General features: G+C 39.0%; 1 protein-coding gene across 7 annotated transcripts; it reads right to left on the bottom strand.

Annotated features, from left to right (window-relative positions):
• Nucleotides 1-19,771: 19,771 nt before the first annotated feature.
• otulin.S (OTU deubiquitinase with linear linkage specificity S homeolog) lies at nucleotides 19,772-66,572 on the bottom strand. 7 transcript variants are annotated; one of them, XR_001936306.2, is made up of 12 exons: nucleotides 66,477-66,572; nucleotides 54,518-54,804; nucleotides 48,386-48,520; nucleotides 46,713-46,925; nucleotides 43,749-44,063; nucleotides 41,953-42,038; nucleotides 39,880-39,977; nucleotides 38,379-38,522; nucleotides 29,319-29,438; nucleotides 28,871-29,140; nucleotides 26,444-26,604; nucleotides 21,751-21,962 (listed from the first exon to the last, which is right to left on the bottom strand). XR_001936306.2 is itself a non-coding variant. In XM_018269408.2 (11 exons), exons 2-11 carry the CDS (start codon nucleotides 54,703-54,705, stop codon nucleotides 21,771-21,773), a joined length of 1,758 nt encoding a protein of 585 aa, XP_018124897.1. In that variant the 5' UTR covers nucleotides 54,706-54,804; nucleotides 66,477-66,572; the 3' UTR covers nucleotides 19,772-21,770. The 7 variants fall into 7 exon arrangements, 6 of the variants coding, with proteins under 6 accessions (XP_018124897.1, XP_018124896.1, XP_041423574.1 ...); XM_018269408.2 differs by lacking the exon at nucleotides 26,444-26,604 and having other exon boundaries at nucleotides 19,772-21,962; nucleotides 46,713-46,922; XM_018269407.2 differs by lacking the exon at nucleotides 26,444-26,604 and having other exon boundaries at nucleotides 19,772-21,962; nucleotides 66,477-66,571.
• Nucleotides 66,573-71,700: the final 5,128 nt, after the last annotated feature.

The following is a 71,700-nucleotide window of genomic DNA, read 5'->3' as shown; positions in this document are numbered from 1 at the left end:
CCTGTGCCTTTAATAAGCGAGGAGGCGCGAGATGGCGCTTCACACGGGGCGGCGTGGCGGGCGTCCCCGTCGCACCACTGGACCACCAGGGTAAGTCGAATTTATCACAGAGGTTTATAAGAATAATCCTATAGTATAAACTTTATACTACAGAATGTGACATGTTAAAAACTGTGAGGAAAAAGTGAGTCCAATAGCATAACAGCTCGACACTCCCAGAAGAGAGAGATATGAAAACACCACTGCACATAGCGACCTCAAACAAAGTTTGAAATACTTACTCCCTTACTTACCAGGGAGCATCCATCACAAGTATGCCAAGTTTCAGTGCAGATCACAAGGTGCCTGTAAGAACCACTTGATAGGAGTGAGAATCCCACAGACAGACACACTTGAGGTATAACCAAATAACAAAAGGAACAGAGAGAGCCAATAGCAGAGCTTTCTGCAAATATGTGTTTAATCACACAACAGTTTTCAGGCCTTTATCAAGTGTATATACCATAAACACCAACATATATAAGGAGAACACTGGTACCATCCCTCCTTTATCCAGTAAGGATAAGCACAGTGAAAACCAGAGCCACTACCCTTGTTGGATGGCAGAACATAGAAACCTTATGAGAAATGTTTTCCTGGTTACCCATAAAGGCTTCCAGGTGCAAAAATAAAATAACCCAAGGTAACCCCATGAGCCATGAAGGCAGATGCTTAGAATCAAATGCACAAAACCCATCCGTATTTATCCTGCATACAGTATATGAACATATTTATATGTAGAAAAAAATCAACCAAGCTGACCCTAGGACTGGACTGGACTGGACTGGCCATATGGACATTCCAGTAATTGCTAGAAGGCTGTAAACCATTAGACTAGACGAGTTATACTGGGTCAGCTCAAAAACAAGATAGTATCAGGAGCGGCTGAGCTTCATGCGGAAAGCCCTACTTCTACAGAACAACATAACTGCAAACCAGAAAAACAAAGGAATACACACAGGGGTGCCATATCTAATTAGTTATCTAGACAAAGAGTCCTATGACTATGTACCATAGATATTATGCTCAGCCAGGTAACTAGTACAAACCCACAGTATACACAACAATTTAGTCCTAGCAGATGTGACTTACAAGGATCCTGTAGTACTTTTGCGCTTGTCCCAGCACGATAGTAGCTATACCATTAAAAATAGAGGAGGAAGCAGAACCATGCTGCGACTTCCTTGTGGAGAAGGATTTAGCACAATATATAGATAGATATGTAGATTTTTTCAACAATATATGGACTTCCTTTATTGGCTTCACAGCACAATACAAGATTGGGCAAACATGACCTTTGTCAAGTGCACCCTTCAAAAAAGCCAAACCCCATTAGTATAGTATAGGAAACAATTAGTCAGCCTTGGATGAACAGACAAAAAACATCAGAATAACCAGTTGGGTGCTTGACCAAATTGCAGCGCAAATGATGTACTCTTATCTCCACTTAGATTGCAAGCTCTATGGGGCAGTGACCTCCTTCGCACTATGTCTCATAGCACTTAAGCTCTTTGTCCTGATATGATTTCTGTGTATATTTATTATGTGATTTGTCTTCCCCGTGTATACTTTTATGTATTTTGTACTTTTACTATACTTAACATCAATTTACAAAATAAGGTAATACATACCTACATACGTATATCCAGAAGATGAGAATCCACAAGGCTGGAAGAAGCAGGCAATAGCACTACCCTACAATAACTGCAACACCTCATGTAATGGAATACTATGATACTTCAGGACACTAAGCTTTAAGAAATTATAGCCAGAAGTCAATATAACAGGTAGGAACACAGTGATGTAACTGTAGGAAGCAGACTCCACAACGGCTGGTGGCTCAGGAGGGCAGTGGCTTACAAGAGGCAAAAGTCAATGTTCTCTAGATGCTTCTAACATCTGAAGTCTAAACCAGTTACCAGTATGGAATGTACAATGAACAACTGATTACCTACTAATTACCCATGAACCAGAAAATTAGACCAACAGACAAAACAGACCCAAATAAGTCTGCCTTCTAGCCAGTAAAAACCTGATCACTAAGTTCCACTTTTACCAGCAGTATAACCAAAAGACTCCTACCACAAACAGCAGAATTCAGCTTAACCTAGCCAAAACTTTCATAACCTGGAAAATCACATAATATACATGTATACACACATATATGCCAATTTGAATAAGGTTCTTCAACAGGACACTTACACACGTTACAGCTAACCAAGGTAGTATATGCTAGTCTGAAGGTATAGACTACCTTAGGATAAACAAATGCATACCTTGTATATTCTTAAAATTAAGATGACCATAGACATGATGACCATATTAGAGCAACAAAGAAAACAATCCTCTAGAAGGGAGGGAATACATGGTTATGAAAGATAGCTTGTAGAACAAGTTGATCCAGGGAATAAGTCCGATTGCCATCTTGGAATCAGGAAGGAATTTTTCCCCCTCTGAGGCAAATTGTAAAGGCCTCAAATGGAATTTTTCACCTTCCTCTGGATCATATAGCACTTAGGCAGGTATAGACTTAAAAGGGAAGGAAACCTAGTTGGCGCAAAAACCCTTCCCCCCCTCCCGTGTGTTGCCCACCTCCCTCCTCCCCCCTGGCCTACCCGTCCCGCTGGGCAAATGCCCCTAACTTGTTACTTACCCTTCTGCGCAGGTCCAGTCCAGGGAGTTCACAGACGACATCTTCTTCCACGCGATCTTCTTCCTGCTTTGAACGGCGCATGCGCAGTAGGAGCATTTCGCCGGTACGATCTACTGCGCATGCACCAAAAGTACTTTGTGACTTTTGGCGCATGCACAGTAGATCCGTACTGGCGAAATGCTCCTACTGCGCATGCGCCAAAACGCCGTTCAAAGCAGGAAGAAGATCGTGTGGAAGAAGATGTCGTCAGTGAACTCCCTGGACTGGACCTGCGCAGAAGGGTAAGTAACAAGTTAGGGGCATTTGCCCAGCGGGACGGGTAGGCCAGGGGGGAGGAGGGAGGGTGGGCAACACACAGGAGGGGGGGGAGGGATTTTGCACCAACTAGGTTTCCTTCCCCTTTAAAGGAAAGTAATGGAAATATCATGTACTGTTGCCCTGCACTGGTAAAACTGATCTGTTTCCTCAGAAACACTACTATAGTTTATATAAACAAGCTGCTGTGTAGCAATGACAGAAATGTAGGTGTACTAGACACAGATAACAAGCCACAAAAACATGTTATACGTAGTTTAAGCTGCTGCTTAAAGGAACAGTAACACCAAAAACTGAAAAGTAAGTAATGAAAATGAATGTACTTTGTGCTGCACTGGTAAAAATTTTATTTTTGATTTAGAGATTTATACAAGCTGCTGTGGTGCCTTGGGGACAGCCATTCAAGGCTGAAAAGGGAGAAAAGGCACAGGATACACAGCAGATAAAAGATAAGTTCTGTAGTATACAATGGAATTCTTCAGAACTTATCTGTCATCAACTGTGAATCCTGTGCTTTAATGGCTGCCCCCATGGCTACACAGCTATTTGTTTTATATAAGCTATATATATATATATATATATATATATATATATATATATATATATATATATATATATATATATATATATACAATATCAAAACAGGGGGGTTGTGGGAGCACTCTAAAGGCTTTAAAGTATATATATATATAAGTATAATAAATGCTATTGCATATGTACCCAAAACAGGGGTTATTTTGTTACAAAGTTATGATCATAAAATTGATAAGCCACCATACCACGTCAAGGTAAACCCCGAATGGCGGTCCCTAACTTGTTTTATATTTTATGTGCATTTTAGCATTACCCTGTAATCAATGTCCGTTGAACGCTGTTTTTTCACTGAAGGCTAAGCCAGGAGCTGTGGCATAGCTTCAGTGGTTGTAGCACCCCATACCCCCCCTTTAAACTAGTGGTGATCCTATGCTTTTAAAATTGGGCGTTTGTTTTGGGAATATCTCTCCTTTAAAAGCCTGATTGCTGGCTGGGGAGGATTTAGCCCTCAGTGAAAAAACAGCGTTCAATGGACATTGATTACAGGTAATGCTAAAATGCACATAAAATATAAAACAAGTTAGGGACCGCCATTCGGGGTTTACCTTGACGTGGTATGGTGGCTTATCAATTTTATGGATCATAACTTTGTAACAAAATAACCCCTGTTTTGGTACATATGCAATAGCATTTATTATACTGATATATATACTTTAAAGCCTTTAGAGTGCTCCCACAACCCCCCTGTTTTGAGATATATATATATATATATATATATATATATAAGCACAGTTTCACCAGTGCAGGGCAACTATATTGTCATTCCTTTAAAACACTTTCATTTTTTGGTGTGACTATTCCTTTAAGCAAGTATATATCAGAGCCTTGCAGCCACCCAGCCCAGTGACCTATATCCATTAGGGCTACTAGTTCCAGGTGAGCAATAGCCAGATGGCACCACACTGAAGAACAGAATAGGAGCACACTGCCTGCCAGTCCACTTGCCCATATCCATTAGGGTTACTGATCTCAGGCAAGAACATAGCCAGATCTCAGCAGAGTGCAGGTCAGCAAAGGGTTCCCTGTACCTGCCAGTCCAGTTATTTATATCCATTGGGCTACTAGCTTCAAGTGAGAAATGGCTAGAGTAAACTGCAGAACAGAATAGGAACACATACCTTATCTGCTGCTCATAATGCCAGACTGTAATAAGGCCCCTAAAAAGCCACCATATTGCAAGACACCAGTTCACATCCCAGACAGACAGGCCTCCAAACTTACTGAGAACAGCAGCAATTACCTAAGGCCTGTGGAATAGCACTCGAGGCTGCTGAGTTAGAGAATGGGCAGGACCACCTCAATTTCCTATTACTGGAGTTGCACAACCAGGAATCACCTGATTATACTCACCTGGTGTGCTGAGGTTACACTTAGGCAAATTAGCAGATTGATGATGGTGCCTTCTGCCAGGGCCTATGTCTGCAGCCATTTCTAGCTGAAACAGCAAACTTTTTTTTCCCTGAAATCCATCATCCTTAGGAAAGTCTGAAGAGGGAGGCAGTTGGCCATAAACTTTTCTCCATTGGAAAGGAAGAAAAAAGTCTGTTTCAATCCTTATTAGGACCTTTACCAAGGACAGTACACCAGTGTTTCAACAAATTTTAAATACGCCTAACAATCAAATACAACAAGGTGTCTCTAAAACATCATCGTGTTCAAATATGATTATCCAATCAGAAAGTGCTCATTCAGGTTATATGATAAAGTAAATTCTTAAATAAAAAAAACACATAATGGGGTGTGAACTAGTACCTATACTGCACCCTCCCATTTTTTTTAAACAATCAAACTGCAAGCTAAGTACATATTCAAAACCCATATATTACATAATATATTATAAATCACAATATTGCACTAAGACATTATATTTAAAAAGTGATACACTCTCACCAAATGATGTTACCAAAGATGTATTCCTAAATACTCATAGTTTCAAATAGTGTCCATATAAAATCTTCACTATATGGATTGTACTAACTGATATATTATACGTCTCTAGCTGTATCCTAAAGCATTTAAATCACTAACCAGCTCTGTAAGCTGTTCCTCTGTCCCTGTCCACACAAAAAAAGGTATCATCGATAAAACGCCTTTGCATACAATGGTGCTACTCAAAAACCCATTGCTCTACCTGTATGTTGAACATAAAATTGATGCTCGAATTTAAATAATTTTTGTACAGTATTAATAAGCAATTCTTTTACTGTCAATATGCCTGTCTCATGGGGTATAGCCAGGGCCGGAACTAGGGGTAGGCAGAGTAGGCACGTGCATAGGGCGCAAAGCTGGAGGGGGCGCCAGGCATGTACCTGCTCTATCACCTACCCCATTTTCCGGTCTCGTCTCTCTGGCGCTGATATTTTCTCCGTAATTGCGCGCATGCAGATTCACGCATGCGCACCTGAGCGTAGTTTTGCGCATGTGCACTCCAGCACGCACTCAGCCGGCACTGTTTTGCCTAGGGCGCCTGGCCGGGTTGGCCCGGCTCTGGGTATAGCCATATTCAAATTCATTACATCTGTTAATTGTGTTAGTAATTCATTCCAATAATACTGTAACTATAATTCATCACCACCACTCCCCCACATTTGTCTGCATTTCTGATGATTATCTCATTATTATTCTTTAATGTCTTTATTGCCTTTCTTTCAGCTGCACTTAATTTTCCACCAAATCGCATATTGGTTTTGTGCAATTTCAACATTGTTATTAATCAAGCAATGAAACATTCTTAATGGGTGAGTTATTACTGGGTTAGTCATAGGTACTTTTAAAAGTCTGCTTCAAATCTCCTATACAAGTTTATAAATGTTGTGCTCCATTAACGTCTTCCCCAACAGTATTATCCTTTCCAAATTGCTCCCTTAAACGTATCTACCACATGTGTGAAAGCAGGGTTATTAACCACAGAGACAAATCCCCAACCCCTTTCGCAATAATGACATCTCTGCGTCTGTATATACAATAAAATGTTGAACACTATGGGGCAAATTCACTAAAGGACGAATTTTCTCAGAGAAAGCTTCGCCAGGTGCATATTCGCTCCCATAACGCTAATGCACTAAAATGCAATATTGCGTCTTGGCAGCCAAATGCTGGTGAAGTTTCACTATCGTTAATTAATCAGCACAAGCATTTCATAGTGAACTTTTGCTAACGTCGCTAGGTCAATTTGAATAGGGTGGGTTTATATAGGTTGTATATATGTGAATTTTCGCTAGCTACAGCCACATTGCCCTTTAGTAAATCTGCTCATGTGTCTTCAGCCTTCCCCGATCATTGCTGCTCTGCTGGGGTTGTTAAAAATTATTTCCAGAGTTGAGGCTTGCGGCGTGCTCACATCCACCTCGCTGTCTGTGTCTGTGCTGCTTGATGCATTTCCAGCTGGCCTCTGTACAAGGTGAACAACCTTGCCTCCTCATAATGGGTTGTGTAATATTCTACATACCATTAGTACCTATACTGCACCCTACAATTTTTTAAACAAAGTGCAATTATAAATTACATATATTAACAGAATCAGCCATCACAACATCACCCAGTAGTGCATTCCACAACCTCACTGTGAAGAACCACCTACGCTGCTTCAAATGAAAGTTATTTTCTTCACGGTGATCCTCTTCATGGGTAAAAAGGTCCCCTGCTATTTGTCTATTATGTCCTCTAATGTACTTGTAAAGTGTAATCATGTCTTCCATCCCTCTACACGTCTCTGCACTCTCTCCAGATCATTTATTTATATCCCTCTTAAGGACTGGAGTCCAAAACTGCACTGCATACTCCAGATGAGGCCTTACCAGGGACCTATAAAGAAGCATAATTATGTTTTCATCCCTTGAGTTAATGCCCTTTTTTATGCAAGACAGAACTTTATTTGCTCTAGTAGCTACAGAATCACCAGTAACGTAACTAGAGGGGGGCGGGCCCTGGCACGGGACGTGCAGCCGGGCCCCCCGCCTCCCCTCCGTACACCCGGAACTCCGTAGAAGACAGTGGAGCACGAGCTGCCAGGGGGGCCATGAGGGGGTGCGGGCCCTGGCCCAATCGCACCCTTTCATGCGGTGCGATCGGACTTTCCCATCTCCCGACCCGCCACTAACCATTCAGATCAAAGTCTTACCAGTCAGATTAGTTAAAGAACAGATCAGCAATGTTCTGCCCCTGACAGCAATCGTACGATATCTATGTCCAACCAAAGCTAGTGACAGTCTCCCACTGAAAATCGTACGATCGGCAATACACGCAGAGATATTATCGGCAGCCGACAGAAATTTTCTAACCTGTCCGAATGACCAAATGACCGAGAGATCTCGGAACTCTCCACACACGTTCCAAGATCTTTGCGTCTATGGCCAGCTTTAGACAAACCACTCTGCAAAGTGGCAGCATCCTGCATGGAACCTATAGTTATGCACAATTTAGTATCATCAGTAAAAATAGAAACAGTACTTTCAATGCCCACCTCCAGGTCATTAATAAACAAGTTGAAAAGCAAGGGACCTAGTGCAGAGCCCTGCGGTACTCCACTAACAACACTGGTCCAATTAGAAAATGTTCCATTTACCACCAATCTTTGTAGTCTATCTCTTAGCCAGTTCTCTATCCATGTACAAATACTATGTTCCAACATTCCTTAATTGAACCAGTAACCTTTTGTGTGGCACTGTATCAAATGTCTAAGTAAATCACATCCACTGCCATCCCAGAATTGAGGTCCCTGCTTACCGTCTCATAAAAAGAAATTAAGTTAGTCTGGCAAGATCTATTACGCATAAAACCATGCTGGCACAAACTCATAGTATTGTTACTTGCTATGAAGTCCAGTATCTTATCCTTTATTAACCCTTAGAAAAGCTTTCCTATCATTGATGTCAGAATAACTGGCCTATAGTTTTGGGGCTGAGAATGGGATCCCTTTTTGAATAGCGGCACCACATTAGCAATTCGCCAGTCTCTTGGCACCACCATGCCAGACCTCAATGAATCCTGAAAAATTGAGCAAAGAGGTTTGGCAATCACAGAGCTAAGCTCACTAAGTACCCTGGGATGAATACCATCTGGACTCGGACCATTGTTTATCTTAACATGTTCTAGTCTCTTTTGAATTTCTTCGATGTGTGAACCATGCATCATTAGTTGTATTAGGGCTCTTACAGACGAGCGTTTTAACCTGCGCCTCCCTGCGTTCCATTTTTCTGTGTTCAGCTGCAGGGGAGCGCAGGGATAGACGCATTACATTTTTTCCAATGGGGCTGTACTCACACAGGCGCGTGTAGGCGCCGAACACAGGTTGAGACGCAACATGCTGCATTTTTCCTGCGTTCGGCGCCTACACGCGCCTGTGTGAGTACAGCCCCATTGGAAAAAATGTAATGCGTCTATCCCTGTGCTCCCCTGCGGCTGAACGCAGAAAAACGGAATGCAGGGGAGCGCAGGTAAAAACGCTCGTCTGTAAGAGCCCTTACTCAGAATCTGAGCTTTTTTTGTTCTCATCAACCAGCTGAAACCCCTCTGATATTAAAGGTCCCACCCCCTCCTGCTTCATTTTTTTACCATTAACATATTTAAAAAATAATTTTCTATTCTTTTTACTGCTTACTGCAGTATCCTTTTCCATATCGACTTTAGCTTGCCTGATAGCTTTTTTGCATGATTTATTGGCCTCCTTGTACCTTATAAATGATTTGGATAGTTGCTCCCTTGATTTGATCCTCCTGGTGATTGAGGAAGTGGGGAGGGAACTGAAGTAAGTGCAAAGCAATTTGGAATTGGTTGAAAGCTCACGCAGATACACATTGGCAGCGGATAAAGAAACATATTGAAGCCTTCATCTGCAAGAACAAATAACTAAGTATAAGGCATTTAAAAATTCTAAGCATTTAAGAGTCTTGCAAGGTTATAAGGAAGGACACATATACCAGTGGTTACTGGGGCGTAGCGGTACCTTTTCGAGGAAGGGAGTTGTTCGCCCATGTACAGAGGCCGGCTGGATATGCATCAAGCAGTGTGGACACGGACAGCGAGGTGAATGTCAGCACTCTGGGAACCTTTTTGGGAAAGGCTAACTGGCGGATCAGTAAGCAGCACTCCCTCAAAAATCCACCCAGCCAGACAGCAGAGGAGACAACTGAAGACTTTGGGGTATATTTATCAAAGAGTGAAGTTCCGCCTCTATCCATTCATTTCTATGGGATTTTTAAAGCCAAAGGGTGAACTTTCACTTTCACCCATTGATAAATACTCTTTTAAAAATTCCATAGAAATTAATAGAGAGTGGCAGAATTTCACTCTAGTGGACTGTGGTGATCTGTAACTTCACTCTTTGATAAATATACCCCATAATCTTCAACATTTCATTGCATCTCCTTAAAGATGCTGAGATGTCATTATTGCGGGTTTGTCCCTGTGGTGAGTAACCCTGCTTCCTCACATGTGGTAGATAAAGTCACACGGCAGATACGTTTAAGGGAGCCATATGGGAAGGATAATCTTGGTGGGGAAGAGGTTAATGGAGTCCAAAATTTTAATACTCATATGGGAGATTTGGAGCCGACTTTTAAAAAACAAAAGTACTTATGACCCACTCAGTAATAACTCCATTAAGACTTGCTTCCATTAATCCAAAGCTTGATTAATAATGACATGTTGAAATTGCACAATAACAATATGCAATGACATAGAAATTTAAGTGCAGCAGAAAGAAAGGCAATAAAAACATTAAGGAATAATAATGAGATAATCATCAGAAATGTAGACAAAGGTGGTGGAGATGGATTATAGTTATCGGTATGAATTGTTAACACAATTATCAGATGTTATGAATTATGGAAAGTTATTGAGTGACCCTTCTACCGCTTTTAAAGAGGAATTGCAAGCACATTTGAATATGGCAGAGGCTCAGGGCTGGATTACAACCATTTTGTTGGGGTATCTAGTTCCATTAAATACCATAGTACCAGTGATATATACACTTCCCAAGGTGCATAAAAATGAATTTAAACCTCCAGGTAGACCCATAATAGCTTCTACAGGGTCAATGAATGAAATAAATAGTATGTGGATATATAAAATAAATTTGACGATGATAAAAACTATTAATTTGCCCTTGGAAGATATAACACTGGTTAGTATTGATGTACAGAGTTTATACACATGAGGCAGGCATACTGCCAGTAAAAAAAATGCTTATTGGAAATGAAAGTATATAAACCCACCAATTGGTTTCACACTTTCATTACTCAATTTTATATTGTACAAAAAGTATTTTTGAATGTGTCCTTATAATTGAACTTTGATTGTTTAAAAAAAGGGGAGAGTGCAGTATAGGTACTAATGGTATATTGAACATTGCACAACCCATTATGTGTTTTTTTAAGAATCCACTTTATCATATCACCTTGTTGTACTTGATTGTTGGGTGTATTTAAAGTTTGTTGAGACACTGGTGATAAAGGTCCTAATATTATCTTTTCTTCACTTTCTGTAAAGGAATAACACAAATTTGATCAATATGTCTTCATGTTTTGATTTGGAATAGAATCTGCAGTTTTCCCAATGCATGTGTGTATAGAAATAAAAGCTATTATAAGGATTTTGAGCTTGATGCACTAGACACTGTGTACACGGTGTCAAATATTCATTCACCAACAGCTGTTAAATAGCCAATGACATGAAGTCTAGGATTCTAGATCTTTGCTGGGTGACTCATATACCTAAAGCACCCCCCTTTAACTGCCACTGTGAGTTGAGACATGACGCATATAAGGTTAAGATTTATCATAATTCAGTATGGATTAATCTATATCAATTAGTGTGATAACTATGGCACATTACAATATCAACCAAATTAGATGGATCACCTAGGAAAGGTTAATTTGATCAGTTTCTATATTACTCAGATTAAATGGGATTTGACATCTCAGATAAATCATAACAGATAATTTACCATTAGAGAGTGTATATTGGTATAATTCATACTTCCACATGATTGGCAATGTGTCTTATCCTGCCTCGTTTGATGAATGGTTTTCCTAGTGAATTGGATGCAAATGACGATTTTGAACATGCAATGCTGGAAGAGACAGTCCCACTATGAAATGCTAAATGCAACCAGATTTGCATGTGCAACTGAGTTTGGGCGAATTGGGAATAACTCATAGTACAGCTGTAATTCTGCTGGAAGTACGGGGGGAAAATGCAGCTTTATAGTTTAAAAAAAACCCCCCATAAAATGTCGATTTACATCTCAAATTGCCCTGTTGATTTGGACGCACAATCTTATGAACAATTGGAAACCTGCAGAAGCAACAGTTGGATTATATAGCTGTAATCCCATAGGGGCGTGGCCACGATGCAGACCTGAGCAGATGCTGATTTCATCTCTCCGCTCCTGAAGGACCCCTTAAGTAATAATTTTAGCACTCATACATACTTTAAAGGAGAAGGAAACCCCCTGGGCGCAAAACCCTCCCCCCTCCCCTGTGTTGCCCCCCCTCCTCCTCCCCCTGGCCTACCTGTCCCCCTGGGCAAATGCCCCTAACTTGTTACTCACCCCTCTGCGCAGGTCCTGTCCATGGAGTTCACAGTCGCCATCTTCTCCCACGCGCGTCTTCTTCCTGCTCTGACCGGCATCTTCTGGCGCATGCGCAGTAGGAACAGTTACCGGTACGGCTCTACTGCGCATGCGCCGAATGTCACAAAGTGAAATCTGAAAACTTCGTGACATTCGGCGCATGCGCAGTAGAGCCATACCGGTAACTGTTCCTACTGAGAATGCGCCAGAAGACGCTGGTCAGAGCAGGAAGAAGACGCGCGTGGGAGAAGATGGCGACTGTGAACTCCGTGGACAGGACCTGCGCAGAGGGGAGAGTAACAAGTTAGGGGCATTTGCCATGGGGGACAGGTAGGCCAGGGGGGAGGAGGGGGGCAACACAGGGGAGGGGGGTGGGTTTCCTTCTCCTTTAAAGGGGGCTCGCTAGGTGTGTGACCCCCTCACACAATGCCAAAAGGCTCAAAAACCAGAAAATCCCTGGCCCCAAAAAGAAAACAACCACCTCTCTCCACCACCGCTGATACAGGACTCACCCAATATGGCCGACACAGCAGAATCTTCATGGCACGCCTCTCCTCAGTCCACATGGGATTTGGACCAACCGGACTCAGAACAAGGGGCTTCGCAAAAATTCTCTCGCGATGCAGTTTAAATTAGCTGCTTCAAACAGCTACTTCAAGGGACGTTAGCTACGGTCACGGAAAAAATTACCGACCACGAGGTGCAGGAACTCAAAGAACTTGGCATTAGGACACTCGCGGTGGAAGACAAAGTGTTTGCTTGCAAAACTTCAACTGCAATTACAGGACTTGCAAGATCGTGTGGAGGACAGTGAAAACAGGACCAGACGCAATAATATATGGATCAGAGGCCTACCTGAATCCATGCAAGACCTACATACAGAAATCCCTTTTTTACTCTCTGCTTTGGTCCCTGACCTCTCTCCAGGTCAGCTGATACTGGATAGAGTGCACAAAGCATTGGGCCCAAAGCAACAGGGAGGCCCACCCAAAGATATTATTGCAAAAGTTCACTATTACAAAGTGAAAGAAGCAATCATGAGTACATCCCGAGCAGCTCCTAACTTGGATTACAAATGCCACAAATATACACTGTACACAGATCTTACTTCGCTAACCATACAACGTCACAAACAGATGAAACCCATCACAGCTGCACTGATCTCACACCGCATCAAATATAGATGGGGGTATCCATTCAAGTTGTTATTCTCACACCAATATAAACCTTACGCCATCACATCCCTGTAAGATGGTGCATCGTTAAACAACTTGGATTGATTAAACCAACAGCAGCCCCCCCAAAATCATCAGCTCCTAACGAAAATCCTACTGAGAGACTGCTTTCCCCTCTATGGCACAAGAGCCTCAGGAGCATTAATGGAGAAGCAACTTGAATAACTGGTTCTGGTTACTATAAAGATGGAACCTTTTCTCAATCTGGTCTTATGGTCTTAATGTTAGTCAATTTGGGTCCTTTCAGGAATCTACCCCCCCCCCCCACTGGTAACCTTAACCGATACCGTTTATTGGTTCGTAAACGAGAATGAGGTCAGATATTCTCTTTCTTCAAGAGACCCATTTCTCTAAGACTTCCGCACTGAAATACCTTCATTATGCTTACCTTCATTATGCTTACCGTATATACTAGAGTATAAGCCGAGTTTTTCAGCATCCAAAATGTGCTGAAAAAGTCTACCTCGGCTTATACTCGGGTCAGTGGGCAGTAGCCAAGATTGCAGTCACTTTTAATCATTCCTATACCAACAGTTCACTTGGGGAGAGACTGCAATATCCCACAATGCCCTCTGTTGGTTTTAAGAAAGAATAACAGTGCGCCCTCTGTTGGTTATATCAAAGAATAACAGTGACTGCAATATCACACAGCGCCATCTGTTGGTTATATCAAAGAATAACAGTAACTGCAATATCACACAGCGCCATCTGTTGGTTGTATCAAAGAATAACAGTGACTGCAATATCACACAGCGCCATCTGTTGGTTATATCAAAGAATAACAGTGACTGCAATATCACACAGCGCCATCTGTTGGTTATATCAAAGAATAACAGTGACTGCAATATCACACAGCGCCATCTGTTGGTTATATCAAAGAATAACAGTAACTGCAATATCACACAGCACCATCTGTTGGTTGTATCAAAGAATAACAGTGACTGCAATATCACACAGCGCCATCTGTTGGTTGAATAAAGGATTAACAGTGATGGCAATATCACACAGCGCCATCTGTTGGTTATACGAAAGATCAGTGATGGTTTTATGACACACAGCACTCTCTGCACAATTCTCTGTCACCATCAACTTTGCAAAGAAGTCCGGTCGATCGCTGGGGGAGTCTCTTTGGCGGAAGGTGCGCTGCTGGGAGACAGGGCTGTAGTTGTGTCTAGGCTTATACTAGAGTCAATAAGTTTTCCCAGTTTTCGTAGGTAAAATTAGGTACCTCGGCTTATACTCGGATCGGCTTATACTCGAGTATATACGGTACCCTAAATTGTATTTAGCCTCAGCAGAGGGGTTACCATTTGTCTTCATATGCATATTAACTTTAGACTCCAGTCTTCCATAACGGACCCAGAGGGCAGATATTTAATATTGGTCAGGCACCTTCAAGATAATCAGATCACATTAGCATTTGTGTATGGTCCCAACGAAAATCAAACCACCTTCTTTAAACTTCTTGAGGAAGAGAGCAGGGGTCTTGTAGTATTGGGAGGTGATTTCAAAGAGATGATTTCATTGACAGATACCCCCATACTGTACCCCAAGCCACAAAAGAGGGAATAGACATGGTTTCTCAAAAATTTTAGTGTAATTCTCTTGGGTAGACGCATGGAGGGAATGCCACCCCTTTAAAAAATATTTCACTTTCTATTCTCCCCCCTCATAACTCACACTCCTGAATAGATGCTTTTTTAATACACAAGTCTACAATCCCTTTTTTTTTTGTAACTTATGTTTTATTTGCAGTTTTTCAGTAAATAAAGCACTTAGTGATACATACAAACAGCAAAATAATGCAAATGTCACAGAGTAGTGCAAGACAACATATAAAAAAGAAAACAAAAATAAAAAGAGGGCTCCAATAGGAGCAAAAAAAAAAAAAAAAAAAAAAAACATTGTAGTACAACAGGCAATTGCAGCAATTGTGTGGAAGGCAGGCGTAATCTTGGGTTATGATAAGCTTCATATACATTGGGGAGCAAAAGGAGCAATGAGGAGGTGGGCTCAGGCGAGGAGATAGAGCCAAATATATGACCAAAGGGACATGGGCAGCACAGCGTACTATGGGAAGGACTACACAAGGGTCTCAAAGATTGCTAAGAGGCCAAACCCCTAAGTTCCCACAATGACCAGACCTTGAGGTAGTAATCCATCCTATTTTGCATATAGGCAATGTTTGACTCAAAAAGTCTGTTGCTGTTAACCCTCCGAATGATTTCAGGCATAGTAGGCGGTGTAGGATCCTTCCATCTGGAGGCAATTGCTAGGTGAGTAGCCGTTAAGATCTGGTTCACTAGAGCCTGACCACTTCTACGTAATTTGGGGATGGGTTTACCAAGCAAGAGAACAACCGGATCCAACGGGACAGGACGGGCCATAATCCGGCTAATGAGATCCGCCACCTCTTTCCAGAGCTGTTGTATGGAGGGACAGTCCCAAAAAATGTGGGGGAGGGTGATTTGGAAACAATTTGTGCAAGCGGTCCGGGGTGTAGTACCAGAATGTTAGAATTTTAAAGATGCTCTCCTTTTGACGGACACAGGAGACCATTCGCCTAGCATTATCCCAAATAAGGGACCATTCTGCAGCTGTCAATGGATGTGGTAACACCCTATCCCACTTGTCCATATATTTGTGTCTCAATTGTGTAGGACCTGAGGGAATGGCCAGCAACTGATAGATTCTGGTAATAAGGCCCTTCTGTGGTAAGCCGACCGTTGCAAGTAGCTCAAAAGCCGTGAGGCGGTGTGCTTTGGCATGCAGGATGTAGGGTCCCAAAAAATGTCAAATTTGGAAGTATTCGAAGAGTCTGATGGGTGTCTGCGGAAACATTTCCTGGATTGATTGGAGAGGCAGGATCTCATGCGTGAGGGGATTGAGCAAGTCCCGGATCATAAAAAAGCGAGAATTGGACCATTTTGTGTAAAAGGAGGATTCCATCCCTGGGGGAAATGCAGGATTTCATAAAAACGTGGTCAGGGTCGACTTGGAAGGGCTTAGATTGTGTTTGAGCCTAGTTTTACGCCATATTGAGCAGGTGAGTCGGGTAGCAGAAAGTGCAGAGGTGGGAATCTGAGCAACGTCTGAGTGGCCCCAAATACAAGCATTTAAATGGAAATCATTCATCAAGACATTTTCAATATGACCCCAACAGGTATGCGAAGACCAGCTAGACCAGGCCAGCAGCTGACGTAGGTGTGCAGCCACATAGTATTTTTGTAGGTCCGGGATGCCCAAACCTCCCTGCTGAGGTGGTGTCAGCAAGACAGATTTAGCAACCCTGTGGCCTCGGTGAGCCCAAATAAAGTTATGGAATTGAGACTGGATAGCCTTAAATGTAGCCGGGGAGATAGCCACTGGGAGAGTCTCAAATAAGTACAAATATTTAGGCAAAATAGACATCTTTAAAGCTGCTACTCTACCCAGCCAGGAAATGGTGTACTTGGACCAGGTGTCCAGCAAGCTCTTTGTGTGTTGTATAAGGGGTTTGAAATTCAAGTCATATGTCTGACTCAAGTCAGCTGGGATCTGGGTGCCCAAATAGGTGATAGAGCAATCTTTCCATTTACAATCCCTTTGATCCTAAACTCAGACATAAAATGAGGACCATTCTATAGTGACCTTGCGGCTATCCTGTATAGTCAATAAACCGACTGATTTTAAGTGGAGACTAGATGACTCTTTATTATCCCATCCCACCACCATGGACACACTTTCTAAAGAACTTGACAACTACTATAGCACAAATCTCACTCCAAGAATAAGTAATTCTACTTTGAGGGCAGCTCACAAGGCCTACATAAGAGGGATCCTCATACAGCTAAAATCTAAGTTAAAAAAGAAAGAGAATTGAAAATAAAACAACAAATGGAATTATTGCAACAACTAGAATCCCAAGATAAATCTACTCCCACCAACAACTCCCTTTGGAGGCAAATTGAGAATCTAAGAACAGAAATAAATCTGCAGCTGACAGAAAGAGAAATACAGAAATTACAATGAGATATTTTTGGAAATCTAATAAAGCATATACCATTCTAGCTAGACACCTAAACAATAAATATCTACAGCCGTCCTTCACTCAAATCAGAACTGCATCAGGTTCACTCACAGCAAACCCGACTAAAATAGTGCAAGAATTCGCCCAGTTCTATCAAATACCCAACTCTTAACAACCAGATCAACACTTAAATTGAATAAATCCTGAGGACCAAACTGTCTAACAAGCAAGTACTATAAATTACTAGCCCCCTATTTGATACCCCAACTCCACGCCATGTTTATCGATATCATGCAAGGAATCACTAAATGTGACCCAGAATCCCTTTTAGCACAAATCGCTGTTTTACCTAAATCAGGCTAAATTAACGATTGCAGAAATTTTCACCCAATCTCTACCTTAAACATAGATGTAAAACTGTTAGCGAAAATTTTGGCAAAACAAATTCCTTGAAACATTAATTCATAAGGATCAATCTGGGTTCATTCCAGGCAGACAGGTATCTGACAATATTTGCAGAGCACGCATCCTAATCAATATAGCAAAAACCCCAAATATTCCCTCCATGCTGTTGTCTATAGACCTAGAGAAAGCATTCAATACCATTTCCTGGGAATTCTTATTTGCGGTACTTAAAAAATATGGCTTTCCATCCCCATTTCTCAATGTTATAGCTGACCTGTATGACTCCCTGAAAGCATGGGTTAATCACACTGGCTTTACCTCAACAAGATTCCCAATAGTTTGGGGCACTCGTCAGGGGTGCCCCCTGTCCCCCATGCTGTTTGCCTTGGCTATAGAGCCACGAGCGATAGTCATAAGGAGTCATGGCAAAATTTCAGGCATTAAGATAGGGCAAACAGATCACCGCATGTGCTTCCCTTTCAGGTCTGAAAGTCAATCCTTCTAAAACTGAGGCTTTAAATTTAGCCAACAATATGGTAAAATTACTGGACATTAATTTCCAAATTAAGTGGCAACCGAACTGCATTAAGTACCTAGGTGTAAATATTTTCCCTGACTATAGGGCCCTTGCACTTGCCAATTATAAGCATACATCCCAAAGAAATTTAGGCATGATATCTTCCTGGTACAAATTACAACTGTCTTGGTTGGGTAGGGTAAATGCCCTCAAAATGACTGCTTTCCCTCCCTTAATCTCCCAGTCGCCCCGCCTGCAGGTATGCTTGAACACCTCCAAAAACCTTTTAATAAATTTGTGTGGGATAACAAGAAAGCCCATCTTAGCTTTTCCATAGCATCTAGGAATAGACAAAAAGGAGGCCTGGGCATACCTAACCTTCACTACTATTTCATAGCAGCTCAATTAAGCCAACTGACTGCATGGCATGGTGGGGACGAGGCCCCATTGTGGGCCTCTATAGAACAGGAGGTTATGAATACTAAACTTTTAAGGAATATACTATGGTCCAAATGCTTTACAAGAACAAAACCCAATTATAACCCACTCCCTCAAATTGTGGTGGAGATTTGGCCCTAAGCATAAGTGGATATCCCCATACTACCCAGCCTCAAGTTTGCTATCTAACCCAGACTTTGTCCCAGGACTTTACCATAGGAACTTCTCATGGTGCAAGAGCAGAATAACTTAACAAAAATGTATTCCCTCACAAAACAGACAACTCTGCTTTCAGAGCAATAACTCAAAGACCTTTACAACATGCATCCAAAGTAAACATTTGAATATTTACAAATACGACAGTACATAAAATCTCTGGAAGGAGAATGTTTTCCCTTGTCAAACTCCCTTTGAATTGATATATCTACGGATTCTCCCACAGAAATGTTCAATTTCAACCTTATATGACTATATGGTTCACCAAACACATATAAATAATCTACAACTTGTCCAACGTTGTCACAACTTGCGGGTCTGTTATGACAATCATACCTGGAGAGTTATTATCTATGCTTCAACCCACTGCTCCATTAACAACTCTATACAAGAAACCTCACAGAAAGTACTTGGTATTTGCTCCCAACTACCTTAGCACAATGGTACCCATTTACTTTATCCCTTTGCTTTAGGAACTTCCCCATAAGTTTCCTTCCCCCCTTCCCCCACTACTTCTACTTTGTTTTGGGTTATTTTTCCTTTTTTTTTATTCTTTCTATTGAACGAGGCAATTGCATCATACGCTACACAGGAGTAAGAGGTGAAATTTCATTTTATTATGCCCAAGTGGGCTGGGGATTGTCCACCGTTCCTGTGAAAGCAATGTTACCTTCTTTTCTCTTTTGAAAGTCAAATAAAATAAATTTAAAAAAAAACTGTAATCCCATAATTTGCAATCTGTAAGAATAGTTGTTTGGAGAAAACAAATGAACTGCAATAAAACACTCCAGGTCTTTATTTTCCAATTAGTACCATGCTAACAGGTAACAGACTATGCCATCATAAAACAGACTTATACAACTGTAAAACCTAAAGACCCAAACAGAGTAACTCTCCCATTTGTTTAGCAGTAGTCAAAATTATTTTGTCACTTTATATTAATAACATTACACATCCATCCTATACCTCTGGGCATTCAAAGGCAATGAAAAGAAGATTTCTTCTAGTAACAAAGCTCAAGCACTAGAGACCACAAATTGCCTTGCTGCACATATATATAGAAAAATAACAGCAGGAATTATTAAAGGCAGTGTTCCCTTTTGCTCAACATCAGTATTCATCATCCACAATTTTATTCATATATATTAAATATTGTTACCTGGTAAGGGGTTGGTGATTTCATGTTTTAAGCTAATCACAATGAGGGTTCATTTGTATGCAGGGTGTTTCTGTCCAATTTGCTGCCTGAGCTGACTAAGAAGCCCGTCCCACTGCTTACCCTTTTTTAAGCAGGAGCTAGTCTAAAGGGGGGGGGGGTCGTATCACTAGTGCAGAGAGAGCAATTGTGCTCTCTGCACTAGAAGAACTGAAATGTCCGGTTTAATAAGTGGAAACTTGACTCTTAAAGTTACTGCAGATGGGTGCTGCCTGAGGTGAATTTGTCAACTCACCTCATGGTAGTAGTACCTGTTTTGTATGCTTTCTCTGGTGAACTGTAAACAGCTGTCGGAAAAGCACTGATCAAACAGCTCCTTCTTCCAGAGTTAAGGCTAATGGCAGATAAAGGTTTTCAACCGCAGCAAAGAAACATGTAATGTATCATTTCTACCACACTTCACAGTGTATAATGGAAACCTCTTGAAACAGAAGTCACAGTTTTGGATGCTTCTCCACTGGCTGATAAAATGCCTTGTCTACCCGTGTACTACTCCCCCATGTGAAAAAAACTTGTATTACTTTTTATTGCTCACTTTGGAATTTTTGAACTGTAATGCGATTTCACAGAGGCAACAGAAATGCATTACTCTTAGACTCCATTGAACTTACCCAGACTAAAATCTTTTTATTATTATTATATGAATATGTAACAGTTGCTTTGTATCAGCAGGAGAAGCCAGTTTTGGGTCCCAATTCATAGGTTAAAAAGAACAGACCTAAGAGAAATTACAGCTACTAATGTATAAATTTGTAACAGATTTGATAGTCTGTGACCAGACTAACTTGAGCTTGCTACTAGAAAACAAGCCACAGCCAAAAGTAAACCTTAATTTTTACATTTTGCAGAAACGGTGAAAAAGAAAATGAACTAGATAAAGTTATTTATTCCACTGAACTATACAAGTTTTGTGGCAGGGAAGTACCCCTTAATGAAGTTATGTTCAAAACACAACTGGGTCACTAATTTACTAGTCAAGGATGTAAACCCCTCCATCCAAAAAAAATCCCTCATTTCTTGCTTTCCAGCAAACATTCTACATACACACAGCAGGCACACATCATATCTTCACTATAATTATGTTTTATCATGAAGGCATTACCCAATGTTCATTTTCACATTAGTCCTATAATAAGGCATTATTTCTTAATAAACTTCATTCTAAGCATTGCTCCACAAACAGTATCTAAGGTTATTTTTCAGCGAAATATCAGTCATTTATGTTAAAAAGCAGAACATACAGATGGAGCAAACTTTATTGGGAAATAGTGCACACAGTGCACATGGCACATTGATCTATTAAATAGGAAAAAAAAGAGTGTGGCTGTGTGTGCCAAATACTTCAATAAAACCTGCTTCATGTGTAGGCTAAAAAGAGTTTAGTCTCATGTACATGCTCCATGGATGTGAGGCACTTTCTAGAAAGACAGCAGGTTTCATAGTAAACAAAAACAATATTTGCTGTGACTGTCCAAAACAAAGCAAACCCCAGTTGCTTTGTAAGGTTGTATCCAGAGCAAGAAATATTTGCATTATAGAAAAAAACTCTACTTGTATTTATTTATACACTTGTTTCTTCACACACTCGGACAGGCACATTATAGTGTCGATCATCTTCAGTTATCAGAGTCACTATAGGCCAGTTTGTCTGGTCATTGGGATAGTATGTAATAAACTCATCTGTTCCACATTTGTACAGCCGGTACACCTTGATAGTGTGCTGCAGAGCATATCCAAGAAGAAACATTTCCACCTATAAGTGAGGAACGGAAAAAAAAAGACTTCATTAGGTTTATACACATTAGTATTTTTTTGTAACTCTTTATTTCGTGGATTTTGTCACAAATAATCATCACAGAAGGGAAAATGAAAAATAATAAATAAAAAAATAAAATTAAAACAAATATAGAGAAAGAAAAAATGTGGAACAGGTTATCCAAATGCAATAACATATTGCAGAGCTATATAGAGTGCATGGATACAACACTTTGCTTCATGGAATGGGAACACAAAGCGACGCCACCTTGTATGTTTTATCAGCTTAACTTAATAAGGGCTTGCGCATTTTGGGGTCTTAGCCATGTCATGTAATCTAGTGTTCCGCTTTCTATTCTCCCTCTCTGTAGAGCTACTTGTTAAGGATAAAGCTCCAGATCATGGATTCTTTATGTCACTCAGCCACTATGAGAATGTTAGGAAAGTGGTACACCCAGTTCGTCCATACTTTATTGTACATGGGCATTTTGTTGTCATGTATTGCTGACATATACTCCATTCTCCGCACCTCTTCCACTTTGTTTGAACTTTGTTCATCGTAGGTATCCCCCTCGGTTTCCATCTTGAGCATAAAAGTCTCTTTGCTGCAGTAAGTATATGGTTCATCAGTCTTTGTTCTGCTTTGGTGTTACTAATGTGTGGCTTGCCCAAAACAAATACCCCGGGGTCCGGCAGTATGTTGTGAAAGAGTACTTTACTCACTAATGCTGATATGTTCTCCCAATATGGGGTGATTTTTGGGCAATAACACATCACATGTGCCAGTGTGCCCCGTTGTCTACACCTTCTCCAACATCTGTCATGTTTGGGAATATTGTATGAAGTTGTATGATCCTTAGTTAATGAGGCAATGTTAGCATTTTGACTGAATATACCTTGTAACTTTTATTTAAAGGGGAAGTAAACCCACCCTGGCAAATTTTTGTATCAGTACACATCCCACTCCTCATCATGCACAGAACTACAGAGCTGTTCAGCAGGGCTGATGTGACAATATTTTTCAATAAATGAAGTGCACATGCAGAAAGGGGCCCTATATGTCTTATTAAAGGAACCGTAACACCAACAATTTAAAGTGTTTTAAAGGAATGACAGTTTAATGTACTGTTGCCCTGCATTGGTAAAACTGGTGTGTTTGCTTCAGAAACTTTAGTTTATATAAACAAGATGCTGTGTAGCTATGGGGGCAGTTCAAAGCCAAAAAAGGCACAGTATACACAGCAGTTAACAGCTCTGTAGTATACAAAGGGATTTTTCAGTACTTATCTGCTATCTACTGTGTATCTTGTACTTGAATGGCTGCCCCCATGGCTACACAACAGCTTGCTTATATAATTTATAGTTGTGTTTCTGAAGCAAACACACCAGTTTAACCAGTGCAGGAAACATTACATTATATGGTCATTCTCTGTCATTCTTTTAAAACACTAATTTTTTCATGTTCATGTTCCTTTAACATAAGTAGGAGCTGTATGATATCTAATCAGTGCCAGTTTTTGTCCATATCATCATCTATAATGTTTGAATGTGTGGCTTTTAAACCATAAATCTCTGATGTGGGAGAACTCAGGTTTATTTAACAATTAAACTGTTATCCAAAATGCTCAGGACCAAAGGTTTTCCGGAAAAGTGAACTTTCCGTTAATTAAAACCATTAGGATTTTTAAAAAAAAATTAATTGTATATTAGGCTTCTTGTAATTTGGAGCTTCGGGTTTCTGGACAACTGAGAACATAGCTGTATTGTATCCAAAACCAGTAACTAGGTTTATTTCTTGATTATTCCAACTTAAATTGCACAAAGTAAAATATTCTTCTCTATATCAATACAAATTTCAGATAAAAAAACCCCCAAATAACTAGTTAGTTTTATTGCATCTTTTACTTTATCAAAGGCTTGCATGTGGGGTTTTATGCACGAGTTATACCCGTGAAGAAAAATCACTCATAGACATAATCTACAAAATTCATGATCACATGCCTGATGAGACATGTCTGGTAAACACAGCACAAAATACCCATGACAAAAAAGATGTGATAAGACAAGTGTGTTTGTTTTTCTAATAGCAAAAGCTGGCCATAGCCGTAACAATTACCAACTTTCTTGGAAAAGATGTTTCAATACACACGTGTAGAGCTGAATCGTAAGATATACAGGTAGAAACAATAGAATTCTACCTGTATCTGACGATTCAGAACTAATAATGGGCGATGAGTGCCTTCAAAGGCACCCAAGCAAAATTTTCCGTAAACCCCATCGACAAGCCGACCGATTGGGTATCGGTCGGCTCGTCGATCGGGCTGGATGGTTGGCTCATTTCCCACCATATCGTACGAAAATATTAACTGTGCGTCTATCCCCACCTTAAGTGGTAAGCTGCCCATTATGTTAAATTGCAAGCAGTGGTTTGTGGCATAACAATAACTGGAGGGGACCTCACAGCTGCAGTGGGGTGTAGAGAGATAGGTCATAAGGATCTGCTACCCCCTTGCACTTGTTTGAGCCAAAAAATTATTATTATTAACATGTATTTATATAGCTCCAACATATTGCGTAGCGCATCAAATGGCCCTGCATGGGGGGAACCTTATTAAAGCGGTATAGAAGGGGACCACAATTTATTTTTTCTGGGAAAACAGGCCCACAGCCAATGTTCTGAAATACACATGGCACAAGAGCACACAGAAGTAATTCCGGACGTTCAAAGCTCATTTTCTGAAGGTGTAAATAAACCCCTGGGCAGACTTGGCAAATATTTCCCCAAATGGCAGGTAAACTGCTTTTGCAGAGGCTACCGGCTGATAGGATTAAAGGCGTTTGAGACAATGACCTCTTTCAGACACTACACCATCAAAAAGCTTAGTTGGAAGCTCAACTTTAGCACCTAATAGTACTTATTACTAAAGGAGAAGGAAAGGCTAAAATTAAGTAAGCTTTATCAGAAAGGTCTATATAAATACACCAGTAAACCATCAAAGTAATGCTGCTCTGAGTTCTCTGTCAAAAGAAACACAGCATTTCTTTCCTTTTATTGTGTACACATGGACTTCTGTATCAGACTTCCTGTTTTCAGCATAAACCTCCAGGGCAGGGCTTGAGCATGCTGAGTTTGCTCCTCTCCCCCTCCCATCCCTGCTGTAATCTGAGCTCAGAGCTGTAAGTGAGCAGGGAGAGACTCAGGCAGGAAGTGATGTCACACCAAGCTTATATGGCAGCTTCTATCTTAAACAAACAGAGACAGTGTCTAGAGCTGTTTACTCAGGTATGGTAAAGCATTCCGCAGAATACATATAGCGTTCTAGCTTGCACTATTGTAGCTAATCTGTTGGCAATAAACTTGTAGCTTTCCTTCTACTTTAAGACTATTAATACTATTTACTGCCATTACATTAGAAAGTATAAAGAATATTAAAACCTACTATGTACAAGGCTAAAGTTACAGCTTAACTCTATACCAGCTCCCATGAGGGGGGGTGGGAGGGAATGCTCAGCAAGTTTATACAGTGCTGCTGTGCTATCACTAAGCAAGACTGAAACCTCCTGTCAGAAAGCCTTATCAGAAAAGTCCACCTAAATATACCAGTAAACCCTCAAAGTAATGCTGATCTGAGTCCTCTGTCAAAAGAAACACAACATTTATTTCCTTCTATTGTGTATACATGGGCTTCTGTATCAGACTTTGCCCCTCTTCCCCCTCCCCCTCGCTTCTCTGCTGTAATCTAAACTCAGACCTATGTGAGCAGGCAGAGACTCAGGCAGGAAGTGATGTCACACCAAGCTAATATGGCAGCTGCTATCCTAAAGAGAGAGAGAGAGCTTCTAGAGCTTTTTACTCAGGTATGGTTAAACATTGTACAGAATAAATATAGCATTCTAGCTTGCACTAATGCAGCTAATCTATTGGCAATAAAATGCCACTGTAGCTTTCCTTGTCCTTTACAAAATGGTAGGTCTTGCTCTTACATGAACTAAAGGTAATGTGCCCTGCATGCATCTACTGTATTTGCTCAAGTATTTTTCATAAGAACCAGCTACTGAACTAACCAATACAAAGTTCTCTCTTTTGCTGTACCAGTCTGTATCCATAAGCTTATTTTAAATAGTAAAATATTTTGGATAAGAGGATTTGCAGCTGTGCAATAAATACTATGGTTTATAAAGGTTAATGCTTAATAAGAGCTCTCTCTACTGGCCAAAAAAAGCATTTGTTCTTAGAAGCCGAAGGTTCATCTCACTGTGCCCTGGGAATATAAATTCCTCTGGATTTTCAGTGCTACATTACTGTAATAAGAAAAGAATATGAACAGGTGCTAACACTTGGTTTATATGAAAAGAACAAATGACCATTTTTGAGCAGATGCCTAGCTTTTTAAGTTTATTTTTGGGGTCCTCATTCTCTTTTTAACTCAAATAAGTTAAAAGCTAGTGACCCATATCAATTAAAGGGGCTATATTTACCTTTAAATTAACTTTTAATATGGTGTAGCGCGTTCTGCAACAGCTTGCAAATGGTTTTCATTTTTTATTTTTGAGAAGCAAAAGATGTTCAGAGCCAGACCTCGGGCCCTATCCATACCAGTTCCTTACAAGTACAATGCGTTTTCAGCTTCTAAACCATCCTGAAACAAAACAAACTTTGGCCTTAGTGCAGAATTAAAGAAGGAGAGTTAATCACTTAACTGATACCGAAATGGTGATTCCACAGAAGTACTCTGAGCCATTGCAGTTTTCTGTTTACAGGAACACTGGCCTGGGGGAATCAGGTAAGTGATTACAATAACAGGGGGGTGGCTAACATTTGGCACCCTCCCAGTGGTTTTAACTTTCCTTCTCTTTTAAAGGAGAAATAAACCCTAAGAATTAATTTAGCTAAAAATTGTCATTTTATATACTGAACTATCACACCAGTGTAAAGTTTTAGCTTCTCAATAGGGGGTCACAATCTCGGAAAGTGTCTGTGACACTCACATGCTCAATGGGCCCTGAGCAGCTGTTGAGAAGCTAAGCTTAGGGGTCATTGCAAATTATCAAGCAGAAAATTAGGTTGGCCTGTCATATAAACGGATTATTAAATTGTGATGCTAGTTGCTGGTTTCTGTGCTGTCATGTAGTAATAATCTGAATTAATTACTAATAAGCCTTACATTGTGACATATATATTCTATGTGTACTGTATATTTTTAGTTGGTCCCTAAACTGTAACTGTCAGCAGCACAGAGCATGTGCAGCAAATCAATAGAAAAGAAGATGGGGAGCTACTGGGGCATCTTTGGAGACACAGATCTACCCTAGTAAAAGACTGTGGTTGCTTTGGGTTGGTACTGAAGCCCATTTCTAGCTTACTTCTTTGGTTAAGTTTTAAGTCTCAAATAAGGGCCCTTAAATCATGATTTCTCTTTTTTTGCTGCAAAAACATTTCTCTTGCTTAAAGCATAATAAATGTGCATGACAGAAATTATGCGTTTTGCCATTTTCTTTTAATGAAAATATTTTGGTCTATTGGTCTGTCTATATATGACATAATGGACTGGGCAGCAATTAACGGCTCTCTTTTCCCACAGCTTTTTGAAGCAAATATTTCCGATTTCCAAACTTTTCTTGGGGATTTTATATTATGGGGGCATCCCAAAGAAGGCCAGTTGGGCAATACGTTTCAAGAAGTGCATTTCTGGTTGGTTTCCTAGAACTGTTCTGAGAAACATTTCAGACATGGGAAACAAGTGTAATACTGACTGGCCAAAGTGGCACAAATCCCCACAGGTCAATTCCATATTGTCAGAAAAGAAAAGTAGGGGCAACCAAACATTTTGGGTGTAATGTAAAAAAGCTTGTACCAGATCAAGTACCAGCAAATAGTGTTTGGGTACCTGAGGGAAAGAAAACTTTGGTTAAAGGGGTGGTGAGCCATTAAGTTCACTTTCAGTATGTTGTAGCAGAATAACATTCTCTACAACATACTAAAAGTTAATTTAAAGGTGATGAACCCCTTAAAAGGAACAGTAACATCAAAAAATGTTTTAATGGAATGACAATATAATGTACTGTTGCCCTGCACTGGTAAAACTGGTTTAGAAATACATCTATAGTAAATATAAACAAGCTGTTGTGTACCCATGGGGGCAGCCATTCAAGCACAGGATACAAAGTAGAGAACAGATAATTTCTGAAGAACCCATTGTATACTACAGCTTATCGGTTATCTCATCGGTTATCTGTTGTGTATCCTGTGCCTTTTTCAACTTTGAATGGCTGTCCCCCATGGCTACACAGCAGCTTGTTTATACTATAGGAGAAACTATAGGAGAATTTTCATTATTCCAAAATGCAATTTTTTGTGTTACTGTTCCTTTAATTTATACAGGTTGTTTAAATGTGTTATTTCAACAGCTATAGCCTAAATATCAAGCAGACTGTGTATATATGTGTATATATATATATATATATATATATATATATATATATATATATATATATATATATATATATATATATATATATATATATATATAGGTTTATTTTTTTCTTATTGGGATTACCAAGGCTTTTTTTTACTGAAAGCCCCTTAACTAGACAGTTATTCCTGCTGAAAACAATTCAGTAGTGCCTGATGTGCTGGAGTAAGTTTGTTACACCAAAACATTCCCTGACTGATACTTGTTTCTTTGGCAAACAACTTCCCCTGTATTCTTTGTGGAATTCATCAAGAGACAGAGTTGTTTGGCCGAGGAAACACACTAAATCCAAAAGTTTTGAAATAAAACAGCAAATATATTTATGTGCTACATTTTGGTAGAACTTATAACTAGCACAGCTATCTTATGTGGTTTGGAAACACAAGCAAAACGCTTACAAAGTTGATTTTTATTTAAGGATTTTCACATTTACCTGCTCAAGACCTGCAGAGTGCCCCACTTGATTCAAGTGATTCTTCATAAACTCACAAGGATTACTGGACGTGTTCCGAGCAAAAAGCAACCATGAGAACACAGGCACTTCCATGCGCTCTTCATTTGCTTTGTATAAATCAACGGCTGTTTTCAACATCAAAAATTTTACCCCTTCATAGAGGCAGTACTCTTCTCCCTCAGTTGTAAAGATCTCATTGCAAGCCGCCTGCCTCTCTTCTGGTGTCTTCATGCTGCTTAAAGCTGCCCACTAAATAACAGGATAAACTGATCAGCAAAGTAAAATGTCTTCAATAGAATGAAAATAGCTATAATCTTACCACTTAGCAATTAATGTACATTCTTCAAAGTTTATATTTATAATAAAATATGACAACATCTCTTGCCCTGCAAAACTAGATCAATTATTAATGAACAGGAACACTCGCCTTCTCCTTGAGCAGTTCAACATATTCCTTGAGACGGATCCCTACATTTTTGTCTCCATGGACATTCCAGAACCTCCACAACTTAATCCATTCATATTTCGTAGAAAACTTTTCAGGCAACTGTTCACAAAGAGAAATATTTACAACTGCAGTTTTTAAAAGAATAAACATAGAGATTATATGACATTTTAAAATATTTCAGATGCTGAATAGAAATGGAAGGATAAGGAAAGGTGAATTTACTTGGTGTTTTAACAGCAGGCCAGATCTTATTTTTTGGGGGGAAATTAAATAGAGTGGAGAAAAAAAACCTACATTACATCACATTTTGCAGACAATAATTTTACTGTGCATGTGCAGTGTAAACCTGCACTAGGGATGCCTGGGAACGATATGCAAGATGGAGGCGCTGTTCTGCTTCCCCTCCCCCTTTTTTTAATTAATATTTAAAGCATATGATTATGGGATGCTTTCAATCAAAAATCTAAAAACATCTCCAATCTCTCTTTGTACAACAGGCAACGTTTACAGTGTTGTCTAACTGGTCCGGATACATTTCTGTCTGGTTATAGAATAAAGGTCAGCTGGAGAAACTGCAGGTAATGTTTTTGTAATGATAAATAACCAGTGGAAGACGTGAGTATAGTTTATTAGGAGTCTGAACCCATGGAACTCTAGGGTGTGACACAGCTCTGTAGCTTCATGAGATAACCTTTGTGTAGATTAAGCTAAACTATGGGATCTATTATGCAAATATATTTTATCTAGAAAGCTTCAAAATACAGTTTCTATGTCCCATAGTACCCTATGTATGTCATAATATACCCCATTTTTTGTAATAATGATGGAGAGCTTCAAGTTAAAGGGGAACTCCACAAAACATAATTTAAGCTTTTTTTAAAAGTAAACATAATTTCAAACAACTTTGCAATATACATTAATTAAAAATATGCAGACTTTTCATGATTTTTCTGACAGTTCTCTAAGCCTAGCTCTCTTGTGTTCTGCTGATCTGACTACTGTTACTTTGTATCAACAGCCAGCTGTCCTTAGACTGCAACCTCCAAACCCCACAATTCCCTGCACGTGTGATTCCAATAAGGAATGGAACATCACAGTCCAATGCATTGTGGGTTATGTAGTTCCTGTATGCTTTCTGTAAGCTGTGGAGTAGTTGTTACAATTTGTAACATCAATGTTTAGTGAGTCCCTCCTTCCCTGCCAGGATTTCAAATGAAAAAGAAGAACTGTTAAACAGCTGAATTTCAGCATAGAAAATGGCATTTATTCATTCTTTTTGAAGAAACAGGTAACTGTGATGGGCATATTAGGGGTTTCTGTGTTATGTGGGCCTCTTTATCAAATTTTGTTTTGGAAGCAGGAGTTCCCCTTTAAAAGGATCCTGTCATCAGGAAACATGTTTTTTTCAAAACGCATCAGTTAATAGTGCTACTCCAGCAGAATTCTGCACTGAAATCCATTTCTCAAAAGAGCAAACAAATTTTTTTATATTGAATTTTGAAATCTGACATGGATCTAGACATTTTGTCAGTTTCCCAGCTGCCCCTGGTCATGTGACTTGTACCTGCACTTCAGGAGAGAAATGCTTTCTGGCAGGCTGCTGTTTTTCCTTCTCAATGTAACTGAATGTGTCTCAGTGAGACATGGGTTTTTACTATTGAGTGTTGTTCTTAGATCTACCAGGCAGATGTAATCTTGTGTTAGGGAGCTGTTAACTGGTTACCTTCCCATTGTTCTTTTGTTTGGCTGCTGGGGGGGAAAGGGGAGGGGGTGATATCACTCGAATTTGCAGTACAGCAGTAAAGAGTGATTGAAGTTTATCAGAGCACAAGTCAAATGACTTGGGGCAGCTGGGAAATTGACAATATGTCTAGCCCCATGTCAGATTTCAAAATTTAATATAAAATCTGTTTGCTATTTTGAGAAATGGATTTCAGTGCATAATTCTGTTGGAGCAGCACTATTAACTGATTAATTTTGAAATAATTTTTTTCCCATGACAGTATCCCTTTAAGCAACTTAGCAATATACATTGATACTTAATGTTTTTGTAAATGTAATAACTATCATGTATCAAACTGCTTACTTTGCTGGCTCTCACCATGGAAACAATGTAGCAGAAGCAAGAGATGATTACAATTCCTTGTGCGGCATGCAAGGCATTGTGGGCATTGGAGTTTTTTTATAATCAGGAGTCCAATCGCCTCAGGCAGAGTCAAAAGGGACATGCCCCGGTTTAAAGGCCATCAACCCACAAAAAAATTTTATATCAAAAGATATATGTCCCAAAACTCATCTTCAGTAAAAAAAGATATTTATTATTCACATTCTTTAAAAAGTATTATGATGCATACTGACCCCACATGGCCCACCTTATGCGTTTTGCACACTCCGGCGCTTAGTCATGGATACCTTGCCGGGTGAGGGTAGGATTTTAGGGTGCGGGTATAGATAAGGATCTCTGGGTCGAGTTGCATCTCATTTATATATCTTATCTTATGTTATATTGTCCTTTACCAGAGAACATAAATTTGACACAAAAAAAGTTAGGACCATGAAACACGAGAGTTTCTCAAAGCTAAAAAATTTAAAATTCTTGAATGGCCAAGCTAGTCACTGGATTTAAATCCAATCAAACATGCCTTCCATATGCTGAAGAGGGAACTTAAAGGGACAAGCCCCCAGAACAAGCAGGAGTTGAAGGTGGCTGCAGCAGAGGATTGGCAGAGCATCACCAGAGAAGATACTCAGCACTTGGTGATGTCTATGAATCGCAGATTTCAAGCAGTCACTGCATGTAAGAATAATACAAAAAAGTATGACTGCTTTAATTTACCTACCATTATTTTGTCCCAAAACAGTATGGTAAACAGTATATATCAATGATAGGGGAGTCTATAGGTAATGTAATAGTGAGTCATAGGGACTCGCCCCAGTTCCCAGGGGCCTCAACAATTAAACATACATGTACAGTCCCAAGAGTCAATGTTCAATTAAAAAATCCATATTAAAAAGGTACATACTGACCCCATATAGCCCACCTTATGCTTTTAATACCATTTGGTACTTAATCATAGGTGTCTCTGTTAGCAGCATGTTGTTCACAGAATTTAAAACCAGGGGGTTCCCCCCCCCCATTTTTAAAACCAATCAAATATCATTCAAGTTAGCTCAACCTCTTTATTTACTATATTGTATGCCTTTACGGGGTGCTAGTACCACTTCTTTAACACTAGGTTATATAATATCGGCTCATGTATAATTCTCAAATCATAAATATCCAATTGTAAATTATTCCATTTAAATGAACAGATATTATTATAGCCAGTATAGTACAAAATTTTTCTAAAATCACACGGATATATTTTAAATAATAAATACCCCATCTTTAATCTGTACATTGGTTTTTTGGATTTTCCACCTACAGACACGCTTACCTCTGGATTATATAAAATGAACTGTAGCTCACCGATACCAATTGCTCTCTTGGTCGTCCTGCAGGGTATCCTGTGTTAATACCCTAAATTAATTGCTCAAGAAAGATAGAAGTGCAGGACAAATCCACGGCAGTAGTCTGGTACAGCAGGAGATCCATTAATCAAGGCTATCAGAAGATTCAAGCCAGATAGCCTTGATTAACGGATCTTCTGCCGTACCAACTAATGGTGAGTTAAAAGTTACAGGAGACTAGATTGAAAAACTGGCTTATTCTGTTAATTAATGTTATACTTAAAAGTGGAACAATTGTCAGTGTTAAGTGGATATAGTAACTGCGGTCCAATGATACATAATAGTAACAATTAAATTGAAAAATGTTGTAAACTAACAATGTTGCAATAATGTTTTGTATCAATTTACATAGTTTCATAAGCAAGTGCCTGGGTAGACGAAATAGCAGTTTCCTTTTATGCACAGGCTAGACGATTGAAGTATTGGCCTGGCACCAAGTGGAGTTTGAAACCCTGGACTTTGATATTAACTCTTGTTTACACAAAGATGGTTTTTACACTTAAATTAACTGTTTTGGACTCCAAAGGACAATGCTGTTAAAAAACGGCGATTCACCTCGTAATCCAATCACAATTTGGTTAATTGGTTAATGGGTACCACAATGACTCACCCAGAATGCACTTCGTTAGGTGAAAGGTCATTGAATGTTTAAATGCTCTCCCTTGTATTTTCCTGCACACTTGACAAAGGGCCTAGGCTGAAACACGTAGTTTGATTTTGGATAGTCACCTCCCCAATAAAAGGATTTTCTTGCAGTCTCAGACTACTGCAGTGGATTTGGCCTGCACCTCTATCTTTCTTGAGCAACGCTTACCTCTAGGACTTAATTATGAATTTGATGTTACATGCTTTGTCTAAATGGAATGTTGTGTTTTGCCCTATATGATGTCAATATTAAGAACATATGTTATACAACAAAGAGGGTACCCCAGCCCCCTGAACCTGCGTTGACCCAACCCTCCGAAACTGCTAAAAGATCTTCTGTGCTGTTTCAGTGATGCTGGGCTGGGGGCTATTATAGAGACAATGCCAATAAAGGCTTGAATAAGCAAACAGTATGGGATGCCCACAAATGTGTGCTATGAGGGGAATTCAAAAAAACTGTAAAAGAAGAAAAATACTCATAAGTCTCATAAAACTGCCCAGACGGAAACACAGGAGGATTTTCAACAAACACCATGTCCCTCGACTTCGACACCACCTGTCTGCTACATACAATGCTGTTCTAACATCTGTACCCCGGCGGTTTCAGAACACTTCACACATCCATTCATGCAACTCTCACAAGTAACACCTCTTTCTAGGAGTTGCATGATTCATTGGATAATCCTATCACAGTAACTACACAGAATCAACACCTCTGCGAATTTCTTCAGATGTCACCCCTTTGAAGAGTTACAATGTGCCATTGTGAATTTGTGATTGTATTAGTGGAAGAGTTTATATGCCGAGAACTTCCCACACCAGTCAGTTGAACTGGAGAAGCTGCTCGGATGAGTAGTGAAATGTCTTTATTGATTACTCAGCAAGTCCAGTTGTTTTTAGATTTACCCATACTGGATATCATTTGAATGACTTTTCACTGGTCTGCATAGACCAAAGCATGAAATAACATTGATATATAAAATTCTGATTGAATCTCCAGATTTCCTCTCAAGTAGATATCAACAAAAAAGGGAACAGGAACTGGGAATAACTTTCACAGAAGTAGAGTGGGACTATAACTGAACGTACTTTCAAAATTAACTCTTTTTGCAAGCTACAAGAATATAATAATAAAATAATTTCTCACAGGTATAAAGTACTTTGACAAAAATGTATACAAATGTCCCAGATACCTGCTGGTGATGCAATCAATTAAGTGGAAATGTATCACATATATTCTGCTTTTGTCCGAATATACCACCATATTGTCTTAAAGTTCAACAGTTGTTATCCAACTTTACTGATATGAACATAGAAGATTCAACTGTTCTCTTCCTTTTGCTCAAGAATCCTATGTTTACATCTCAATATAAAAAAAAATCAGTGATCTCACCCCTCTTAACTGCAACTAAGTCTCTGATACCAAAATATTGGTAGTCTCAAACCATTTCAAGAAAGAATGGTTATTTAGAGTGCAAGATATTTTTCAATTTGTTTAAATGGAGAAAAGATCAGTTTTCCCGTAAATTACATTATTGTCTACTTTTCAAAAAGCTTAAGTTATGTTTTTGTGGAGTTCCCCTTTAATATAAAATATAGAAAATATAAGCAAATATCTGATTCGTTGTTATGAGCTACATCACTGCTAATGTTTTACTCCACATTTTACACAGCATGATAAATAGGCTCATAAGTCTCAGTATTCTTGTCTGTGAAAATAAGCCAATAATGCCATTTACAGGAAAACTATCTTATTGAGTTTATTCAGATTTTCTCCATTTAAACAAATTGATAAATATCTTGCACTCTAAATAACCATTCTTTGTTGGAATGGTTAGTTGAAACACTTGGAAATCATTGACTTACATATTATGTAGAATTTATTTAAGCTATATATATCAATGGACTTCAAAAAAATTAGTAATGGCATTGCCATCATATTTACCACCAGTTCAGCCCCCTTATATGCATACGGTTTTATCAAAATCAATTACAGCTGGCATAATGAGGGTCATCTCTCTCCTTTTTTTTCTTCTTTCATCAATTTTTATTATTTTTACTCCCCCCCTTCTATTACCTGTGTAGTGCTTGGTTTGGATGTGACTATCCTATTTTTAAAAGAAGATATATTTAATTGCAACATATATATGGATCATTTCCTTTTTTGTTTATTTTTTTTTAATTTTATTAAATAAAGAATAAAAAAAATATAGAAGAAAAAAAAAAAAAGAATAGTCTACATGGAGAAGTACACCTGCCAATGGTTATGGCAATATGCTCTGTTTATAAGGCTAGAAACTGTAAAATCCCTGTGCCAGCACCATCTAGTGGTAATATACAGATTGTATAAGTCAAGCAAAGAATAAAGCAAAAGTTGTGAGATGGGACAATCTCCCTACAAAGATTTTTTATCCATAATATACTAGTTTATGTTAAAAAAAAATAACGACACACACATACAACATAGTGATGGAGGGAACACACAGGCCTGAATTTGGAAGGTCACGAAGGCCCGGGCCAAGGGCGGCAGGATTTTAGGGGGGCGGCATGCTGCTCAACCACACCCACATTTTTTCAGAAACACTGGGGATGCACGGCAGATATGATAGTTTTTAAATTTCCTGTGCGCCAATACCCATTGCTCTGGTCCCAATGACCAAAATTTGCCTGAATTAAGGGGAGGGGGACGAACTGCAGTGGGCCTAGGGCCACCCGCTATGTGAATCCGAACCTGCACACACAAACAACCTGGGTGCCGAGTGGTAGATCAGCAATCACATCCACAGCAATAACTCAGTACTCACAGGACTTGCTTAAAAAAATGATAACATTTTTTTAAGCAATTCCTGTGTTTGGGATTACATGGGGAGGTGGCTCTCTCCTCAATGATTGCTCTCTCACAACCCTGCCCCAAAAAATGGCAAATAAGCAGAATAAATGTATGTAGTAACGTTTTCAGAGGAAGACTCTAAATTGTCACATTGTTGCCTTACGCAGAGGAAAGCAATATGGAGCCATTATTAGAGGCTCCTGTTGTAACTGCAGTCAAGTAACCTGACATTTTTTCAATATTTTTAGACTGATGTTACACTGTTATTCCACTTTGGTTCTTACATTTTCCTTTCACTTTTTTAAGCCTTTGTTTATGTCTCACTTCACTGATCTCTTTATGACAATTTTCAAACCTTCCTGCCACTACATCCTTTTAAGATATGTGTTTACACCTGTTCTTTGTCTGGATAAAGGCTATAATTTTAGCCGAAACACCAGCCACCTTGAATAAATGTTCACCTTGATTCACCGAAGACCTGTGAGTTCGACCTTCCTTTGTTTCCTATCTATCTGAATATCTATATCTATATAGTAAATATTCATAACCCCTGTGACAGTGGAAATGGGTAAGATTATACTTCATTACGGTCACCTCTGGAGAGCGTAAGGGGTAAGGGACCCCTTCTTCCACTATGCAGATGCAGAGATTTGCATTGGGGTATAAAAATGGCTACGCACAAAAAGGTCTGCTCGTTTGGTGTGGTCAATACCAACACCTACTCACTATGCTGATCAGATCTTTGGTCCATAAGATGAGGCCCGGGTATTGTTGGCCCAGGAATCAGTTGGATGAGGACCACATCAACCAATAGGCCAACTGGGTTTTTGTCAGATAGTAAAGTCAAACCATCCGGAAGATATCTGCGTGATTCCCAGCCAGATATACATGTCAAGCCCTTCTGTAGGCCCCATACACAGGCAAATACATTTATCCCTAAATAGGTTTCATTCTGGGCAAATGAAAGAGGACAGTCAGGACATGTGCAACAATGCTTCTGTAGTGTCTTCTGTTTAATTTTCACTGCTGATATATGTATATTTGTTTACAAATATGTCATTCTAAAATGGTGGTCTATTTAAGTCAATATAAATGGAAGAACCACTTATAAATATGATCTACTTTAACTTTAAAATATCTAGTTTGGTAAAACAACAAACATATAAAAGCAAAACAGAAAAATAATGTGGGCTAAATGCTTGAAATGATTGCTCTCAATAAACAAAAGCATGAGTTGGTCTAGTACATTCTATTCCTGCTGTCAAATTCCTTTGCCACAAATGACAGTAGGGGAAAACAGCAGCATTTTTGACAGCATGCCACAATTTAATTCTGTGTAACAAAATAAATCAAAGAAAGACAAACTAACTCTGTAAAGAGCAGGAGGTAAATGAACAATGCTGGTCACTGAGATGATTAAGGAACTAATCCTTTGGCCAATAACATCTGGCTTTTGATTTGGCCCTACTAAGATATGGCACATGCACTTTAAAGGAACAGCGGGGTTTTGAATAATCTTCTAGTATAAAAAAGCATTACATTATCATTATATTACTGTAATACACAAAAGCCATGAATATCCTGTAAAATGATATCCTTATAAATTGCTTAGTGATGTAATTTTTGTTTTATGACTCACTAAAACTTGTGTATTATAATAACTAAAGTACCTTGGAGTTCCACGACTTTTTATATGGTCATGCAACTCCTCAGTGAATTATACTAGACTTATATTTTGCAATAGGGAGTACTTTATTCACTATATAGTTTCTTTCTAAAATTAGCACATTCCACAGAGCTGGACACAATAGATGCTCCTGGGCAAAAGTGTTTTTTATTACATAACCTCCCTTAGAATCTTTATGGTCTGGCACTAATGTTTTGAACCATATTTACCACGCATTACCCGACACACTGTATTTACAGAATAGTGTCACTAATGTTTTGAATCATGATTGCCACACATTACTTGACGCACTGTATTTACATAATAGATCATCCAGCACACGATAAGATATATGAAATAAAACCAAACTATAGTAGAAGATACATACTTGATAAAGTTTTGCATCATCAAGCCACTCTGGGAGCTTAGCAGTTTGACTAAGAGCCTGAAACAATGTAGCCCTCAAAGCACAGTAGTTGTCTCCTCTCACCCTCCTTATGGAAACAAATGAACGAGACACTTGTTCATAGCCCTAGGGAATAAACATAAAATATACAGTTAGGCACCATGTCCAATTTTCCTCTTTTCTTATTTCAACAAATGTTTAACAAATATTTATCAAACAACTGTAAATCTCTACATTTGCAAAAAATAGTCTGCAAGCAGTTCTTACAGCAAAGCACATCTATACTGTCCACCATATTATATTTCTCCCAGCAAGACTGTTATAAACAAAGTCTAATTCTTTTACACATGAATTTGTAAATGAAGCCATAAAATATACTTTTACTGTACATCAACCTTTGATCTTTTTTCCCATAAGTGTGTCATGTTCTCTCCCATGCCTACCTAAACAATCTCTGTCTAGGCTCTCCGATTCTCCTGTGAATGATGCACAAAAAAAAAAATACATCCCACCTCTTATGTATTCACAAGGACAGGTGCAAGCAGGGCAGAATACATAAACAGGTGCAAGTCCTTGGGGGGAGTTGACTTGTATACAGAAAACATAGGGTTTGTATTTTGCAACTCACTATTATTAATGAGCCCATTATTCATAGCTGGAGAAATCTGGCAAAAACAGCAAACCAAAGACAAACCCTAATTTGCTATTACCTTTCTATCAAGCTTAAGATGGCTTGCCATTATCTGGGGCTAGTCTTTCCAGCTTCTCCCTAAATTATAACAATTTTTGAGTTGTGACTACTTTCGTTCTTCGACTACAGTTTTACTCAAACGAACAAATATTTTAGAAAATGTTTAGCCTTCTAGTCAGGATCGCTGGACAAATGCCATAAACACATCTGTCTTTCTCCCTCACTCTTCCTCTTTTGGGAGGTGAGTAAAAGAATTTTCAGCCTGAGGGTGGGGAAGGATGGCAACATTTAATAACCAGGTTTACTCTCTCCCTGTCTCCCTTGGCATTTGAGTGTTTTCATTCCTTAGGAGCTAACACTAATACTTACTTAGTTACATAGTTAAATCGGAAGAAAAAAGACAAAGTCCATTAAGTTCAACCCCTCCAAATGAAACCCAGCATCCATACATACACCCCCCCCATACCCTGTCTGTCCAAGAAATCATCCAAGCCACTCTTAAGAACATTAACAGAATCAGCCATCACATCACCCAGCAGGGCGTTCCACAACCTCACTGCCCTCACTGAGAAGAACCACATACGCCGCTTCAAAAAAGTTATTTTCCTCAAGTCTTGAGGGGTGATTCTCTTTATTGGTAAAAAGGTTCCCTGCTATGTGTCTATAATGTCCTCTAATGTACTTGCAAATTGATCTTTTGGCTATAACCTTATGGGCCTTGCTAAGAAATAGATGCATTGAAGCAAAAAGTTACTCTCTACCTACTGTATATGAATTATTATCTCTAAATACCTTTTTCATTATCTGTGCAACTGCTGTCTTGCCACGCCATTCCTTTTTACAGTACTCCACAATGTCCATCTCTGGTCCCACTCCAAGTTTATGATCACCTAGAAAAGGCATGACAAAAGGCCAAATTGTGTTTAACAGATAATGATGGCACCCAGATTCACAGTTGACAATATTTAAAAGGGTATGCCACAGGACCACACAACAGATCAAACACAAACTGAAGTGCACTTGTGGGTGCATAAGTACTTATTATTTTCAATTAATAAAGAGAACTTAAGGTTTAGAAATAATTCAAAGCTCATAAATGGAGAAACGGATTTTAAAAGTTTTCAGACATTTTTATTAGGTTAGTCATGAATAATTTGTTATATGGTCATAAAAATAAAAAAAATTACAAGTAAGACTAGTGTTGCATAGGGATATGCACTACACTTAACTTTTCACTTGGTCCTCATTTTATATAGTTTTTTTGAATTAATAACCTTATTTATTCAGACTCTTTTCAGCTTTCAAGCAGGGGTCAACCTCTCCAGCAGCCAAAAAACAACTTTTCTGTGAATTAAGGGAATTTGAGTTTGGTCTTTGAAAAAAAGTCAAGTTTTAGTAAACTCAACTTTTAGGTGAACAACTCAATTAACTGTGTATGGCTGGTAGCGAAGTATACTGCTCTAAAATACTTCACAATATATTTAGATATAACTATTTATTTAAGTCCTTTCTCCATGCATGTGGTTTCATTGACAAATTAGGAACTCAATGGGTAATGCCTCCCCATTAAATAAAAGGGTTTCCAATAGTGTAAAGCAGTCCGACTCATTGCGACATACTTTTTTTTTTTCAGGCACTGCCAGTACCTACCCATTACAGTTTTAATTCTCAAAGTTATTTTGCAAAAACTGGAATAAGTAATTGTGCTTATGTACAACTACCATTCAAAAATGGTGAACTGTTTTTGTATGATATTGACAGGGGAATTTTAGCGATCGATTAGAACTAGCAAGCTGTCTGTGGCAATTTCCAGTCATATGTGCTAGAAACTTCTCCAAAAAAAATATGTTACAAACAATGTAACAAAAATGGTGGTACCAAATGTTAAAGATGATTTTTCAGATTCTATTGTTGATTAGAAGATACCTGGCCCTCTGTCTCTCCAGCAATGTAAGAAAAAACAAATAATGACGTTTTAGCACTGAAATTATATGGGTGATAGGAAATCTTATCAGATATACTGTTAAGTTAAGAGAAGAACTGGTTTAGCAAGTTCCCATTCTCTGTCTTTATTATAATTTTCTATTAAAATTGGGCCTTTCTTATCCCCCTTTCACCAAAAATCTTCATGTCTGAGTTCTCGGTCATCCCTTTCTATTCTTACATTTGATTATTCTCCAATTTGCCCGATTCTTCATAATTCTTCTCTTTACTTTTGCATTCCAAATCTGTCAGGGACCGTTATGTTTACCTTGTCTTTTCTCTTATTGCCATGATGTCTGGACTTGTATGTGCATTATTATTATAAATCATTTAAACATATTTATAAAGCATTAACATTTTCTGCAGTGCTGTAGAATAATGGTGTATGTATTGGACATACAGATTATCATAAACAAACAACAGAAAATACTATAACCAATACAATACGATGAAGGCCCTACCAAAAAGAGTTCAGAAATGGAAAGGTGTATTGTGTCTGGAGATGTTTCCTAAGTTGTGAATGGTATGCTTAGGGGTTATACAGTTTGCTTTAGTGAGTAGATAAGGACTGCATTTAATCCATTAAAGCTTCATATAATTTGTATATTTCTCTCTCTGGGAGTGGGTGCTACAAAACTATAGAATATATTATATATACGGGGTTATTTAATAAAAAGCACAAAGTAGCCTAGGAGCAGTAACTCCTAACAACCAATCAGCAGGAAGCATTAAATGGTCACCTGTTTAAAAGCAAATATCTTATTGGTTACTCTGGGTTACTGCTCCAAACTTAGTGCCTTTCATTACATATGGGGATAGTCTAATAAATTGCATTACTATGATAAATGTTGATTTTACTATAAATGCAAGAACAGTTTTTACCTGCAACAATCCCTTCAGTAGCAGCAGGCACTATCTTACTCTTATCTTTCTCAATGTCCTCTTCATCTCGATAAAGATCTTCTTCGCTGTATGCAAACAAACTATTACTCAAGTATACGAAAATATTAAAAATTTCTAGGCAGTGCAGAAACCTTTTAGATACCTAAGAGTCCATCCTCTGGCTAGACAAAGGCAAAATTAACTATTGAAAAAATGAAATTTTACATTCTGAATTAAAAATGTACAAATACATATGGAAAGATGTACATCAACTTAGCCCAACCCTTTCTAGATTTATTTTTAATCACCCTCTGGCCCTTTTTGTAAAATGCATAAATACAAACTTGCAAAAAGTAAAAAAAAAAATTTAAATGACCCCATGCCTTTTATATGCATTCAAAACCTATAACTAAATTTTGATTGGTGACATTGGGAAAATGTGTGAATCTCATTGAAGTCAATATGCATTTTTTCGTTGCAACTATTTCTTCTGTGGTGACCTATACTGCAACTTCCATTTATTAGTAATGCACCACACTACATGTTTCAGACAAGCACGCCCTCAAATAGGGCCTGCTAGCCCGAAATATGTGGTGTGGTGCATTACTAATAAATAGGGATGCATCGAATCCAGGATTCGGTGCAGGATTCGGCCAGGATTCTGCCTTTTTCAGCAGGATTCGGCCAAATCCTTCTGCCTAGCCGAACCGAATCCTAATTTGTATATGCAAATTAAGGGCAGGGAGGAGAATTGTGTGACTTTTTGTCAGAAAACAAGTAAAACATTTTTTCCCTTCCCACCCCTAATTTGCATATGCAAATTAGGATTCGTTTCGGTATTCAGCCTAATCTTTTTTGAAGGATTTGGGGTTCGGCCGAATCCGAAACAGTGGATTCGGTGCATCCCTACTAATGAATGAAAATTGCAGCATGGGTCTGCTCCTCTGCTTCCTTCATTCCTTTCTATTTTTTGCAGCAAAATACAAAAAAAATTGATTCCTGGGTTTTTTTTCCTGGCAGGGAAAATTTCTGCAGTGGTTTTGCAAAAGTACGGTATCTGCGAATGGCAAAATGTGAAATTTCACTATGAATCCATACCTGGTTTTATAATTTGCCTCATCGCTAGTGTGTATTATTTTTCCAAAACACTTTATTTTTTTTTAAACAGAATTGAAGATCCAGTTGTACATACATTGATGTGCATACATTGATATGGGTGATCTACTTTCTTTTGCCTTTATTCCCTCTCCCATTAGTTTATTAAATTCTTTAAATGAACAGTTCAGTGTAAAAATTAAAACTGGGTAAATAGATAGGCTGTGCAAAATAAAAAAAAAAATTCTAATATAATTAGTTAGGCAAAAATGTAATGTATAAAGTCTGGAGTGACTGGATATCTAACAAAACATAACAGATCACAACTACCTGCTTTCAGATCTCTAACTCTGAGTTAGTCAGCGACTTGAAGGGGTCCACATGGGACATAAATGTTCAGTGAGTTTGCAATTGATCCTCAGCATGCAGGTCAGGTTAAAAATTAAACAGTTATGACCCATGTGCCCCCCTCAAGTCACAGATTGGTTACTTCCTCATAAAAGTTGTATGGGTAATGGCATGTGAGATTTTTCTTGTATTTTTCTTGTAGAGACCATCATGAAACGCCACCTATAATTCCATTCATATATATACACCATAACCCCAATTTCATGTTTTCCAGGTGACCAGAAAAATTGTGTAAAATCAGGGAAATGTACAGGCAGTGTTACAAGATCAAACCATGTTACAGAAATACTTACTTGTCCAAAGATAAAGGAGTTTCCTTTTCTAATTGTGAAGTAATCAACTGCTCTTTTACATTCTTTGTCTTGTGAATCTTCCTCAAAATGTTCAAGTCTTGGCTGGCATCTAGAATAGAATTCTCAGTACTGGTACTATTATCTGTGTCTATTTGACTAGATAGATCCGTGAAATCCTTTTTTCCACCATTAGCTCCTGTAGATTCATCAACCTCACAGGGGGGTTGAATTGGGTCACTCTGTAACTTTTCCGAGGGTATCAGCTCCAGGCTTGTGGATCGTGTATGTGCAATTAAAACTTGATTTCCACTAGATCTGTAATGGAAAAAAAAACACATTACCAAATTTTACACTGTAAAAAAAATACATCAAAAATGAGACCCATAAAAAATGTTGAAAACAAAACACTTTTGTCAAAAAAAACCATTTGGTAGTTAATAGGAATTTAACCAAATGTAACCAATTTTTTAATGTCAAAAATTTCGGCATGTGGCAGTCAGTGTTTCTGAGTGACAACTGTCTGACACATGGGTATACCTGTATGTGCAGGCAATTGCACTTCAAATTAACATGGGGTCATTCTGAGTGTTTTGTCACCCACTCATGGAGCTACTAATTGTCAGGGTGACAAAATGCCCTGAGTCGTTCAGTCTTCCAGTGCCCTGAAACTATGTCAACTTCCACATTTTAGTCTTCAAAGCAGCTTTTTTTATTTGCATGTTTCCTATTTTAACAGACATTATAAAACCTGTACAGTGCTAAAGTATCTTGCCATTTCCCAAATGAGGCTTTCTGACAACAGGGTTGTCTCAAAAGTTACTATAGCATCTCTGTACCCTCCACCATTATTAGCTTTACTCCCTTTCTCGCTCATAACAAAAATATACCATAATCATTTTACTTCTATAAATTCAGCACAAGGGATTTATATTGGCTATGGCAGAGTATTTTGGATCTACATCAAACTAAAGATACACTGTATTTTTAGGGGGGGAACAAACACTCCCTCAGAACTGTAAGCAAAGACTAAATACCCTGAAACCTAACATTTGGGAAATGTAAGTATGTATAACCATAATTCATCAAGATCACAAACCTTTATAAAAAGGAATAACTGAATAAAGTAAAGTTTTTCAGAAGTTTAAAAATTATTTTATGATCTGTAGTAGGAGCCAACTGATTAAGCTACGTCTTACTGCTATTGGCCATGAATAATTGCCATGGCCTTGAAGAAGGCCTCAAGATAGAGAGACAGGCTGGATCAGAAGGGGATAGACTAAAGGCCCATAGCTGAGGGTCCCCCTGAAGTAGGGTGATAACAAAATTCACCCTGAACTCCTCCGTGGGAAAAGAGTTGGGTTAGTATCCAAAATGTAATTTGCAGGCCTCCCGGAAAGCAAATAATGTGTTGCGGTCCCCACAAAACCTTTCAGGGAACAAGACCTTGGGATCCACCATGGTGTTAGCCAGGGGTGATGATAGCATCCTGCCTGGCGGGACCAGAGCTGGAGTGGAAACAACCGGTTGTCGCTGACCGACGTCCAACCTTGCACTGGAAGCAATGGACTATTTGAGTCTGTTTGGACTCTTGTTCCCGGAGATGCTGGAGGAAACTTGCCAGAATTGTTTATGTGGTAGCAGGGGAAGCAGTTGTCTGGCCATGTTTGGCTCAACGTAATGTAATGTATGGTATCCCAAAAGCCAGAACAAACACCAAGATCCCTATGTCGGCTAACACTTCTGCCTACAAACGGCGCCTTTCTCTTCGGAAGAAGCCCTCCGCTGCTGGGATGCCGCCAGCTTTAAAAGTGAGGGGACCAAGGGGAAAGTTCTGAGCAGACGATGGAACTATAATGTGTACAAGAAGGATGGGGAACAGGGAGCATAGTTGAGGTCAATCTCAATCAGACACTGCAGTACAGAATCAGGAGCCAGGGAAGTAGGATACAGGCCTGGGTCAAAACCAAACAGTAACGTAGTACAAAGTCAGGATCAGACAGAAACGTCAATACAGGCAGCGAACTAGCAGAGATCAGTGACAAGCAAGGGTTAAAGAACAGATAATCAGATTTATATCACATCGAAAAAAAAGACCTAAGTTGGGCAATGGTCATGGCACCTTTAAATATAAATTTGATGCGCTTGTCAAGAAGAAGAGGACACAGACAGCTGTGGGCATCCCCGCCTCACCACTTGACCACCAGGTATCCTTACACAAGCTGTATAGGTTTCATATGTGTTTAAGTAAATTAATGTTAATTTAAAGGGTGGCCCTTTTAGGCAATATCTTTATTAGCTAGTTGAACTTTATATGGTCTGTGAATGATCCCTTAAAGGAATTGTTCAGTGTAAAAATAAAAACTGGCTAAATAGATAGGCTGTGCAAAATAAAACATGTTTCTAATATAGTTAGTTAGCCAAAAATGTAATGTATAACGGCTGGAGTGATTTGATGTGTAACATGTCAGTCTGAACACTACTTCCTGCTTTTCAGCTCTCTTGGTTTACACTGACTGGTTACCCTGGCTACCAGGCAGTAACCAATCATAGACTTGAGGGGGGGGGGCACATGGGTACTTTCTGTTGCTTTTGAATCTGAGCTGAATGCTGAGGATCAATTGCAAACTCACTGAACAGAAATGTACCATCTGGCCCCCCTTCAAGTCGCTGACTAGCTCAGAGTTATAGAGCTGAAAAGCAGGAAGTTGGATTCTGGTTGTTTTATTAGACATCTGTTCACTCCAGCCTTTATATATTACATATTTGGCTAACTAACTATATTAGAAACATTTTTTATTTTGTACAGCCTATCTATTTACACAGTTATTATTTTCACACTGAACTGTTCCTTTAAATAGAGGAGGGTGGATTTGTTAAAAAAAAACGATAAAATGATGGTTAATCCACTGTAGTGATCCAAAATATTAGTACAAAAAAAAAAATATAGAAAACTAAAAGGTTTACCGTTCTTGGGGATCATAAAGCAGCTTGGACCTCTTATGTTCAGACAGGTGACTCATGTTTCTTTCTTTATCACCTGCTGATGAGCAGTCATGCGGTGTCCTTTTTGGAAGTGGTTCCATCTCAGCTGAGGAAGTTCTGTCATCACTAGCAAACAAATTCTGTATTCCAATATTCTTTTCAGGTAGACCTGGTAGCTCTTCATGAATAACTCTGCTGTAAATATTGCACATTAGAAACTGTATATGTATACCCTTTTTAAACTAACACAACTTTACAAATCATAAAAAAAACTTGCAATAGATTACACTGATTATTAAAAATAAAGCACTGCTTTGTCTGTCTCTACAGTTAGTCTGATACTAACAGCAGCAGACCAGCACTCCAAATATGTCAATCATGATTTTCTTTTTTAATTATTCAAATGGGTCAGCATCCACTGTGCATCCTCCCATGCAGATTTATATATTTTGGGGTGCTGGTCAGTTGCTGATTATCTGTATATTTGGCAAATGCCAGATGGGCACCAGCTGGGTTGTTTAAGCGTCAAGTCACATATCTTCCAGGTGATGTCAAGTAGCCCTTTAAATTTTAGTAGGTCATTAACTTTTATAATCTAACACCTTGGAATCAGATTCCACTTTCTAGTAGGGATGCACCGAATCCACTATTTTGGATTCGGCCCGAATCCTGAATCCTTCGCGAAGGATTTGGCTGAATACCGAACCAAATCCTAATTTGCATATGCAAATTAGGGGTGGGAAGGGGAAAACTATTTTTACTTCCTTGTTTTGTGACAAAATATCATGTGATTTCCCTCTCCACCCCTAATTTGCATATGCAAATTACGATTCGGTGCATCCCTACTTTCTAATGCCATAAAAGTTTCATCAATTGCTCTGCACCAAACGCCCCCCCCTGTGAGATGCTACTACCTCTTGCTTTAGCACCCTCACTCTCATGCACAATCCTAAGCACCAACCACACTCTCTCCTACTTTCTTACAATTTGCTGCCTTCTGCACCCCAGACATCAGCCCAGTTCTATTGCTACCTTGGACAATTCTTAGCACCATCACTAATTGTAAATGTTATTCTTATAAATGATAGTTATGTAATGATTTATAAACAATGCTTAGTGATGTTTCAAATAACAAATCTGTTGACTCGCACCTTAAAATGGTAAAGGAATGGCTCATTTATCATTATGTTTTTCGTCAAGGGGCACACTATTGCCTATAAAACAATGCTTAGTTAAGTCATCAGTTTTGATTGATATTCATATGGCCATGGAATGCATCACTGCCTTTTTCATACTTATATTTTAAGAAAAGAGCTACAGCATTCCATATATATATATATATATATATATATATATATATATATATATATATATATATATATATATATATATATATATATATATATATATATATATATATATATATATATATATCATCCAAGAAGTTAGCCGCACTCACAGGACTTATAGTAAACAAAAAATGCTTTATTGCAGGTGAAGAAAAACTGACGTTTTGGCTGATACACCAGCCTTTTTCAAAGTGAAAAAGGCTGGTGTATCAGTTGATTCATACGATTTGTGGAATTTATATATAAATAAAATAAATCGGTTTAAGCAAAAAAGTTTAAAACTCTATAACAAAGCAAAAGACATACCTGCAGCCAGGCCTCTGATAAAGTGACAGCTCTGCAGCACAATTCAGAATCTCAGGCTCCAGCTGCTGAGAGCACTCTATGGAACTGGACACTTCCACTTTTAAAGAATCATTTTTTTCTGGTGTACAGATGATGCTGTAAAAACACTGATATTTATTGCATGCAGATATACCACTTCCTTTAACTTCTTTTGAGTCAAAATAAGAAACACTCTGGTGACTTACAGGTTTCCTTCCGCTTGTCAAAAATTACTGAGAAAATCAGAAGTTTGTTAATGCCAAATATTAATGCAATATGTGTATACTTTGACACAAGGACACACACACTGGTGATTCTAACGGAATCCCTAAACTTACTGGGCTTCCTTTTCATCCCCTGCAAGGGTAATGGCCTCATGACCTGGCTTCTTGCTTCCCATATGAAGCGGTGTATGGTGCCTGCACCCTTTAGTTCATATTTTGGCTAATAATAGGCAGCACTGAGCAACTCATAGCACTGATATCAACAGGATGTGAATCACTGGAAGTCACCTATAAGTAGCGGTGAACAAAAAAGACTAGGTTAAAGGCATAACGTTTTGATCATATTTATAGGAGTCATATAGGATAAACAATAAACCCCTAATTTTATAGGCATGTGAAGTTGGTTTCACATTGTGCTAAAAAATTATATTATCTTTAAAATAGCTCCCTATAGATGTTCACTAGTCCCCGTCTGTGTTTCAAATAAGGGGTGGGCATGTCCGGTCCCTGCCAGAAGCACATTCACAAAAGCAAAGACAAGCTTCAGTTCCATATCAGGTCAGCCTGGCTACCGACTGGTTCCTATCCTAAAGTGCAGTGTGCGGAGTGCCATCATCTCACCTGCACAGCCAGAGAATTTAGCGAGCAAGAAGTGGAACAGATGGGCGAGACTAGGTTTTCAGATTTTTTTGTTTTGCTAGCAAATATCCAAGGTTTGAAATTTTTAGATAAAAATACGTTTATTTGTGGTTCTAAAACCTTTAAAACCACTAAAATAAGAATGTTGATATATGGGCATCCAAGTTTGACCAGGAGCAGTAACCCATAGTAACCAATCAGCAGTTAGTATTTACTGGTCACCTGTTTAAAAGCATCTTAAAAACATCTTATTGGTTGCCTTGGGTTACTGCACCTGGGCAAACTTCGTTCCTTTTATTACAAATGGGGGAATAAATGTAATAGTTTTTTTAATTAAAAGAGAGAAGTGATAGGATAGGTGATCAACCCCTAGTCTTGTAGGCAATAATGAATAATATGTAGTACTGGTTTTACTTTGGACTAAAAATTATTATCTTTAAAATGGAGCTCCCTATAGATCTGCTATGGTCCCTGTCCAAGTTTCAAATGAGGAGTGGGCATGTTCTAATGGTCCCTGCCAGCAGCTGAATTGGGGTCGACAAGCAATCACTGTGCTGCAGTCACACAAGCAAAGACAGGCTTCAGTTCACTATCAGGTCAGTCTGGCTGCCGACTGGTTCTTATCTTAAAGTATGCTGAGTGCTATCATCTCACCTGCACAGCCAGAGAATTTAGCCGGACCTAGGGGTAGGGACGCCACGATTGGGGGGTGCTGGACAGGTAGCTCTTCTGCCTGGACATGGCAGTAAACATGCGCCGGTGAATGCCACTAGCGTGTTTGCGTGCAAGACAGTGATGGGGGGGAGTGAGCTGGCCTGCCTAGGGCGCCCGGCCGCCTCTGATTAGAAGTCACCTCAGAGTTTAGTGACCATATAAAACGTATAAAAATTTATAATCTACAGTATTTCTATGTGCTGTGTCTTCAAAAAGCTCTCTGTCTTTGCTCTGTTTTAATATGCGCAATGCCACACTTCATTTCATTACCGTGCTTTTTAATTGTATTAAAAATTAATTAATTGTCTCCCTGTAGTCCCTCTGTACCTAAGTTATATTTGCATTGTTCCTTTCATATGACTTCTATGGCAAACTGGCCATACAGGTTATATTGCTGCAGGTTGCTGCAGTGGAGGAAGGGGAAAAGAGACATCTAGGGTGAAGGGAGAGCAAAACTAAAGATGACGGAGGGTGGGAAGGGACTGAGGGAACGAGACGAGACAGATATGAAATTGTTGGTGAATGGGGTATACAGGGGCACAACACTGGAGGGACCCGGGCAGTCGGACGGTAGTGAGACTGGCAACTTATATGGAGAGTGCGAGCGGCAGGAGGGACAAGACCGGATAGTGACAGGAGGGACAGATGGAGCGTGAACCATGAACGGAGATGGAGGGGTGAGCGGATTAGGGAGAGAGAGAGACAGAGTGGAAGTCACCCCACACCAAGCGAGCCCAGTACAGATCACTCCCATTGGACAGAGAGATACCCATACGAACAGCTGACCTGTCACCATCTAGTTCACAGCGTTGCATACTCGAGACATAGGCGAAAACTTGACCGCGTAGGACTACAATTCCCAAGTGCACCAATTCAACTGCACCGAACTTTATTTACACAGTGAACATGATTTACTGCGAGTTTCCAGGTCCGTATTTCGTTGTTTGTTTATGACATAGCCGGAAATACGTTGGCCTCCCTCCTCCTACAATTGGCCCTCCTCCATCTCACTCCTTATATGACGACACAATCTGGAAGATTTTGTCTGCGTCATAACAACATTCTAGGCATTTTTGTTCGTTATTCGGGCGGTGTGAGCTATTCCGTGATATAGTGATGGGGAGTTTTACTGTTTCTCGACGTGGGTTGTCACTGTTTTATGTGGCTCAGTGGGTGGGTAAAGATACGGCCATGTTAGGCTTTAGCTACTGTTCCAGTGGGTGGGGCCGTGCGAGTAGCAAGAAATTCAGTGGACCCTGTGCTGTGCCTGTGACCGGGCTTTTGGGGGGGGGGGGATTTTGTATCATATTTGGAATGCTAGTGTGCCCTGATGCACTGAGTGGGTTGTGTAGAACATTGTGTAGGCATTGCCCGTACCTCATATTGGTAGAAAAGGCACTAGCAGCGCCATAATCTACCCAAGATTGTGAAGCTCGGTGCTCAGCGATAGAGGGATCAGCACCCTCCTTAAGAACAAGCGAACAAAATTCACTGGCACACACAGCGGTGCTCATTTATCAACACAAGGCAATTTTGTCCACTGGCAGTTATCCATACCAACCAATCGGTGATTAGCTTTTTAAAGCCAGCTGCAAGTAGAACAATGAATGCAGCAATTTGATTGGCTGCCATGGGTTACTGCCTCTGGGCATTGCCCAGTGTTGATAAATGACCCCCAGTGAGTGCAGCAGGGAAACCCCTTGCATGTTTATTTAGAGGAACAATTGAACATTTCAGTGCTATGCTCCTTTGCCAAGCATGGAGAAATTTCAGCAAGTCCAGTTTTTTGAACTACTTATATTAGATATCCTTTTTGATTAATAAATAAAAGTTGGACCAATCCCTAGATTTGTACTAAATGATTATTTCAGTAAGCTTGCAATTGCTACCTTGCTTAAACACAAACCAAACCCGTCTTGTTGCTATCTAATGTATCTTCCAGTACAACCTTCAGGGAGAGAATTCCACATCTTTACAGCTTCATCAGTAAAAACAGGTTTCACATATTAAAGGGACTCTGCCATTAATGTTATGGTGTAGTTTAATTTGTAGTTTAATTTGTGAATTACACTGTTTACATTATAACTATTTCATACTAGCATATACAATTTTGTTTTTTTAAGCTGTAATATCGGTGTGTAGGCAGCCATATTAGGTCATTGTGCCTGATCAAGAAAAAGAGCCTGAACTTCTCAATGGAACTGTTTTTATATAAGGTATTGTTTCTCCTACTCTACTAGTGTAAATGTATCTCAGTGAAGGATTCTTCTGGAGCAGCAATATTAATTGATGCATTTTGAAAAAAATATTTTCCCCATGACATCCCTTTAAGATCGAATCTCCTTTCTCATAATCTCAGTGTCTGTTAGATGGGCCTAATGGTGAATAAAGCATCAAATAATTTATTTTTTGGTCCCCTATTTATACATATACAGTATTTATCATATCCCCCCATTAAGCACAGTGCTAACAGTACCAACTTGACCAACCTTTCCTCATAATTTCCATACCACTTTTTTAGGTCTCTATTTCAATAATATCAACTTTGAGCACGGGAGACCAAAACTGCATGGTGACTTCTAGGTGTGGCCATGCCAGTGCTTTGTAAAGTGGAAGAATTAGTATTCAACTATAAATATATACAGTACATTGGAAACATTTTTTGCCCTTGCGGTTGCTGGCTGGCATAGCTTGCTAAAGCTAAGTTATTATTCACAAGTACTCTTAGGCCCTTCTTTTGTGGCTTTGCCTAACTCAGTAAGTAGCTTGCATATTTTTATATAGCAGATGCATAACATTGCATTTATCAACATTGCATCTTATCTGCCCAGAGTGCCTCTTTGTTACTGCTTCCACATGCTAAACAGAATTAACTGGCATGCATAGTTTTGTGTCATTTGCAAAGACTGAAACATTGTTTACAATACCCTTTCCAAAGTCATTAATGAACAAATTAAAGTTGGCCCAGTACAGAACCCACTAGTAGACCACTAAGAACCCTACTCCAACTACAGAATGTACCATTGACAACTATTTTCAATACACAATCCTTTAGCCATATACCAACCAAGACCGAATTAGAAAGTATTAATTTAATGGTTCCCTAGCATCAATGCATGCACTTGTGCAAATTCATCAGAGCAGGCTGGGCAGGCACATGCAAGTACTAGCAAGTATATGGAGAGTATATGGCCAGCTCATTTCCAATATTATCAGGCAAAAAAAAAAGGTGCCAAACTTAATGGTCTCAAGTACTTTTTGCAAATAGTGTCAATGTGCTCAATTTTGCAGCCATTATAGCTGCCTTTATAATGTGTTGCAGATTTTTTTTGCTCTTGGTAATTGGTAATAAAAGTATGTATTTTTTTTTTTTGCTTTGAAGTCATGAGACATATTTCTATTGTGCTGCTAAAGGACGGTTTAGAGCAGGGATCCCCAACCTTTTGAACCCGTGAGCAACATTCAGAAGTAAAAGGAGTTGGGGAGCAACACATGCATGAAAAATGTTCCTGAGGTGCCAAATAAGTGCTGTAATTGACCATTTGGTAGCCCCTATGTGGATTTTCAACCTACATTGAGGCTCTGTTTGGCAGTACACCTGTTTTTTTTTAAACCAAAACGTGACTCCAAAATAAGAAACTGCTTTGAGGACACTGGGAGAAACATCAAAGGGGTTGGAGAGCAACATGTTGCTCACAAGCTACTGGTTGGGGATCACTGGTTTAGAGCCTAATTTCATTAATTAACCGTTTTATGATGCCACTGAAGTATTGTAGTATTCTTAATGCTCAGTATGGCAGACGTTTGAATTCACCAGGTTTAAAAATCATAAAAATAAGTGCAGTAACTAGATTTATTTAGAGATGCATAGCACTTCATGTTTCGGACCACATGGTGCAGTCCCACTCCTAATGTGGCTCTGGCAGGGACCATTAGAACATGCACATCCTTCCTTTGATAAAAGGACAGGGACTATAGCTGTACAAGAAACTTTAATAAAGGGGACAGTTGATACATTTTAGTCCAGAGTGAAAGCAGAACATATACAGTATTGTTCATTATTACCTAGAAGATTAGTGGGATTTCACTCATCTCAGATAGGTGTGTTTTGGAACACACAGGAACTAGAAGGCCTGGTTTTTGTGCTTTTATATGGATAGAGATGTAAAATAAAATAATAAATAAATGCTACAACTAATAAATGCATTAGTTGTAGCATATATGTTTTATATAAATGTTGAAAGTAAGGCATTACAGATTAAATAATAAAAATGCAGAATTCATAACCTTAGGATATTACAATACTTCATATATGGTATATATGAGGTTCATGCTAAAACATATAAATGTTTGCTATTCTGGTAGGGGTTTCCTAGTTTCATTATAGTTTATGTTTAGTTGTTTTCATTAACAAAAAGCAGACCTAAACACAGAAGTATATTTAGCATCTGAATTTTCTGTGCTAATGTCATATTGCACTTCATAGGCAAATACACAGATCCCAAGATACCTGATATGAGAAAAAAAGAAACAGTACCTTTGGAAATCAGCATCTTCCACACTCTGCCTCATCAAAAATGAATCATTCACAGTCCATTTTTCTGATCTCTTTTTCTTTTTTTTTGCACAGCAAAAAATACTTTTTCCAGATCTTGATTGTTTCCCAATATGCCTGTGCCAACAGTGACATGTTTTAGAGCAGCACAGTGACCACAGACAGCCCATGATGTTAAAACCACCTATTTCCAGCAGTGTTGATTTTCATTTTAGCTACTCTGGTGTGTTCTTTGATTCCCAGACCAACAGGGAGGATAAAGTTATGATCTAATGGGTAATATAGAAAAAATCACTTTAGTTTTGAAGAAGACAAACTATAATTTAACAGAAAATGCACACATTTTCAGGTTTCATTGAATCACACAATGAAAATAGTTGGAAAATAATTACTGGCTAACCACACATGCACAAAATCAGACACTTCAAACTTTCACTTTCTAGACAAAGATACAAGGTAGTATATTGCTAATAATTTCAGACAGTAGGTTAAAATAAATTACACAGAAATGGAAGGTAGACAGTAGGGGATGGTAAAAGTAAATGTGATTAACTAGAGATCTACAAATATAGTTATTGTTCTATTTGTAAATTATAAAGCTGCCCATTGTATTTTGTTGCTACACTACAGTCCCTACCATTCATAAGTTGTATCTAAAAATTTCCAGTATCATCTATGATGCAGTAAGGGGAGAGATATGCAAGATAGCCCCTTTACAAATGGTGTTTGTGAGTAGCCAGCCAGCCATCCAAGCTAGGAGTAGTAATAGTCATAGCCACCACCCTGGTGATACTTGCTGTCCCTTTATCGGTAGTATCATTAGAGGTTTACAGGTTGAACAGCAGAATCTTCTTAGGGCCCTTTAGGACTCTGGGAAGAGATCTCTCTGTACATTGAACAGTATTGAAAGGGTATCCTGCACCTCCAAGTGTTATGTCTTTATTCAGAACACAGCAAGTAATATGCACCAGCCCAGGAGAACACTTAAATCGATACTGACACGTTCCTATAAATATCATACCAACGTGTCAGTATCAATTAAATGCTGCAACCGTAATTGCTGCCCTCAAAGCCGCCCAGTCCCCCCAACCTGCATTAACCTGACCCTCTGACACTGCTAAAAGACCTTCTGAGCTGTTTCAGTGACGCTGGGCTGGGGACAGCGTGATGCTTCCATAGGCTGATTACGAATGGAAACAGGAATTCAGCCTCCGACCCCAGCCCAGTGTCACTGAAGCAACCCGGAAGATCTGTTAGTAGTGTCAGTGGGTCAGCTGCACACAGGTTTGCAGGGTTGGGGGTGGCTTTCGGGGAACGATTACGGGTGCAGTATTTACTTTACTTTATAGGAAAGGAAAGTAATTTTTATAGGAACTTGTCAGTATCGCTTTAATAATATGGAGACCAGCTTTGCTTTTAATCCATTCATACACAAACAGATACAATCTATAATGTGACACAGAATGGAAAGAAACTATAAAAATACAATTGTGGTAATACTTCGCTGTTTCTATTTTGATGTCCTGTATCTTCATCCTGATGAAGGGGGAGGTTGTACCCCCCCCCCGAAACGTTGATACTTGTGGTGTTATAAGATAAAGAAAAGGGCACTTTGCCAACTGCAGAAATATAGTGTGTGCGCGGATCCTTGAACAAAAATTGCTGTTGCTATGGGACCTGGCCGGGTCTGCAGATGACCAGCACCACCATTGCAGTGTAAGTTAATCACAGGAGTTGCGGTGGATTGTAAACAAATTCTGTATCTTCAGGACGTTTGTTTGTAATGCATTAATTGAATATATTTGGAGAAGAGAAAGCCAAAGTTGCTTTCTCTGATACAGTATCTATTTATGAGAGATTGTTTTTGGAAATGTTTTTCCGCTGTTGGAAACACATTGGGGCAGATTTACTAAAGGGTGAAGTGGCTGTTGCTAGCGAAAATTCACCAGAAATCCCATCCGCAGGGACATTGCCAATTTACTAATAGGCGTAGAGGACAATTCGCTTGCAAAAGAGAGCGTAGCTAGTGCATTTTCACGCCCTATCGGCATGCGAATTTTCAATCAGGTTACTCAGCAAATTCACTAAAGTGAATAGAACGTTACCTGTTTCGTCAGTTTCCTTTGCCAGCTTAGACCTGGCGAACAGATAAGATGAAGCTACATCCTCCTCAATCTTATGTCATATCCTGTATGCCAAAACGTTATTAAAATTTATTTAAAAAAGCTGAAGTTTTTTCATATTTTAAAGTGGATTTTTTTACCCTTTGAGGGGCATACCACATTTTTTTAGGGTGAGCTCATGTCTAGGGTCAGCCAGCTTTCTAGTGCCTGAGACAAGCACATGCTTACAGTGGTCTAGAGTGCTCTAACTATACTTATTCAAATCAAGTAAATAAAGGAAAATATTGGTTCTATTCAAAATCTGTTAAACTTTTAAAAATAGTAAACATTAAATCCAGTTAATTACATATCCACTCAGTAGACTCATGGTTTATGTGCAGCTATGAAATGCACATGGAATGTATTAGTGTTTGGTTGCTAGCAAGGTCAACCTGACAGCCCCTATATACACAGTACATGTGCTGCATGGCTCATTGGGGCTTTGTTTCATAACATACAGTTGCACGGATGACAATAAAAATCCTGTATAGAATATATATATATATATATATATATATATATATATATATATATATATATATATATATATATACTATGATATAATTAATTCTTATTGGTGGCAAAACAATCCTTTTGGGTTTACTTAGTTAATATTTAAATTGTTTTTGACACTTTGGGGCACTTTTACTTAGCTCAGGGGAAGGAATCTTTCGATTCGAAGGATTTAATCGTTCGATCAAACGATTTTTCCTTCGATCGTACGAACAAAGGAAATGCGATAAATCCTTCAACTTCGATATTCGAAGTCGAAGGATTTTACTTCGACAGTCGAATATCGAGGGTTAATTAACCCTCGATATTCGACCCTAAGTAAATGTGCCCCTTAAAGGCCTATTTATTAAAATATTCTTATTTTGTAATAAAAACTAATTCGACTTAACTCCCAACCACAAATTGCTTTAATTTGAATTTGTGCAACGTTTTTGAATTGTTGCTCGAAAAACGCAACTTTTTCAGATCAGCATAAAAATGCCCAAACCCAAGGCAAGAAGCATCTACCATTGACTTCTACGTGACCTCAGCAGGTTTTAGCTGGAGTATTTTCAGGTTAGTATTTTAAGCAGTTTTGGAGCATAAATTCAAGTATTTTTTTATCTAAGAAATTCAGATTTTTTAGTAAATAGTCCCCTAAATGTATGGCTATCCAAATTACGTAAATACCCCTTATATAGAAAACACCAGGTCACAGGCATTCTGGATAAACAGTACCCATATCTGTATATGTCCTATATGCTCAAAAATGGTATTCAGCATTACCAAATAAACATTTTACGATAAGTTGACCAAATCACTTCTTTAGAGCCAATTGTTTGGTAGCTGACTACTTAAGGCTAAATTATTCTGCAGTCGTTTGTGTATGGTAGTCTGTGAAACAATGTATATACCTTGTGGCTTAATCTTTCTGCCACATGAAGTCAGCTGCAAGTCACTTGTATGGCATATGAAAAATGAAAGGACACATATAAAATGCATCTTGCAAGCAAACTAATTTGTCATATTAGAAAGGAAAAGTGACCATGTTTAATATTCAATTTTGGTAGTAAACTAAATTATGGTAAACTTTAACACTTTTTAGATTCATTATAGATAGATAAATATGTATGGTTGATTTGGTCAACTATTTATTAAACATACACTGGATTGCTAATTTGTAATCAGGATAGATACAGTATTTGATGCAGACTGAATTCACACCACTTGAGCTGAACATCATTATATATAGGCCAAGCAATGCAATAGTTTAGAGGTTTCCAGTGTTAGTGGTATATTAACAGATTCATTCATCCAAAATTCTTCAGTCCTTATCAATAGTTAGTTCAAGGGGGGAATGTAATAAAATTTGCAAAGAATACAAATTTGCAAAAATATGAATAAAATTTGCATTTGGCAATGTTATATTTTTCATAAGTCTTTGCAAATTTTAATTGTACATTGCACACTTCTAAGACATGCTTGAAGGTGGGGTAGTCGTTTGGAGCAAACATAACAACTTTTTTCTGTAAGAAGTTTTATTACATATACTGTGCAAACATTCCCAATCTTTCTTCCACTATTGGAGTGGTTGCTAAAGAATTTCCAGGTTTGCAAAAGCTATCTTAAATTCATGCAAAGGAAAATTTGTGCACAGGCATACATTTTTTTCATTGCAAATAGTTTTTCCTTTACAGACTTTTATTACACCCCAAATGTTCATTATGTCATGCCTAGATGATTACTAGATTAGTTATGAGGTACATAGTGGGGGTTATATATTAAAGTCTTTATGTTGAAAACTCCAAAAATTCGAGTTTTTTTTACTATATAATCGAAATTTTTAGTGGAAAAAAAAACGTGAATTTTTTTGTGGTTTAATTAAAGCCCGATGCTGCAAAAAGTCTGAATCAGAAAATCTGGCATTTCAGACCTGCCGAGGTTATATATAAGTCAATGGGAGTGGTCCCTATCCTATTTAGAAGTTTCTGTGGTCTGCTCTGGAATTAGCCAAAAAATCCGACTATTTCAGGCAAAAATCTGAAAAATCAAGCAATTCTGTAAAAAAACTCAGAAAAATCGTACAATTTGGGTTTTCGCTCAGTTTTATAGCGTTTGCCCCGATTGTGCTTTTTTTAATAATGAATAAGGTTCAATCGTGGATTCTAGTTTGGACGGCCTTTTTTTATTTAAATACTCAGAAAGCTTTGGTTTTTCATAAATAAGCCCCAGTGTGTCAGTCTCAAGTCTCAGCCAGATTAAACTGTGCATGTTCTGTAAAACAGCAGAGAAGACATTGGAAGTTAGTGAGCACATACATTATGTAAAATAATGCTTGCCCTTAAAAGGGCGTCAGAAGTCCTTGTGGAACCACACAAGTGGTCATTTACCACTCTTTATGAGCCCTGAGCAGGAGTTGAACTTGCTTCAGGGCATGAAAAGGAGAAGCATCTGTGATAATGTGAGAATTTTAGGATAGCAATGGAATCCCGTCCTGATGTGTGGGTGGAATTAGATATTGGTGTGGTCATAAGGTGTGTCCAATTAGATGAGTTATCATTATTATTCTTCCTTCTAGCTAGATACAATATCATTCCACATGCTCTGGGAAAATACTGTTCCGTGCAGCAGCTCAAGACCACATGTACCTCCAGCAAAAAGTTCAACAACTACATCAAACTCTACAGACAGCCTATATCCCTTAAACCTAATATGGCTCAAATGTTTAATATTGAATAATCCAGGGTTTTTCCCTATTTTTTCCCTATTAATAACATTGGGATCAATAATAATTATTACCGGCCAGGTGGCAACCCTAAGCCTATCCATTGATAATACTACTAGGATGAATTATTTTAAACATTATAAAATATAATTATGTGTCACCTTTTTAGGTATTGCTAAAATCCAATGACAGGACTCTGTATTGTTAAGCATGGATAGATTTGTAATACCCATGAGCTAAAGCAATTAAAATGCAGACTGAACAAAGTAAGCATCAAATGACATTGCAGAGGCCTAAACACAAAACAACATCCCTTTCCAAACTGCCAGGCACAACTGAGCTTCAAATGTAAAGAGTTGATTTTTATGTAACTGTATATTTACTTTTATGCTGATTCTCTGCTAAACGACAACATCCTTCCCCTTTCTAGAATCATACATTAAGTGTTTTGTTTTTTTGGTAAATTAATCTTATGTGATTTACCTTTCCTTCTGTCTCCTTCTCCAGCAGTATCACTGAGCTGAGTGCTGTGCTTGTGTGTGTTTGGATGGCACATGCCCAGCATGATTTCACCTCTCTGTCTCTTATCCTGAACAATGTGCACTACATTTGCCAAGAAAGCCTAGATTCCCTCGGGCCCATCCTATTTTGTGTGTGGGATAGGAAAAGAAAATCCATCTGCTATTTTTAAACAAGGTAGAAAAATGAGAATGCAACTGAGAATCCAGTAGTGATTCAGTTGATTAAGTGTACAGTTATGTGGCATTGGAAAGGTCAAGCAGCTTTACAGTTCTCAAGCTGTATTTTTATATTTTGCCCTCTGGAGAAATTTGCTAACCTGGACAAATTAGAAGCAAAATAAACCTTTTTAACCTGTTTTAACAATGTGTTTCACTTATATTCTAACACAAAAGTGTAGACCAATTCTAATTAAAACTATTTAGAACTATAAGGGTGACAGGATTTCTAAATCATCAGGGCTGACAGGATGGCCAATTCATCAGTGCTGACAGGGCTGATAAGATGGCTAACTCTTAAGGGCTGACAGACTGGCCAATTCATAAGGGCTGACAGCATTTCTAACTCATAAGGGCTCACAGGATGGCCAATTCAAGGGCTGACAAGATTTCTAATTTATAAGGACTGACAGGATTTCTTACTCATAACGCTGACAGGATTTCTTACTCATAACACTGACAGGATGGCCAATTCAGAAGGGCTGACAGGATTTCTAACTAATAAGGGTGGACTGGATAGCCAATTAATTTTTTTTAATTCAGGTAAGTTTATTAATGATAATAACAACAATGTCGACACAAGACACACCAGCACAACATGGATAATTCTAGCAGGATTTAACCTTGCTCGTTTATTTGCGGATGCAACGTTTGGGGGCGTGACCCCCTTTCTTCTTTTTTGCAATAACAATGTCAGCACATAGATGTCAGCTATTGAATACAGTTGTGTGGAATGTTAGTAGGCTTCCTACAGTGAAAATAGTAGGTACAGGTAAACGATCTGCAGTATACAGTCACATTAGGAACTCAACTACACTATAGTAATCAAACAGTATTGATCTCACAAAGTTACTTTTTCCTTCTGTATTAAATCTGTAGTCACTTTAGGTAAGTGGATAACTTCAGCCATTTCCATGTACATTAATGATTACCTACAGACAGCTATTGTGCATAAGGAGGAGGCAGTGATTCTTTTAATTTCCTTGTTATTAATTTTTTGGCTAGAAATAAACATTCACTGACAAATAAACTTTGGTGTTCTATGATCAATTCTTTAAGCCCTACAGTCAGCAAGCAGGTGTGGGAGGGTTCTTGGAATTTTCCATTCTAACACTGAGTCTAATTTATCCAAAAGCTTAGTTCAATATGAGGTTAGAGCTGTGCATTCCCATACCATGTGTATTGGTGTAGTGTTTTCTGTGTGGCATGTGGGGCATGCAGAGGAAGTCCCTGGAAATATCTGATATAACTTATCAGGGGTATAGTATGCTCTGTGGGCAAAGTATAACTGTATCATGACCTCCCAGTCATCATCGTCTAGGGGGCCTAGACCTGTCTCCCATTTGTCCCTCAGCTTTTCTAAGGGTTTATTAAATAACTTGTTGTTTAGACTAGCATATAGTTATGATATCCCTTAGTGGACCCACGCATTACAGTTCTTTTGTGACTTTGAGATATCTGAATAGACTGTCTAGTGTATTGTGACACTAGATTCCTCTTCACCTGTAGATATTGCAGCCATTGATTAGTGGGGAGTTGAAACGTTTAAGGGTATCAAACATGACCATTTCCCCATTTTGCCACACATAACCAAAGTTATGGATTCTACAGTTTCCCATACTGTTTTTTTCCTTGTTTTGCAACACCTGAAAACCAATAGTTACACTATAGTGGGGTTTGTGAAAAGAAACCAGTAAACTGAAAAAATTGTACTGCGTTAAGCCATATCAATCAGGCATGTTGCGGCACTACATTATGATATGCAATACTCCATGATATGAGGCAAATTTTGGTGGTGTACCTCTTCTACCCAAGAATCAAAATGACTAATTTGTGCTGACAATGAAGTAAGAAACTTTCTAAATACAATCAATTAAAAATTCTGCATTGTTCCTGAAATAATCAAGTTAATATTCACTATCCCTCACTCAGCATCTGTTTCTCTTCATTCTGTCTCCTTGCAGCAGTTTGATTCCAGTACACACAAAATCAACAAAATAACTGCTTTTGTACAAATCTTGCATGTAGAGAGACAGAATTTCTGGTGACTTTAATAGCGTGAGCTCTAATACATCTTCTAGGCAAAAGGAGCTCCCTAAAAGATATATTGGATAATTCATCTGACAACCAACTCCTGAATGAAGACAGAATGAGGAGAAACAGATGCTAAGAGAGGGATAGTAAAGATAAACTTAATTATTTCAGAATCAGTACAGACATTTTAACTGATTGTATTTAGAAAGTTTCTTATTTCAGAATACTGAAGCTAATATTACATTTTCATTTTCACAAATGTTCCCCCTAAAAGTTTAGTATAGGTCTGGATCCAGCCCACACCAATTTCCAGAGTAATGATTTCAGCTTAGTGAAAAAGCTCTTTGCTACTAGGAGTGGGGCTTGGAGCAGGACATACGAATCTTGGGTGGAAGAATCATTTTTATTACCGTATATACTCGAGTATAAGCCGAGTTTTTCAGCATCCAAAATGTGCTGAAAAAGTCTACCTCGGCTTATACTCAGGTCAGCGGGCAGTAGCTGAGATTGCAGTCACTTTTAATTATTCCTATACCAACAGTTCACTTGGGTAGAGACTGCAATATCCCACAATGCCCTCTGTTGGTTATATGAAAGAATAACAGTGCGCCCTCTGATGGTTATATGAAAGAATAACAGTGACTGCAATATCACACAGCGCCCTCTGTTGGTTATATGAAGGATTAACAGTGATGGCAATATCACACAGCACCCTCTGCACATGGTAGTGGGACAGTGGGACAATGCACACAGTAATCCGTTTGGCAATTCTCTGTCACCATCAACTTTGCAAAGAAGTCCGGTTGATCGCTGGGGGGGTCGCTTTGGCAGAATGTGCGCTGCTGGGAGACAGGGCTGTAGTTGTGTCTAGGCTTATACTAGAGTCAATAAGTTTTCCCAGTTTTCGTAGGTAAAATTAGGTACCTCGGCTTATACTCGGGTCGGCTTATACTCGAGTATATACGGTACTTGAATTCTTCCCGTTGGACCCAGCATAAGTGATTCCCATGCTTTGAGCTTTGTTGTTATTTTCTCTTTAAGTGGGTGAAAATTCAGTTTATAATATTCTGTTAAGGGTAATTTAACGTCTTTACCCAAATACATAAATTGGTTTACCACTGAGAATGGTAAGGTAGGTGGGTTGTGTAGGTATGTGGATGAATCTACTAGTAGGATTAATAACCAGACCAGATAAATATGCAAAGGTATTTGTTTAGTTAAAGAGGTCTTGTGGTGAGTTTGCCCAGTCTCCTAGATATATTATGATGTTATCAGCATATAGTTGTATGCGTTCTTCTTGGCTCCCAATGCGCCAGCCCCTGTTATTGGGGTGCTCTCTGACTGCTTGTGCAAAGGGTTCCATGGCAAGTGCTAATAAGAGGGGTGATAAGGTTCACCCCTAGCGTGTGCCATATTTTAATGGAAAAGTACTGGATTGTGTGCCATTTATAAGTAAAAAATATTTAGGAGAATGGTACATTCTTAACCCATTTCGTATACATTGTGCGAAAATTAAACTGTTTCAAGACCAAGACCTGTAGGGCCATTGTACCATATCAAAGGCTTTGGCTATGTCAAGTGTGGCTGTAGGTATCTGACCATAGTTGTCATGAATGGTGGCCAGATTTAAATAAAGCCTTCTGATATTCAGAACCATAGACTTGCTAGGTATACTGCCAGTTTGGTCATCTGAAATACTGTAATTGTATTGGGAACCATACTCATTCAAGTACAAAGAGCTCTAGCCAATAATTTTATTAGCTGATAAGAGTGAAATAGGGCAGTACACATCCATTTGAAAAGGGTTTTTACAAGGCTTATTCAGCAATACTATAGAGGCCTCATACATTATAGTGGGACACTTTCCTCCTGTGCACATTGTAAGGTTTTGAGATGGATATGCCTAACATATTTAGCACTAGATTCAAAGTGCAGTTCACATGTCCATGTGTTGTGAAACAGAAAGCAGACGCCTGAAGCTATTTTTGCCTTTTTTTGTACTTTGCACACTATGTTGGGTATTGCTGACAAGCCCTGATTTTTTAAATGAAAACTTTATAGTGTTACAAAGAGAAAGTTGTTCTTAATTCACAGTAATAACAGAACCCCAGGTAGTGCAGTGTTTTAGTAACTAGTTTGCATTCTGAATGGTCAGTAGTAGTCAAGTCCCTTTGCAACCAAAGTTTTACTCTTAGCCATAAGATACACTTTCTTATTAAGTGGCAATAATTTATATAGAAAACAAAATAACCATAACCACCACAACGCCACACATCTTCATCAGGAAATGAATTTCATTGCTAATACAAGATGACATGACATGCAAACCTCTATTTATAGAGACATTTCTTTCCTCTGTCCTTAAGATGTTAGTCTTCCATATAACAGGCTCATGCCTCAATACAAGTAAATAAATATTGATACTGACATATCATATTTTTTTAAATAGGTTTGCAGTAAAAACAACATATAGTATTACTACTAATCAGACTGATTCTTCTCTTTTCTCTTCCATGCTTTTAAGTCTCTTTTCAATAACACATAATTTACCACAGCCAGGTAAATGAATGCAACCGAGGTTCCTAGAGATGACTCTACTAACTCTACTAAGATTATTCAGCCCAGAGACTGCAAATCGGTCAGAAAATCAAACAGTCAGGTTAGAAAGTGATATCTAACCATTGTCCAATTGTTTGTAGGGCCAAGCAGGCAGCTACCCTCAGTTTTCCAAGCTTCAACGATTAGACCAGGGGTGCCTACTCTCGACGCATGGCCCCTATCAGGAGATCTACCTTGATAAAAATAATGGCCGTCTACTGTACGGCACAGGAACAAGTATCCAGCCCATAAAATGGTTATATAGTGAATAAAGTATCCCCTTTTGTAAAATATAAGGATATTATAAGTTACCGAGGAGTTTCATGACCATATAAAAACACGAGGCCGAAGGCCGAGTGTTTTTATACAGGTCATGGAACTCCGAGGTAACTTCTAATTTCCTCATATTTTACAACTGGTGGTACTTTATTTATTATAATACACAAATTTCAATTCTCACCTTGCCTCATGGCAGGAGCAGAGCTGCTCCTAAGGCAGAAGATTGCAGACTCGCCTGCCTTAGCAGATCCCTTAAAAAACCTTTTTTGTCGTTGCCTACTTTACTCCCTGGTATTAAAATGCAAAGCTCTGCATACACAGACAGCTATCGGTAACATGAGGGTGATGTGTGTTACAATAAGCCCCAGGCTAGTATCCTTATCCAAGAGGTAAATGTTATAGCTCATTGCATTAAATATACACTAGCAGGCAGTCTATCTTCCAGCAGCACTCAATCCCTGGCCAGGCAGGACTCACAACACAATGAATAAAAAACATGCACTGGCTTGTGTGACACACTGCCCAGCCCCACACTCAAAATAATGACGATGGGCCCAGGAATGGCACGTTGGGCAGAGGACAGGAGCCTTTTCTCATGACACAGTGCTACGCAATATGTTGGCGCTATATAAATTCATGTTAATAATAATAATGACACGTGGGAGGGGGGGGCATCCTCATTTCATGCTCAGTTCAACCTACAGCCCCACTGCGATGGAAATACGCATGTCAGCTTTATACAGCGACAGAGTCAGAGTGGCCCTGCTTACCCCTTGGGACAGGTAAAGTTATTTGCTCCCCCGTCTGGTTACAACCCCACATTCATCCCATAGCACTAGTTAATGTACCATTATATGTGGGGGGAACGGGGACTGGCAGCTGGTAGAGGGATACTGGCCCACTGACATACTTACAGCATCCTATTCTGCCTACATGAGAGGGATGGGCGCCAGGCAAGAGGCAGTGCTGTGAACCCTCCCTTCTCAGCCATCAGCGTGGTTTAGGAGATGAGGTCTGAGTATGGAGGGGTGAGTAGGGAGGAGTGAGGAATGAGTCACGAGGGGCAAGGGGCAGTGCTGTGAACCCTGCCTTCTCATGCATCAGCCTGGCTTAGGAGCAGAGGTCTGAGCACTGAGTGCTGAGGAGGGAGGAGCAAGGGGGGAGATTGTAACAGCAGGCGAGTCTGCATTCTTCTCGTTCTTCTGCCTATTAGGTTTTAAGGTTGAGAGAGCGCACAGAGGCAGCTGGCAGGTTGTGGTCTACCAGGAACAATGACAGGATCTACTGGTAGACCGCGATCGACATCCTGGGCACCCCTGGATTAGACAATATCGCTTGAAATGGTCTTTTTAGTTAATGGACACATCGTAATTTAAACAAGTGTTTTAGGATAAGCTTGGTCTTACGATAACGAAAAGATCTTTTAAAAATCTTAACATCTAGGGCCACCTTTAGTTACACTGTTGTTTTTTACCAATAACAACTGTACACACAGTTCTACTTTGAAACCCAGGGGGTGGGCCAGGCCAGCTTGGTGCCATAGGCAACCTGGCCGGCCCCATCACCCCACACTGCCACAGGCATACGGTGTAAGCATATCAGTTAGGAATAACAAATACCTAGATACCCAACACAAATATTCTTCAACGCATACTAGATAGCCCTAACTTATTTTGCATTTGATTAGAATACAGGAATTGGTGATCCTTTAAATAAGGCAGAAACTTGACTTTGGGTCATAAAAACTCTCGAGGTCTACTACCTGACTAAGGTTTATATACAATCCTTTGAAGTAGCCAAGAACTAAGAAATTAATATGTGCAGCTGTCACTGGCAAAAACTAAAATGATGTGTTTCAATGGTAGGCACCATATGTTAGGAAAGACATATTATATTATACATACATAGGCCCCATACATATTACTACACTGCCCCATTTGGATCAGTTCTGCAGCGAATGTTCGCAAACTATAAAATTCGCAACCGCAATCGTACTGTCGTGTGAAGTGTTCGCAAAGGCAAAATTTCTCACTCTGTGAACATTTATTCGCATTGCAAAGGATTTTTGCGCTAGCAACCAATATTACATTCCCCCTTAGTGTTAATTTTGAAAAATTATGGATTAGGAGTGGTTTTGGTGATCCTCTCAACACCAGCATTCACATACCATACAGAAGTGGCCTTAGTGGTTGGCACTTTTAATACACCTTTTGTGGTATAAATGGATACTCACAGACTGTATTATATCATGTGCCTTATATATTTCCCAATTTTGTTTTTCTCCATGGACCAGATCAGGAAGCTCTAGAAAAATGCACTTAAATAGTGTAAAAACCTTCTCTAATAAAATGTAAATACATTAAAAATACACTCACATATTTGTGGTGAATTATTTAAACATATCAACCAAGTCTGTGACTGGAGAATGGATAGGCAGCAACTCTAGTGAGCTTAGAATAAGGGTATCATATACTTTAGCCAACCTGTGCAGTACCAACCCTGCAAGCCCCCTACGATCAAGGGTACCTTGATCTGTCCATCTCCTGCACTAATGGTAGAAAAGCCACCATACATACAATGGCACAGACTCTTGCGCACCATGCACTGAACAGGACGAGTCCCTGGGTATAGGAGACACTGCTGCAAAGAAACTTGCACAGTTTGCGAGAGACCCACTGACACAACACACCAACAGAGGGACAGTACATCTTCTGAAGTACAAGGGGCACCAGAACAGGTGGACTGGGAATCAGCCTCCTTAGACAATGAAAAAGCCTTTGGTGTGGGATATCCTATGGGCCACAATGAGTAGGGTAAGATTACACCCCAAATTCATTGGCTGGGTGCAAGTGCTATATTACCTTCCAGTAGCTAAGATCAGAACTAATACAAGGTTGTCAGAGGCATTCTCGATCAGCAAAGATGCCCTATGTGGTATAACATAAATATATACCCCTGCTGTTCACGATTGCTATGGAACCTATGTCCTGTCTCATTAAATCCTCACAGAATATGGAGGGACTGCAATAATTTCAATATACGCAAATAATACCAGAATCAGGCACTCATACATGCACTGGACATTATTAATACCAACACAAATTACTCTGGTCCGAAGTTCAACTGGACCAAATCAGTGCTCTTTCCCACTGATCCTCTCCTGCCAAACACCCCAACAAACTCAGGTCCTCCGGTGTGTGGAGACTTTCAAATACTTGGGAGTGTGGATCCATAGTGACTTAATAAGAATATACCCACTTTGGTTCAATCCACGACTAAAACAGCTAGCAAAAATCACAGACCCGCAGATTTGGGCACACTATAACATAAAATATATAGCAGATATCACATATAGCAGAGAGTAAACTAATGGCATACAGGACTTCAAACATACATTTCCTCTCCCTAATACAATGTTTTTTAAATACCTACAACTGAGACATGCTGAAAAAACAGTGATAGACACAACCCAAAGAACTTTAGAAATAGGAGTGCACAACGATGAACATATAAACCCTTTATTCTATGCCCAGCTGATACTGGGGACTACAGTAAAGGGGTTATTCACCTCTATATTAACTTTTAGTATAATGTAGAGAATGATATTCTGAGACAAGTAGCAATTTGTTTTGTGGTTTTTAAATTATTTAGCTTTTTATTCAGCAGCTCTCCAGTTTGCTATGTCAGCAATCTGGTTGTTATGGGCTAAATTACCCTAGCAACCATGCATTGATTTGTATACGAGACTGGACTATGAATCGGAGATGCCCTGAATAGAAAGATGAATAATAAAAATTAGCAATATAAATGTGCAGCCTTACAGAGCATTTGTTTTTAGATGGGGTCAGTGACCCCAATTTAAAAAGCCAGGAGGCAAATAATAAAAAAACTATAAAAAAGAAAACATGAAGGCCAATTGAAAAGTTGCCATTATATAACTAAAATTTTAATTAAAGGTGAACTGCCCCTTTAAATAAACTGCAAGCAAAAATGGCAACAGGACATCCTCAGCCTACTGCAGAGCACTGGGAGGATATGTTTGACTAAACCTTTGAAGGAGTTGTTTGTAGTAAAGTGTGACTGACACAACTGAACCTACCTACACCAGGTTTAAATAACCCCAAAAAGGCTACATAAAAAAATTAAGAAGGCAACCCAACTCATTTGAGTTAAAACAGACATTCCTCTACCATTGCAACCATATTGAGGAAATAACACCACTATGAGCCCAATGCACATTCATTTCTATACTATGGATGTCTAGAAGTGGACCAACCATATGGACCGACCATAAAGTCTTGGGAATAGATCACTGAGAAGTCAATAACTCTACGAGAGAGGTAGACGCTGGCAAAATCCATCTCTATGTATTGAAAAGGTTCACCTCCACAACCTGCACCCTAACACTGGAGAAAGCGATTGTTTAATATGCGCTCAGAAGTGTCTTAAAAATAATGGCAAATTACACTTTTGGCGCTATCCCTGCTTTTTAATGTCTTTACAGAAAAAGAAATACCCTGGAGTTAATACTGATATGCTGTTTTGAAATCAGGATACTTGTACGTTGCAAATTCCACCAGATATTGTTTGAAGAAAACTAGGGATGCACCGAATCCAGGATTCGGTTCGGGATTCGGCCTTTTTCAGCAGTATTTGGATTCGGCCAAATCACTCTGCCAGGCCGAACCAAATCCAAATCCTAATTGGCATATGCAATTAGGGGCCGGGAGGTAAATCGTGTGACTTTTTGTCACAAAACAAGGAAGTAAAAAATGTTTTCCCGTTCCCACCCCTAATTTGCATATGCAAATTCGGATTTGGTTCGGTAATTGGCCGAATCTTTCGCCAAGGATTCGGGGGTTCGGGCAAATCCAAAAAAGTGGATTCAGTGCATCCCTAAAGAAAACTTTATTGCACCTTGCTTTAATGTGCAATAGTGTTTTGCACATATAATATCTTTATAAACCAACTAGCTCTCAAACACCTAACCAACATAGATATCCACCAAATGATGTGGTCAGACCATGCACCAGCTGCTGTTGACAATTCAAACTCCTTCCCCTAAATCCTATTTCTGGAGACTCAATGAGAAACTACTCACTGATGCCATTACTACCAAACAGGTTGAAGATTTAATTAAAGAATAACGACACCCACATTTTTTCCAAATCCACTTCCTCCAATCCCTCTCCTGAAATGCCACAGTGATAATTACTATGCTCACTAGTTTGCCTGCACAAAGGCAGTGATTTTTTAACTTTCTATATTACTTAAGGCAGCCATGTTTTCAGCGCTCACGCCACATGCCACTCACCTGCTTCCATTTCCCATTGCACATGACATAGGAAGAAATCATTGCCCATACCAGAACACAGGTGGCTATTTATAACATATTGGGGGTCATTTATAAACACTGGGCAAATTTGCACCTGGGCAGTAACCCATAGCAACCAATCAGATGTTTGCTTTCAGTGTTCAGCCTGCGGATGGCTAAAAGAAGCTAATTACTGATTGGTTGCTATGGGTTACTGCCCAGGTGCAAATTTGCCCAGTGTTTATAAATGAGACCCAGTAAGTTTTACACTGTCCACCAATAATTGTTTTTATGCTTATATAATATTAATCAGTGATATATGAAAACATAATTCCTATAATGGTGAGGCTGTAGTACAGAGGTACAGTACGTTTCTACTTCATAAAGCTACAACAGAGTAAAACTGCATAATTGGTGATCTTATATCATATTACAGCAAAATTGATTTCATGCAAAAAAATCCAATGTGCGCATGCACATAACTGCACATAACAACCCATATGTAAAACCCTGCTTTATCTAAATAAACCATTTTCATAACTACTTTTATACTTTTCTAGCAGTATGTGCCATTTGATAATCCTAAATAAAACATTTTAATTACAAACTGGGCCATCCCCAGGATCATGCGATTCACAGTGCACACAAACAAACCAAGAGCAAACATACATGTTTGGCCACATAAGCCAATTACTGGACAAAGTTTTGTCTTTTGCTCCCACACTTCTCCCTGTTACAGTTACAGCTGTGGTTTATCTGGTCATGCGATTTTCTGAGGCAGAACAGTGAAAGTTTGGGAACTTCTGGATATAGCCAGAAGAATC

This window comes from Xenopus laevis, chromosome 6S, assembly GCF_017654675.1.
Source record: "Xenopus laevis strain J_2021 chromosome 6S, Xenopus_laevis_v10.1, whole genome shotgun sequence".
Taxonomy (NCBI): domain Eukaryota; kingdom Metazoa; phylum Chordata; class Amphibia; order Anura; family Pipidae; genus Xenopus; species Xenopus laevis.
This window is presented reverse-complemented; position numbering and strand designations above follow the sequence as displayed.

Bases quoted from the DNA above. Each gene is read 5' to 3' on its own strand.
- otulin.S (XM_018269407.2), bottom strand. From the start codon at position 54,705: ATGGGCTGTCTGTGGTCACTGTGCTGCTCTAAAACATGTCACTGTTGG. The intron at 29,439-38,378 runs GTATGTATCTTC...CTTTGTGAACAG, and splicing joins ATGATGCAAAACTTTATCAA to TTGCCTGAAAAGTTTTCTAC. The intron at 29,141-29,318 runs GCGAGTGTTCCT...CCTGTTATTTAG, and splicing joins TTGAACTGCTCAAGGAGAAG to TGGGCAGCTTTAAGCAGCAT.